Source organism: Hoplias malabaricus, chromosome Y (assembly GCF_029633855.1).
Source record: "Hoplias malabaricus isolate fHopMal1 chromosome Y, fHopMal1.hap1, whole genome shotgun sequence".
Taxonomy (NCBI): domain Eukaryota; kingdom Metazoa; phylum Chordata; class Actinopteri; order Characiformes; family Erythrinidae; genus Hoplias; species Hoplias malabaricus.
The window spans coordinates 9,627,369-9,699,457 of NC_089820.1; the positions used below are offsets into that span (position 1 = coordinate 9,627,369).

At 37.4% G+C, this 72,089-nt stretch overlaps 4 protein-coding genes across 6 annotated transcripts; 3 read left to right on the top strand and 1 right to left on the bottom strand.

Annotated features, from left to right (window-relative positions):
* Nucleotides 1-889: 889 nt before the first annotated feature.
* On the top strand, nt 890-7,528 carry LOC136678892 (osteoclast-stimulating factor 1). The gene is made up of 10 exons (XM_066657070.1): nt 890-1,066; nt 1,906-1,952; nt 2,066-2,116; nt 2,262-2,325; nt 3,227-3,280; nt 3,417-3,524; nt 4,621-4,670; nt 6,014-6,092; nt 6,474-6,572; nt 7,026-7,528. The coding sequence occupies exons 1-10, from the start codon at nt 1,033-1,035 to the stop codon at nt 7,082-7,084; spliced, it is 645 nt and encodes a 214-aa protein (XP_066513167.1). The 5' UTR covers nt 890-1,032; the 3' UTR covers nt 7,085-7,528.
* A 2,318-nt stretch (nt 7,529-9,846) lies between these two features.
* Nucleotides 9,847-15,843, top strand: LOC136677918 (L-serine dehydratase/L-threonine deaminase-like). The gene is made up of 7 exons (XM_066655625.1): nt 9,847-9,999; nt 11,517-11,556; nt 11,783-11,922; nt 12,108-12,199; nt 14,698-14,925; nt 15,074-15,198; nt 15,576-15,843. The coding sequence occupies exons 1-7, from the start codon at nt 9,847-9,849 to the stop codon at nt 15,770-15,772; spliced, it is 975 nt and encodes a 324-aa protein (XP_066511722.1). The 3' UTR covers nt 15,773-15,843.
* Nucleotides 15,844-17,286: 1,443 nt separating this feature from the next.
* Nucleotides 17,287-34,023, bottom strand: LOC136679468 (microprocessor complex subunit DGCR8-like). Of its 2 annotated transcripts, none has more exons than XM_066657998.1 (14): nt 33,973-34,023; nt 30,065-31,077; nt 29,033-29,195; nt 27,049-27,191; nt 24,843-25,182; nt 24,136-24,333; nt 23,608-23,709; nt 23,321-23,419; nt 22,738-22,820; nt 22,208-22,308; nt 21,806-21,912; nt 21,600-21,727; nt 20,968-21,081; nt 17,287-20,092 (listed from the first exon to the last, which is right to left on the bottom strand). In XM_066657998.1, exons 2-14 carry the CDS (start codon nt 30,746-30,748, stop codon nt 20,009-20,011), a joined length of 2,346 nt encoding a protein of 781 aa, XP_066514095.1. In that variant the 5' UTR covers nt 30,749-31,077; nt 33,973-34,023; the 3' UTR covers nt 17,287-20,008. The 2 variants fall into 2 exon arrangements, with proteins under 2 accessions (XP_066514095.1, XP_066514093.1); XM_066657996.1 differs by lacking the exon at nt 33,973-34,023 and adding an exon at nt 33,361-33,469.
* A 2,847-nt stretch (nt 34,024-36,870) lies between these two features.
* LOC136678078 (cytotoxic granule associated RNA binding protein TIA1-like) lies at nt 36,871-52,876 on the top strand. 2 transcript variants are annotated; one of them, XM_066655906.1, is made up of 11 exons: nt 36,871-37,024; nt 38,545-38,641; nt 38,723-38,821; nt 43,055-43,109; nt 44,776-44,863; nt 46,317-46,392; nt 47,538-47,646; nt 48,044-48,142; nt 49,041-49,125; nt 49,682-49,817; nt 50,849-52,876. In XM_066655906.1, the coding sequence occupies exons 1-11, from the start codon at nt 36,996-36,998 to the stop codon at nt 50,996-50,998; spliced, it is 1,023 nt and encodes a 340-aa protein (XP_066512003.1). In that variant the 5' UTR covers nt 36,871-36,995; the 3' UTR covers nt 50,999-52,876. The 2 variants fall into 2 exon arrangements, with proteins under 2 accessions (XP_066512003.1, XP_066512004.1); XM_066655907.1 differs by having other exon boundaries at nt 48,047-48,142.
* The last annotated feature ends 19,213 nt before the right edge of the window (nt 52,877-72,089 follow it).

Consider the following 72,089-nt stretch of genomic DNA (forward strand, 5'->3'; position numbering starts at 1 on the left):
GACTCGCTTCAGAGCCAGAGAGAGAAGTAAGTCAGACTCCTAAGCCCCTTTCACACATGAACTCTGGAGAATCTCTACAGAAACCCCAGAGTGTCAGGTCCGGAGCACACAGTGGGAGATCTGTATCAGACATGCTTTTTCAGCGGGAAATATGCTGCATAATTTAGGTTGGGGTAGCACCTGTGCAATATTAGCGAATGAGTTCACACATGACTCTGATTTTACCTGGGTTCTAGGGTGCTGGGGGATAAAGTCTGCATGAAACTGGAACAAATATTGTGTTGTTTACATTCATACAGCTCTGGTAAATTCCGGGACATTTCTGGGTTACTGTGCCTGTGTGAAAGGGGCTTTACTTAGAAAACATGATGCATTTAAAAAACTGTCTGGGCTTAAATCGAAAAAGTACCAGCCACTTTTGAAAAGGTGAAATACCTCACTATGTTGTCATGATTCAACTGTCCAGAATTTCTAGGGTCACAAACAAGCAAATCAATAAATAGCACTAGGCTTAACCCGTCTGGGAAACCACCCCAATAACTGTTAAATGAAATTAAACTATGTGAAAAAAAAGTATTATACAATCATTAGCAAGAATTTTTTGACCATTATTAATTATAGTAACACTAAAAATAATGACCAATAAGAGTTAATAAAGAATAATTATAATAATAGTCCAGGTCTAACCATCAAAATAAATATATTTTATTAAAAATACAAATAAAAATATTCAAAACCAACTCTGTGTTAATGAACATACGAAATTTATTTAAACAGTATTTACTTTTTCTTATGTAAAATTTTTTACATATTATTTTTAAATAAAGGGAACTTACTGTTGTGTTTATGGGCGGCGCGCATGCGCATTACTTCTCTTCCGTATATCCGCCAGCTTCCTCCTACGAGGGCGAACTTCTTTATTTTTTACGTTTAGCCTTTTTTTATTGAACTTGTCATTTTAGTCATATTTCACATTTTTTTGCGCCTGTAAGACCGGGTTTAGAGACGCGGCTGATCTGTAGAGTCTCTGAAATGTCTAAACCTCCTCCCAAACCAGCGAAACCAGGTAAGAACTGCGCTGAAAGTCTATCAAACTGTGTTTTTTAAAGTTTCGATTCATTATTGAACGTTACAAGATCGATTTTACTACTAGGTCACACACCCTGGGCTTTTAAGGCGCGGATCTGTTGTTGATACTTTGCGTGTTTTGAACGATAAAGCTGAAATTGGCTTCTTTTTGAATTTATTCGTTCCACCTTAAATGGTTTAGTAGTTATATTGTGAGGCTGTGCTGGATATTTTAAGGTGGTATGTACCCACCCAGTTCAGTTTGACAGTAATATTATCAGTATTACCGACTCTGTTTCTATTGTATAAGTGTGTGTGCGCATGTGCGATATATATATATATATATATATATATATACACACCAATTACATAAAACTGTAGAAGTATTATCTGTATTAACATTTAGTCTTGTATAATATTCTTTATATTAATTTAGTTACTATGTGTAGTATGTTATTTTACTGTAAGAATTTCATAGAAGTCCTGTAGATCTGTTAAAAACAAATAATAGCCATATACGTCATTTAAAAGTCTATATTTAGCATGAGTCCATATTTAGGTTTTACTCCACTTCCTCAGACACATGTCAGATTATTGGCTCTTAGTGGATTAATGCCATAAGCTGGTTTATTATATTATTGGGATTTTGTTTAGTTAGTGTTGGGGGTGGGAGACAGTGTATCTGAATTGCAGGTGGGGGACAACAGGGTGTGTGTGGAGCATGAAGCAGGCTTGGGCGTGTTTGAGAAGTTTAAATCAGCTTTAGGCAGGTTTCCTCAATTACAAGTAGTACTTTTAGTATTTATTTGTATGTGTGTGTGTGTTTGGCTTTAACAGGTCAGGTGAAGGTGTTCAGGGCATTGTACACCTTTGACCCACGGACGGTGTGTGATCCTCAGAGTTCAATATATTTCCTTTTAAAGTTAAAGTTTATTAAGTACTGTAATCATCATAACCAACTATAGGTGGCTGAACTGTTTAATCTTGTATGTTTTAGCCAGATGAATTGTACTTTGAGGAAGGAGATATTCTGTACATCTCAGACACAGTGAGTTTACCCTCCTATTTATCTATCTATCTATCTATCTATCTATCTAAAGCACGCCACTCTCTTACCCTCTCCCTCCCCAATGTATTATAGGTATGTGTTGTGTATTGAGTAGTTGGTGACATACTGTTTGATGTGTTTATAGAGTGACAGTAACTGGTGGAAAGGAACCTGCCGAGGAAGAACTGGTCTCATCCCCAGCAACTATGGTCAGTAAGTCCCATCCACACCCATAAACTACTGTTAAAGTACTGACTCTCCAATGTAACAAAAAACAAACAACTGTTACAGTGCAGACTCTCCACTGTAGCACAAATTAACTACTGTTAAACTTCCTAATCTCCACTTTAACACAAATATGACACTGTTATATTACTAATACTCCAGTTTAACACTGCTCAAACTCAACCTAAATGCAGAATCAGTGCCTCACAACAGTCTAAATTCCATATTTAGTAAACTAATAAATACATCTGCATGAATTAGGGCATGCCGCATGATAAATGAGGCACTGGTAGGTTGGAACTTGATTTAATGCACTAAACTGATTTATCAACTGCATGCATTTCTCACCTTGTTTCCATGTTGATCAAACCTCTGATCTTCTGATTCATGAATCAGAAGATAAATGGTTCACTCAGCACGATTGTTTTTACTTTGATGAATTAGGGTCATAGGCCAATTTGTAATTTTTTGGCCAATTTGTAATTTGGAGGACAGTAAACATGCACTGATTACAGTGGGTTGTGACACATGGTGCTGCCAGGTTGTGTGACTGCTAAAAACCACAAGTGCAATGTTCTTTTGGAGCAAAATGCTGTAGCACCTCTGACAGGTCTGAAAGACACAACCAGCTTCTGAACTTTAACCATTAAAATATATCTTACAATTTCTAACAAGATATAGGTGAGTTCCTTAAATTACAACATTTCTGCATCATTACACAAATTATAATTTCATTCATATCACAAAATATTATTTTATATATATATATGTATGTATGTATGTGTGTGTGTGTTTTCTGTATTTTGATGGATGTGTGTAAATGTGTTTATTCTATGTTTAATATGTGTGTTTGTGTAAAATTTCATTATTGTGTATTTTTGTCAGTTGCTGAACAGGCCGAATCCATTGATAACCCACTGCATGAAGCAGCCAAAAGAGGTGCTCCACATTTAGTGTTTTATTCAGAATTGTTACCTTACCTTAATATAGTCTCCTTCAGATGACTGGCACATAATTGTTTTTGTATCTTTACAACCTTTAGTAAAAATGTTTTTATATGTCTGTGTGTATGGAGGTAATCTGAGCTGGTTGAGAGAGTGTTTGGACAACAGGGTTGGTATTAATGGACTGGATAAAGCAGGGAATACAGCACTGTACTGGGGATGCCATGGAGGACACAAAGGTAATTTGTTTTTGAGACCCACCTTAAGCATAAAAGCTGAGGCACTAGGTAAAATTTAAATAAAAATAAAATGAAATGATGTGCAAATAATTTAAAAATAATAATCCTATATATAATGAAAAATAATACAAAGATGATATTTAAAATTTTATTATTAAGTTTACGGCCCATTGCACCGTAGCCAACCTGCCTGGACATGGCCACAGGAGGAAACTTGACCTTGGATTGAACAGAATAATCGTGTGAATGATACAACAAAGAAAAAAATCCTAAAATTCACAAGGTGAACCTGAGGCCAAGGTGCATCAGTATCTCATCTGAGAGAATATTCTTTGGAAACAGACTTGTAGCTTTTTGCCAAGTCACATTAGCTATATGTTCACAGATGAAATAATAGAGAAGATTTCAAAGGAAAGAACACAATTTCTGCTGTGAAACAGGGGAGAATTGGTTGTATTTTGGGCCTGCTTTACTGTGTCTAGAATGAAGTGTATTGAAACTGTGCAGGGCACAATGAAATCTCAAGACTATAAAGTCATTACGGAGAAAAACATGCTGCTAAGAGACAAAAAGCTCTGACTCTTTTGCAGATAATGTGTCCTCCAACAGGATAATTACCTCAAATGCACAGTTAAAAAGACTCAATGGATAAAAACAAAACACAGGACTACTACAAAATGGCTTTATAACTCTGATATAATACCTCTGATCTGAATCCTATCAAATATCCTGTAAAGAGCTTAGACATTCTGTCTGGAGAAGACACCCTTCAAGCATGAGACAGTTAGGTAGTCTTCTCAGGAAGAGTGGCAACCCAACCCTAACTGTTGAAAGGTACAGAAGTTCCGTTCAGGGCTACAGGAATCAATCATTTCCAGAGATTGCCTTTAAAAGTTGTGCAACAAAATATTAGGTTAATGGTCTCCTGGTTGTTGTGCATGACATATTCATTTGTTTTATTATTTAAAGATAAATCAAAATTAAAAGCAAAAGTGGATTTTTTTTGTTTGTTTACCATAGAAAAAACAATGATGGATAAATTCATGCTCATCACATACTCACTGTACCATGCTGATGTACTTTGCTTGTCTTGTAGATGTGGTGGAGCTGTTGCTTGCTCAGCCGAACTGTGAGGTGAATCAACAGGTGGGTTTAAAGCTGTAGTTCAGAAACAACAACAACATGTCCTTGCGTTTCAAATTATGTTATTGTGTATAATTATCATCATTTTGAACACTTACTAATAAACACACCACTCAGTCAAAATCTGGGATTTCTAAAATGAATTTTTAAAATGGCTAACAGAGGATGACAGCCTTTTACTCTTCTGACCCAGAGGCTGTGGGCTTCTGTGTTTTTAAATGTTCTCATGACCGAATTTCAAGTATATACACTTATGGTTTCAGATTATCTAATAAAGTATAAAGTGATTTGTTGATACTCTATATGGACACCAGTATTGGGAAACCACCACATTACACCTACAGGAGATTTTATGAAATCTAATTTGAAATCTATAGGCATAAATATGGAATCAGAACATATTTGCAGCTGTAAAAGATTTCATTCTTCTGGGAAGCCTTTCCCACAAGAGTTTGTCTGTGGGAATGTTTGCCTATTCATCCAGATGAGCATTTATGAGGACAGACAATGATTTTGGACAAGAGGACCTGATTAATTCTTGCTTGCCATGTTGAAACTAGTTAAATTTTAGTTGTTTTTTTTTTTGTTTTTGTTTTTTTTAATAAAATTATCGTTTTCATTTTTATTACTATGCATCAGTTACCATAAATCTGCAGGTACCACAAAAATAGCAGGAGAATGTTTGTTTGAATTACAATTGTCACAAATATAAAGTTACACAAATAACACTTATTTTACACCTACTATATTGGGTTCTGATAAATATTTGTATGTTATAAATATTGGTAATTTAATAAAAGCATTTTAATTCACTCTACAGTTTTTAGAAAGATTTTAATATTTGATATTTATATATAGTTTCCTTTTAAAACTGTGACAATGTTACATATATTTTCAATGCAGATATTATCCATATTGATCAATATAATCTTTTCTATCTTGATAACGTTTTTGCCCATATTGCCCAGGCCTACTCAAAGACTGTTTTTATTGTAAAAGCAGCATGTAAGGACATGCATTTGATTTGCCAAAAGAAAGGTGAGGGGTGTTCCAACAGTATATCCTGGCTGTAGATGATATGATGAAGAGTAGATGATGTTGTGATGTGATATAGATGTCATAATAATGTCCAATAATGTTATAATGTGGTGCAAAATTTATAATGAAATTATACATATTATAATGAAGTGTAGATGATTTAGTATTTTGGTGTGAATACTATGATGAGGTGTAGATGCTTTAAGGGTGTGGTGTAAATGAACTGATGTTGATTTGTCGGTGAAAACGTTATACTCTGGCTATTAATTGTAACTTATTGTAAGGCCTTTTTTTTCCCCATCCTGCAGAATAAACTGGGAGACACTGCTCTTCATGCTGCATCCTGGAAGGGATACTCCGACATCGTCCAGATGCTTCTCAACCGCAGTATGCAACACATATATGTACACTGTAAACATACACTGTACATACAAATATTTACTCTACACAAATATATACTGATCAGACACAACATTAAACCTACAGACATGTGAGATGAATTGATTATCTCATTACAGTGGCACGGGTGGGATATGTTAGGCAACAAATGTACAGTTAGTTATTGAAGTTGGTTTGCTTAAAGCAGGGAAATTTTGTCACCATGGAAGGGCCTACAAAATTGTGGGCAGGTGTTTTTAATGTTATAATAACACACATATACTTACACATTTACACTGTACATAGTAACACACAGAAAAAAAACCCACTGTTGGTTGTCTGGAAGTCTGTGGCCTACATATATAATGATGTGTTTATTTGTGTGAGTAGATGCCAGGACTGATGTTCTGAATAATGAGAAGAAGACAGCGCTGGAGATGGCAACTAATGCACAGTGTGCTTCTCTCCTCAAAAAGAAACAGGGCAACGGTGAGGATACAAACCATACAAAAAACACATTCATCTTCATTAACCCAAACAAAACGCTCTACACAAATGTATGTAACAGTGTGTAGCTGTTCAGATCTTATCAGATAGTTCAGTCAACCGATAGTAAATGAGAGTACTGTGAGAGAACTAAGCAAAAGTGTCTAGAAAGCCAGTGTTTCTCACCTTATGCCTCATGTTTGTAATAAATAGAGGCTTATGATCAACAGGGACTGAAACAGGTAATTCTGAATGTTTCAGACAGGTAAAGAATTGTGCCATGTTGTTTTATTTATTTATTGTAGCATGTCACAGACATTATTACACTCCTAGGAAACTCTGTTAACTTGTGGAAAAAGGAGTATAATATGTCCCCTTTTTAAGTAAAATGTTTTTCATATATACACTGAGATTGCTTAATAATATTGTGTATATGAATTCTGTTTTTATTTGCAGTAATAACCCGCACTCACAGTAATGCAGAGGAATATCTGGATGATGAAGACTCGGACTGAGTGGTGAAGAGGCAATTTCTGGAACATTCCATAACCGCACACAGACACACGTGTATGCAAATACATGCACTCTTTCTATCAGTGTGTAAATCAGTTGTGGTTTATTAATAACATTCTGTTTAATTTAAACATAAAGCCTTATAGCTGTTGCTGTAGCTTTCACTGACCAGCAGCCTTTATTTTATAAAAATACAGAGATTATAAACACTGCCCCCTGCAGGAGAAACACAACCATTTCATCTGACAGTTTTCTGGACATTATTAATTTAACAAATTTCCTTTAAAACGGATGGTGGAATGATTAAAGAGAGTAAATGTGTGGCTGAAGTGTCCCCTGACAGCTGTGTTTAGATCATTTTGTTAAAAGAACCTTTTGTGTTCTCTGTTAGTTTTGTTTTATTAAATTTTCACAAAGCAAACTATGCAAATAAAACTGTTTTTATTTCTGCATCACGTTGTCCTTGATGTAATTGAATATATTTAATTGAAAACATCAGTAACATTTCTAATGTTGAATTTTTGAAAAATATAGGCCCATTTTAAATTTGTTGCTAGAAACACATTACAAGTAAAGTTGGGGTGGGGTGAGAAAAGACAGGTTTTATGTCTTTTTGTTGTTTTGTTTTTGTGTGGAACACTACAGACACTAAGGTAATTGACCACAGGTCAATGACATGATTGTGTATAAAAAAATGTAAGTCAGAGAGGCTGAGACATTCAGATATAAAGATGGGGAAGTGTTCACCATTTTGACTGCTAGCAAAAATAGCTAAATTATACACAAATCACATATCATTAAAAGATTCAGAGAATCCAGGGAAACATCTGTATACAAGGGACAAAGCCCAAAACTAATATTGTATTGATGATTTTGTTCTGATTTTGGAAAAAGAACTCTTGAAAAGACTGAAAGAACTCAGCAGTGATAAAACCCAGCATAACAATCCAGTACTGTTTGATAAGCACAGGTGAAATTAATAGGGAACATCTCAATGGAGGAGTCTTTACTGTCACCAGCTACCAACCATTTTCTCATCATTCAAGGGTATGAACATTTAAGGAAATTAATGGTATACATCTTGGGGTAAGAGCTACCCACACGCTCAGTTTTGTGCAAAATTTTTCTGAAAGTTTCAGTTTAATTGCACTTTTAAAAATAGATTAATTCATGTCATTTGGGAAATATTTTTAAGTGAATGTAGTGTTTGGAGTCTAGCCCAAGGAATTCTCATTGGTGTAATGGTTTGTTCCTGCCCTAACCCTAACACACCATCTTATGATTTCCCCAAACATTTTTAGATTTTACTTTGATCAGCCATTAAATTATGACCACCACCTTATTTCTACACTCACTGTTTTTTCCCGCAGACACACTGACCACAAAGTACCACTTAGTTTTTCCCCAATTACAGATGGGAGACCTTAGGTTGCCCTGTATACTTTGTTAGCTTAATTTCACCCTGTTTTCAATGGTCAGGAAGCCCAAAGGACCACCACAGAGCAGGTATGCTTTGGGTGGTGGATCATTCTCAGCAGTGCGGTGACTGATGTGTGTGCTATGTTGGTATGAGTGGATCAGACAGAGCAGGGCTGCTGGAGTATTTAACCCTGCAGTGTTTCTGCTGGACCGAGAACAATCCAAAATGTCCAGCCAATAGGGTCCTGTATGCAAAAATGAGGGACTTGGGGATGACAAGATTGAACTACAGCAACAGATGAACTACCATCTCTGACTTTACATCTACAAGGTGGACCAACAAAGTAGGTGTGTCTTACAGAGTGGACAGAGAATGGATACTGTTTAAAACCTCCAGCAGCACTGCTGTGTCTGATCCGCTCGTAATAGCACAACACACATTAACACACCACAACTATTTCAGTGTCACTGTAGCGCTGAGAATGATCCACCACCCAGATCATAGAATCAAATTATAGCTGCTCTGTGGTGGCCCTGTGGGGTTCCTGAACGTTGAAGAAAAGTGTGAAAGGGGGCAAACATTATATGCAGAGCATCATTTTGTAATTGCAGAACAACAAAATCCTCCTGTAGAGTCAATGGAGCTGATTGAAAGGACAGTGAGTGTTGAAACTATATACCATAATATATATTAAGTATATTGTCATTCAAACACCTAAATGGATAAAAAGAATTCAGAATTTTTGCTTATAATATGAACATATTTTATCTACTTTTCAGAAGGGTAAAAATAGTGAAGTACTTGGGTATATAAACACAAATGATGACTACACACCTACACAGATGGTGACTACACACGTAATGCTCATGTGATTTCAGGTAAAAATACACAGAATGATGGCTCCAGGTCAGAGGTGTGAGAGGTGGAAAGAGAGATGATTGGCTCTTGCCACCCACGGTTGGAAAATTTACAGTAAGGAAAATGGATAAAATGGCACACTTGTAAGAAGGCTGAAGGTTTGCAATTAGCAAAAGTGACTTTTTCAGCATCTGCTGGGGTAAGACTGGTGTCATTAGGCAGCCTTTCACTGGGATAGGTGAGTTAGAAGAAAACATTATTACATTGACTCGCTATTGTGCTTAACTGATTTTTTTGTTTTGAACATCCTAAATCATTTATATTTTGCATAAAACTATTAAACATTTTATTTGAAAAATCAAACAGTAAAGTTAGACCATGCAATAATACATTTTTAAAGCAGTAAATTGTAATAGGTATTATTTTTCATCTGTCTGACAAACTAATGATTAAGGTTAATTCCAGAAGGTTCCAGAATTCCAGAATATGAAGCCTGCTCGTCAACTTCACACCGTCACTCCTTTAAGAGAGAGTTTGTCCCTCTCAAAAATAGCAGGTACTTCTGTGTATCTGAAGCTAGACTCCTGCCAGCCCACAGGTTCCTTTAAAATTCGGGGCATTGGCCACTTGTGTAAAATGGTGAGTCAGTCATTTCAATAGCACTTCAATAGCTCTGTGTCTTGTGATAATGTGTTCATATGTTTTCTAAAGCAGGGGCCTGTTTTTTCCCCCTATGTACTTTACTACAATATCATGATTATATTAGCCTAACATGAGTCTGTTTAAATGAACCAACCACATGTCCTTTCATTTGAACCTGAAAGGGAATCGGCTGCAAATTACAACTTTGTGTTCTCTTTATGTTCACACTGTAAGCAGATTTTAAAGTGAGATAAAGTCAATCAATTTCTTTCTTGTTCACACCACAGTTGTGAAACTATGAATAACGAGTTGTACACTTAAGATGTCCACTTTTCCATTAGGTTTTATTCATAGAGCATTATTTTACAACTGTCAAAGAGCAGCGGTACAGAATTCTGCATCCTAGCCTTCGAGTGAGCAGAGTGATACAACAGGAGCAAGGACAATAGTCTCTTCATGCTTCTTTTGTTTATTGCACTAATAAGTGTATGTATGTGGGTGTGTGTATGTGTGTGTGTTTGGTTGTAAATGGGAGAAAGAGCGTCACTTCTTGTTCTCACCTTTCATCTTTTTTTCATGTACTTTTGTCACATTGTTTCGCATTGTTTTATGCAGCACTCTGTCACATCCTCCTGCTACTACACAATCCCAGGTGCAGACATTGTTTGCATACATTGGAGTGGATCACTCATTAACTTGTTCTCTACTGAATACATAGCATTTGCTACATCATGATTTGACTAGGGAATAAGCATTAGAGTGAATGGTTTTTCAAACACTACAGAAAAAATATAATTTAATTAATGCACACTATGTTAGGAATTCAGCAACTGCACTAATGTGTGGTGTATATATTGTGCCATGCAGTGTACATCCTTTGTACACTACAATTTGTAGTGAATAATGGGCATTGTATAATACACTATATAGTGAGTTAAATTAATCCCTATATAGGGCACAATTTTCATAATATGGAGACGTTGCTAACACAGCTTTTGTTTGATTTTGTTGGCACCATATATGTCAGGCCCTAAATCAAAATGTAAAGCTGATGGGGCCTGCATTGCTTAAACAATGCACAAACCAAGCCGAAAAAAACAAACAAAAACAAACGGGCAATACTGAGAACTCTGCTGGAAAAGTAGTTTGTTTATAGGTCTGTTTAGTGGGGGTCGTGATCACATTTGCAAATGAAACCATGACTCAGCTGACTAAGATAACTTCAAACACTGAAATTGCAAAAGTGTGAAAACGCCCTAAGAATTACTTATATGAATGGGTGGGGACAATGCTGTGGGTGTTAACTGATGTGGGTGTGGGACTTCTTTTCATTGTCTGCTTAGTAATAGCTCAGGTTATAATGAAGTTGGACAAGTTTGAAACTGGTAATATGTTAATAATGTTGGGTTTGTAAGTTTATACTTGTGAGAACTCATCCCCATTCTTTATCTTGAGCTAGCTTTTTTTTTTAAATGTTTGTGACCCATGTATCTATTCTCTCTCTCTTTCCACAGTGGGCTGAAACTGGCTGCAGTCGATTTGTCTGCTGTTCTGGTGAGATTAACTTACAAACACAGAGCAAAACATGGATGTTAAACTAATGTGCATAATGTCAGACAGGATGTTTCCTAACAAAAACAACACTCTAAATTTACCTTGTTTGCTAAACACAAACTTTCCTCCTTACTGAATATTTATATTTTGTTGGAAAATGTTGGAAAGATGAGGTAGTCCTACAAATTTGTAGGATCATGTTATTTTTTTCTGTATGCGCTACTAGGAGGCAATGCTGGCATGGCAACTGCATACTCTGCACGGAAGTTGGGAGTGCCTGCCACTATAGTGGTGCCCAGTCTCACCCCTTCTTGCACTGTGCAAAGACTATGTGATGAAGAAGCAGATGTAATCATCCATGGCAAGGTGGTTATTGATGACGTATTTTAAAGTTTTTCACAGCAGCATTATGTGTTTAATTTCATGCTGCTTTATTTGTGTGGCATAATAAGCTTGCAAGGAAACATGAACATTTATGAATGTCATTTTACACATATTGTAACATCCAGAATAATTCAGTAATAAATAGGTAATTGTTCTCCTTTTCACAGTCACTGAATGAGAGCTTTGAATATGGTCAGAAGCTAGTGTCTGAAAACTCTGGCTGGGTATTCATCTCTCCCTTTGATGATCCACTTATTTGGTGAGTAGTTATGTATTCATTTAGCAGTCCGTCTTATCCAGACCACTTTGCAAAAGCTGCAAACATGAAAACAAAAACCCATGCAAATTATCCTGAAAGCAAGGAAGGATGTAGATTATGGCATTGACAGATTGTTGTGGTTGTGGTAGTGCATTTTTGGCCCATTCTTGCTTGATGTAAAATTTTAACTACTCAGCAATCTAGGGCCTCTGTTGTTGTATATTGGGCTTCATTATGCATTACAAACCTTCCAGTGGGAGTCTTGGATCTGTGCTGCAGGAATGCCAGGCTACAGCCTGCACTTACTTTAAAGCCACACTGCTGTAAGTAGCAAGTGCACAATGCGGCCTGGCAATATCTAGCATATATTGCTACAAAAATGCTTATGTACCGCTTAGAATGAATGATGCCTTTACAGATATGCAAGTAACTTACACTATATGGACAAAGATATTTAGACACACATTACACCTACAAGACCTTGTATGACATTTAGAATGGGCTGTCAAGCAAGCAGTGTGTCTGTGGGGATTTCAGCTTATTCATCTACAAGAGCTTATATGAGGTCAGAGATTGATGTTGGACAAAAGGGCCTGGCTTGAGGTGATGAGATCAGGGTTCTGTTCAGGTCAGTAAAGTCTTTCCACACCAATCTCATTGGTGAGTGAGTCCATTACTGAACTTGCTTTGTGCACTGGGGTACAGTCATGCTGAAACAGTAAAGAGCCTTTCCCACACTGTTCCCACCAAGCTGGAATTTTCCAAAATCTCTTGGTATACTGAAGCATTAAGATTAAGAACTAAGGGGCCTAGGCCAATCACTGAAAAACAACCCTATAGCATTATTCATCCTCCACCAAACTGTTTGGTTGTCACTATGCAGTCAGTAAGGTAATGCTCTCTTAGCATTCATCAAATCCAGGCTCATTCATCAGACTGCCAGGCACAGAAGTGGATTTGACACTCCACACGTTTACACTGCTCCATAGTCCAGTGATGGCATGCATTACACCACTCCATTTGACATTTGGCATTGTGCTCAGTGAAGTAAAGCAGTTCCTCAGCCATGGAATCCATGCCATGAAGATCCCAGGCTGATCTCAGCTCTTGGTGACCCTGCTCTGTAACTGCATGTGGTCTGTTGAGTTGTTATATGTGGCTGAATTGTTGTAGTTCCTAAAAACATTCACTTTTCAATAAAATGACTCATATGACCATGGACTATCTAGGAGAGAATACATTTCACAAACTCACTTGCAATGGTGTCATCCAATTATAGATCTATTCAAATACAGTGAGCTCCTTACAATCCTTTTTTTCACTAATGTTTGTAAAGGAAGACCGCATGGCTAGGTTCTTGATTTTATATGCCATATAGCAATGGGACTGAAGGAAATATTTTGTGATTAGGAGGTGTCTACGTATTTTATCTACATATAGTATGCTGTTAGCACTTACCCAACAACAAAACATGACAGTGGCTGTTTTTTTTCCCTTTTTTTAAATTTGCAATGTACAGGGTGGGCCATTTATATGGAAACACCTTAATAAAATGGGAATGGTTTATGATATTAACTTCCTGTTTGTGGCACATTAGTATATGGGAGGGGGGAAACTTTTCAAGATGGGTGGTGACCATGGCGGCCATTTTGAAGTTGGTCGTTTTGAATCTCAATAAGTTTGATGTGTCACATGACCCTCTTCCCATTGAAAAAACAAAAGTTGGATCCAAAAAGACTTCAAAATGGGCACCATGGTCACCACCCATCTTGAAAAGTTTCCCCCCTCCCATATCCTAATTTGCCACAAACAGGAAGTTAATATCACCAGCCCTTACTGAGAAATGTTACTAACATAACGTCTTATTTTGGTTGTTCAGTTTCAAGACTTGACGTGTCATTGCTTACAAAGAATTAAGACGTTCCCCAATGATCCTTTTACCGAAGCATAATTTGGAACTTTTAAAGATTTCCTAGATTTAAACAGCCCTTTGGAAGATTTGTAAATTGTTTCAGTCATTCTTCAGAATCAGTGTACATTAACACAAAATTATATATAAATATTCTATATAAAAAAACTATAGCAGCCCTGCTGTGTCTGATCCACGTGTACCAGCACAACACACATTAAGACACCATCATAATTTCAGTGTCACTGCAGCTCTGAGAATGATCCACCAGCTAAATAATTCCTGCTCTGTGGTGGTCCTATGGGGGTCCTGACCATAATTGAAGAGCAGGGTGAATGGCAAAGAGAAATGTATGCAGAGAAACAGATAAACTACAGTCTGTAATTGTAGAACTACAACATGCTTCTGTACGGTCAGTGGAGCTGATAAAATGGAAACTGAGTGTGAAGGTAGTTTTTCATAATCCAGTAATCGTTCAGTGTAGCCTTGAATTCATCAAATTCTTGTAATTGTAAAATAATGTAAAGGTTAGCTGACTAACCACAGGATCCTCTGCCAGCACAGTATAATTATAGGTTTAAATTTTCAGGGAAGGACACACCTCCCTGGTAAAAGAGCTGGAGTCACAGCTGGATGAGAAGCCTGGTGCAGTTGTGTTGTCAGTGGGTGGCGGTGGCCTCCTAAATGGAGTTGTTGAAGGTCTCCGACGTGTTGGATGGGAAGACGTCCCCATCATTGCTATGGAAACAGTGGGTGCTCACAGCCTCAATGAATCAATGAAAATGGGACACCTGGTAACCCTGCCAGCCATCACTAGGTAAGGGTTTCACATTGTAGTGTCAGATCAGCATATAAGGCCATTTAAACTGCAAATGTTTAAAAGGAAAAAAAAAGGGGAAAGGCAAGCAAAAGCTGGTGGGAAACAAACGTGAATAAATGCCTATTTTGTGTTTATGGTCTTTTAGCGTTGCTACTACACTGGGCCTTACGCAGGTGTCATCTCAAACTATGAAGCTAGTAACAGAACACACCGTCTACTCAGAGTTGGTCACAGACCAGGAAGCTGTATGGTCGACTGAGCGTTTCTTAGGTTAGTAGTGAAGCACAAAAACAGTAGTTAGTATTTTTTTTTTCATTTGCTACATCATTTGAATATAGCAGCTATCCTTCACCTTATGTGAAAATGTCATGACTGGATTAATAGAAATGCTTCAAAATTACTTGGAATAAAATCTTTTTATATTGACTTGACTTCTGTAAAGTTACTATATTACTGTTTTTCTCTGCACAGCAACGATATACCTCTTTAGACAATGAATAAAAGAAGAACAATAAATCTGATTTGATCATTATTTTATGTGTATATTTAAAGCCCACACTGTTAAAAACTACCATAACTATAAAACTGCTTAGAACAACTGATAATTTTCAGCTTAATCCACTGTACCTATGGCTTTTTGCCGGTAGATGATGAGAAGATTCTAGTTGAACCAGCTTGTGGTGCAACGCTTGGAGCTGTCTACTGCCACATCATCAGCCGGCTGCAGAAAGAGCATAAGCTGGCAAAGAAGTTGGGTCCCGTGGTTGTCGTGGTGTGTGGTGGCAACAATATCAGCATACATGAGCTTCAGAGGCTGAAGGAAAAGCTGGGCATGACCGTATGACCAACCTCCTAGAGTAGCACAGATTTCCAAAACACAAACCACATAGGAATTCTGGATTTATCTGGATAGTGAATAGTGCAATTATATCTCAGTTTCAAATACTTCAGCTCGTTAGCTCATGTGGAGAAACAGAAGAAAGCTGTTTTTAATGGAACTTACAGCCAGACAACCAAAGAACAGTTTGAATAGCTTTAGCTAAATATTTTCCACTGTTGCCATATTGTATCCTGTATTTAATACTGGATGTACTGAAAATGACTAATTCTTGCTCTTTGAAAAAGATTAACATTTATTACTGCTACTTCTTGTTTGAACCTATTTATTTGTATTATGCTTGTACTATTTTTAACATTGTTACACATCATTAGCATTTGCACTAACTGTACACTTATGTACTATTATAATTTATGCATTCTATTGAACCTTTAAGTGACAGAAATAAAAAGGTTTCCAATATGTTGACTTGCTTAATTGTATTTTATTTAAAAAACAAAACAAAAAACACCTATATATATATATATATTCAGGTGTTTTTTTTTGTTTTTTTTTTAAATGTCCGAAACTGAAAGAATCATATTCTTTGCAATATTCATTTGAGAAATGTTCTTTTAGAAATTTTTCACATTTGTCTTATGAATTTTGGCACCAAGTGATGAGCCATGGTGCATCTTTGCTTGCCAAGAGTCTTTGGCTGATGTCACTTTCTTACGTTTTCTTTTCACTTGCTAATAGTGGAATGTTAAACTGATGTTTAACATTGATATTCTGCTTTCTATAAACTTTTCAATCTTATTTTTCCCATCCCAACATTTGAGTATTGCGTTTTCAAATTCAAAATGTGTTTGTATTTATTTTTATATAGGTGGCTCTGATAGGTATCAGGTGGCTCAGGGAAAATATTTATTTTATATTGTCAGTTAAAAATAATTTAAAGAGAATTAACAATCGTTTTTGTCGGAGCATCATCTAAATGGCATATCTTTTGGGGTGTTTCTGGTTGGCAGTTTAGTACCTATCAAACATTGTCCAAGCAAAGGTCAGGCAGTGAACTGGTGAAAGGGTCATGGGCATCCAATGCCCGCTGATATGTGGTAACCATGTAATACAGCCATTACATTACACTGGCACTAAAGGCCAAGATTAAGCCAAGGAATAGTAATGAGCAGCATGGTTGTTTTGCCTATTCTACCTTGTAAGTGAGGACTGTGTAAATAATTTTTTAACCTGGCAGACAAAACTCATTTAGGGTTATTTTTCCCCAACTCATATCTGTTTCTGAAATAAAACATTACCATGATCAGTAATCATATTACTTAGGGCAATGGCTTTAGCTGTGATCCTATAAGTTAAACTCATCTTACACTGATGAAGCTGGTACCACATTTTCAAACATTTGTTTTTTTTTTATTAGGGGAGATACAATTGTCTCTATGTAGCTTACAAGTAGTTTGCAGTTTTGACCAGTCTCTGTGATCCCTTATGAAATCTCTTTAAATTTACTCTTGCTAAATGTAATGAAAGAAATAGAAAATATTGTCATTATAAGTTTATTTTAGTTGCATAAAGAAATCACTGTTGGTCAGTGATCTTAAGTCACAACAAATCACTTAATTTCCATGTGTTAGGCAGCAATACTCCTAGCAATAAAGAAAGTAAGGGATTGTGTGCACACACATTCAAACACATTATACATAGGAAGTTAAACTAATACACGCCTTGCAAGACAGGAAAGGACAGGCAGTAATCAGTGAATGTGAAGAAGCAACACATTCAAAGCAAACAGCAGCAGTCTTGTGGTCATCTACAGCTGGGAGGTGTCCAGACAAACGCAGTAAACATTCAGCTAAAAGCACTTCACAAGATCACAATGCACCGCAGTTATCATACTCTTGTTCCAGCAGTTATTGCATTTTTTGGCACCACTTTACAATGACTTTCCTCAGAAATGCTTTATGAATAATTTAAAATGAGTTCATTCAGTTTTCATTTATGCCAAAATAACCATAAAACACAAACCAAAACAGCAAGTGGCATGTAAAATCTGTAATGATGCTGACAGGTTTGGGTGAGAATCTGATCTCTAGGAAACTAGAGAAATAGCTATTTCTATAGTTGATCTGTGTGTCATCTATATATGCACAAGGTGAACAAACAGTACGTGTGTCTAATGGGGTGGACAGTGGAGGGCAAATTTAAAAACTCCAGCTGTGTCTGATCCACATATACCACCCCTTCTTCAGTATCACTGCAGTGCTGAGAATGATTAATCACTCAAAAACATCTGGGGTTGGTCTGTGGGTAAAGTATGCAGGGTGCGCAAAGCAAAAGATGGACCACAATTCGGAACTGTCAAAACAATGGGGCACAAATTTGGTAAATGAAGCCACTATAATGAACGTAGAAACAAGAATCTAGCTTTAAATGTTATGGATGACAAGTTCACTGTTACCTTTTATATTTGTGTGGTGTCTTAAATGCTCATTAATGTTTAGGGTTTTTTTGTAATTAATTAACTCATGATTAGGGTCAGCTCATTGTTAAGTAGCACCCATTTATTCTTCTCTCTTGTACCATGTTTGCATGTACATTTCTATAAATATTCTTCGCAGCAACCTACAGTAAATTCTATAAAAATGCATAAACAAAGCTTTGGTTCGGACTGTAAGTTATTGGATCTTATGTTGCTGCTGAATTTTTTTTCTGAGGTATAAAGTACCTTTTTTGTATTATGTTATATTCCTCTGTGGATTGCCTTTCGGAGCAAAGACTGCAGCTCCAAATTTATTCAACTACACAAAAGATAACTGAATACGCACAATCAACAGTCACAATGTACTGAATCAGCAAAAGACAACTTGGGGGGAGGGGGAGAAAAAAATTAAAATAAAAAATAAAAACCCCACTAACTAAATATATTTCATGCTATAGGTATTTTCTTCAAAATACCAATTTTCTAAACAAAGCATGTTTTCACTCCACAGCAAACACATCACCAGAAAATTCACACCCGCAGATTCGGCTATATTTTCTCTCCTATAATGCAACTAAGGCAACATTAAAAATCCATATATTCTCCTATAGAAGAGCATCATGGAAAACAATTAGATATAAACAAATGAATATTATAAGGATATCTGCAACTAAAAAGTTTATGCAAAAGAAAAATGCATTAAATGTGTGTTAACACTTTCTCCCAATTGAGACTACAGTACTCCAAGCCCTTGTGCTTGTGATGTTTCTGCAGTGCAAACAGAAAACAAGATACTAGCTTGGTTGAGCAGCAGATATTTGCATGCCCACTGATATGTATTATTAAAAAAAAAATAATAAATGGGAAGGGAAAAATAAAAGAATGTTCATTTCTTTTGTCCAACTAAAAGTTTGTTTATTCTCCATAAAGAAAGACAATATTTGAACACTATTGTGCTCGCTTCAGGATACTTAAATAGATAATAAGCAATTAAACAGATACTAAACGTGCAAATTAACACTACAGCTGGCCACATGTCCTTCAGTGCTGTTAGGTCCAGTCCAAAAGAGTAAGTACGATAATAGCCACAAACTATATCACATGGCAAAACAAGCTGGATTCCATAGGCGCACATAAAACAGGTAAAACAAATCATCATCAAAATGAGAGAAATGTCTTAAAAACCTCTCAAGTAGTGCACACTGGCTTTGGCAAACTTCATAAAAGCCATATTGTTTCATGTGCAGAAGATCTGAGATTATTTGCTGTATATTTTCTTTTGTTTCAGGAAATGAATAACTCCAATATGTAAACCTTTATTCCTCAAGATCATCTAAAAGCCATAAAGCCTAAAAACAGAAGTAAAAGCACAAATGCGAAATACTCATTTGGACACAATTATGTGGTTGTACTCTTCCTTCATCCAAATAATTATTATCGATGAAAGCTTAAAATCTGAAGAATGCATCTGGATTTTGGATGAAATTCATTTATCATTCACTAAGTGCATTTACATTATTCAGAACATGTCACTTTACTGACTGCACGGATTATAGAAAATTAACATCTTGTGAACAGCATAAGTGTGTTTAGGGAAGAGAGAAAGAGGGGAGAGAGAAAAAAAAAACAAACAAAAAAAATGTAGCTAGTATTGCAGTTTGCGCTAAAATGAAATGCATAATTCAGTAATGTAACCACCTTCATTCAGAACTGTGACCATTGGTCAGTCCTCCCCTCCCCCCAAGTCAGCAGCTGATGAAGGCAAGTTAGACGTCAACAGTGCACAAGGGTTCGCTGCCTGGCTGCGCAGACTCCATGATGGTCATTTTAGGTTTCTTCCGTGTTTCCTCCTGTTTAAAAATATTACATATTTATATATTCAAAAAAAGTCGATATCGTGATATTCTGACATGTTTACGTAATGACGTCATGCAGTTACACGTAACATGACACATTTATTACATGAGTCATTTAAGCACAGCAACAGGTATGGTGGAAGTTTGCCCTGCATTCTAAGAATTTGCTCAATAAGACGAGTGACTTCAGTCGTGTGGAGATATATATATATAATATAAAAATTATACAATGTCAGAACCTTGGTAAGTTATAGTTGTTTACAAAACCAGCAAATGCTTACACATTAATTTGTTGTTCCTTCTGAATATTTAAAATAGTTAGATTTGTAAAAAAATAAAATTATATATAATTATATTAATTGAATCTAATTAAAAATAATATATCATTTATCTAGTCGCAATAATGTGTTCTGGAAATTAACAAAATTATTTTTTAGTGTTTTATTTCCCCCCATATCGCCTCAATACCCTGTAATATTATGATATTATTTTAGGGCCATATCACCCACCCCTAGCACATACACATTTTCTGGTGTCTGTCTTGGTTAAAATTTTGTTGAAGCAACAAGTTAGCCCCAGCAACAGGAATCAAACGTTGGCACATTATCAGGAGCAACAGGAGTCAAGAGTGCTGTGGTTCTATACACTGTAAATCTAATCATGAAACCTAATTGTTAGGAGAATGCCAATACTCTCTAGAAAATCAAACATTAGAGCTAGACTGCAAAGAACCTAAAAATATGAAACGGACTAGATTTGTATTTGCCAAGTTTATAGTTACAGGACTCGTTCTGTTTTTAACAGCAAAAAAACAAACAAACAAACACCCCAATCAATGGAAGCTCATTTATGCCTATCCACAGACTCACCCTTTCTTTTGCCAGCTTCCTCATTTCCTCTTGAAGTTTGTTCAGAATATGGAGGTTTGGCTTGTTCTTTTTGGCATACTGCTGAAGTTCAATCACACTCTTATCAGAATTTTCCTAAGGCAGAAGAAATTAAACAGTCAAAACTGATTCGCTGATATTAACTTTGGGTCATGTGACCATTAGCAGACAGTGCCCTGTACAGGGCTCTAATGAATTCCAATGTTTGTTACTAAAATGAAGCTACTCTAATTTGTATTATGCTTTATTCAGCTACTTGAAAGGTTTTTTATTTTAAATAAACAAAATTTAGATGTAAAGGCATTTACTCTCACATCATTTAGTCATTTTACGTCACTGCAGTCACCTGATTATACATTCAGTCATGCTCAAATCATAATTTTAGAGTAGGCTTCTGGACATCCCACTGACCAGTTGTCAGATTTGTACACACACAAAAAAAGGCAGTGTGTATTGGGCAGGTTTTGTCTGTTCAGACTGAAATGCTCATATATATATATATATATATATATATATATATATATATATACCAAAATTTTTATTTAATCTGTTCACCTGCCTCTGGCACTGGTTCCTGAACACTGATATCTTTTACCTGCCCCCACCCCAATTACCTTTTTTACCATCTTATTGCTCTCCCTGCCATACATGCGAAGAAGAGAGCCCCAGTTCTTCACATGAGGATGCAGCATCTGGAGGATCTTCTGGGAGGCCAGCTGTTTGCCCACTCTCTTGTTCTTACCTTAAAAAGCACATGAATACATATTAACCATAACAACACCACCACCACAACCACCACAATAATGTGAAGAATACTTACACCATCCGCGTACACTATGTTTTCCACACGTCATTACATATTCACTCTTCTGGTTCTTCCCTGGGATCACCTCAAACTTGATGCTGGTGTCACCCATCCCATGATTTCTATTGAAAAACATATAGCTAAAACCTTCCCCAAAATTTTGATTTGGTATAATTAAAACAGAGCAAAAAAATAAAATAAAATAAATAAATAATGTCTAGAATGAAAGATTGAATTTGGGGGGGGAGAAAGAAGGAAAAAAAAAAAAAAAAAAAAAAAAAAAACCCTAACCGATATTTGATATGCTACTCCCCTAACAGAAATACTAATTCATGGAATGTAACAAAGCACAAAGATGTGAGAGATAATCATTTTTATTATTTCACAAGAGATCATCTCTATTTTGGTATAACTTACCTCTTAAGGCACTCATGAAGGATCTGGTAAGGTGAAAGTAGGCCTGCTTTGTTAGTCAGTTCATACACCCTTGAGTCTTCAATACTGATATGGTTAAAGTACTGTTGGGGAGGGGAAGGGGCAGAAGTGGTTCATTTAATCATTGTGCTGCAGAAAATGCCAAACTGGCAGAACAAAATTTTGCATGATCATCTTTTGATGGGCATGTGTATTTACTAGCAAATTACACACTTGTTGAAAGGAATGTCTGGCATTTCATTATCATGGTCAAGTAGTTTTTCATTAAAGGCCGCATGGTATTATGGTAACACATTTACATTTTTATATAAAAAAAAAACTTTTTTCTATTCACAGATTTTATATATATATATATATATATATATATATATATATATATATATATATAAAAAACACACACACACTTATTATTCCAAAATCCAAACCATCCAAAATAATGTTTTTGCAAGTTGTTATAGGCTCAGTAACCCCAGCTCTGCAGTAAAATAAAAATCAATGCAGTAGTGGTGTACCTCCAGTTCATCTCCCTCAACTGGCTTCTCCTCTGATGTCTGCTTGACAAAATCAGGGATGAGGATCTCCAGTGTTGCTCGAGCTGTACAGAAAAAACCACAAAAAAATAAATACATATGCAGAATGTACAATTTAAGTCTCCAGAACATCAACCCAACATGAACAGAGATGTAAGCTCCAGATGTGTTTTGCCATGATCACTAGTACATACTCCCCCCCACTACAACACATTGTAGTGCACCAAACACCGCTCAGTATAATACAAATGGCAATTTAAAAAAAAAATAAAAATAAAAATAAAAAAAATAAAAAGTAAAAAAAGGCTAAAGGCTAAAAGGCTAAAAATATACTGAACAGCAAAAAGAATCATTAATTCTATTAATGAGTGCAAACATTACAAAAATCTGAATGGATTGGCTGAATGGAAGATTCATTCCTGAATCTTCAGGAATGTTAAAGTATCAATTCCTGCAGAATTAAAGCACTAGTACAAAAACCACACATTGTAAATTTTCTGTGAGAAGATTCTAAGTGGACTAAACCCTGACCTGTAAGAAAATTGATTAATAAGAATCAAAATACCAGCTTTATTCTTGGCGAGTTTTTTACTACTCGCAGTTCCTGTGCCATATGTGACTCCATCTATAATCACTGAGGCTCCAAAGGGTTCACTTGGGTTTTCTGGTGGTAAAAGAAACAAAAAAAAATAAAACAATTAAAAATACAAAGCAATAAAAGCCAATAAATACATAAACAAAAAGAAAATGGCAAACAGAAAAAGCTTCACTTTTCCCTCAGTCTAGCCTCTAGAATATTAGCTTGGGTTACATGGGAATAAAATAGGGACTAATTAAAATTATGGTACTTACCACATTCAAAAAAGTTGTAAACTGGTCGGACCTTGAGTACTCGTTGCATATATTCATGGAGGATGCAAACCTCTGATTTTCCATTGGGGTTGATTACAAACTCTAAGACATAGTGGTAAATATTAGGTTCAAATTTTTCAAATGAAAATTGGATCTGCTTTTGAAGCTTTAGGGTTTTGATTTAACCAATTAAACTCAAAATAACTTTGCAAGCATTAAAGACATTTTGGCCACATAAAATCTGTTTTCAATCTGGAGACAATCAGTTTTTTAGCCAATTTTATACTGGTAATTTTACTTCACATTTTCAGATTTCAGAGTTTAACAGTTTTGTGTTTTCAGTTAAAATCTAATATTATAAAGTATAATGACCAGTAAGAGTGCTCAAGTGCCAAGTACAACAAAGCAAGTTGACTTTATATTCTTTGAAATGTTATGCATGTATTGTTTCTCAAATATTCACACAAATTTTATAATAGTGATTAATAATATAATTAACAGTGCTAGTTTCAGTGAGCTTCCTTTCACCTTTCTTTGTGGGGGCATCCTGCACAGACAGTGTGATCAGTTTCTGATTAGCTGGTAGGATTGGCCTCTCGGACTCTGCTTGCTTCCTTTTCATGTCTCTGTTGAATTGCCGCCGCTCTGCCCACGTCCTGAACTTCTTTACAGTCACTTGCTCAAAGTCAAAGCATTTTTCTAGGTAGCTACGAAACTCTTCAATATCTGTGCAAAAGAACATGTGGCATATGATGCCCCAAATAAGTAAATATATAATGCTAAAGAGTGCAAAAATCTAACAGGCAATATGTTTTCCATTTCACGGTTACAATTTCAGGTAAAATAAATGTAATACTTTAAAAACGTCTGAAATCTGCCTTCAATGCTAAATTAAGACAGCCAAACAAAGATGGAATTGCATTTTAACAGTTTCTCTCATTAAAACCAATTACTCATCCGTCCAAAAAACGTTGCTGCTGACATTGATGTTTTTGTACTAACGCTATGAATACACCATATTTTAAGTGAAAGACTTCCTTGGTAGCTATTAGACTTGTAGCTCCAGTACAAAGAAACCAAACATGTCTTAAATTATCAGTTACATTTGGAGTAAAGGGTTAGTTGGATTTGGGATTAAAAAATAATAATAATAATTAAATATATATATATATATATATATCACACACAGTACTGGTCTGTTCCATTCCACATTATACTCCCAATGTTGTTCTTACCAACTGACTCATCTTTGCACACCTCCACCTTGGCTTTGACCTGGCCAAGAGCACCCTGTGCACTTTCATTGCTTTGGCTCTCCTTCCCCTCTCCTTGGACATCTACAGGCTCTGTTGTGTCCACCAGGCCAAAGTCCTCAAGAGAGCCACTAGCTAACGCCTCCTCCGGAGCAGTGGAGTCTGGCTCTTTAATGCTTTCCACACCATTTGACTCCATTTCTCCAGGCTTGACTGGTGACACTGTGACAGGGGTAACTTCTCCATTTTGTTCCCTTTCTTCCTGTTCCTTCATTTTCTTATAGTGCAAACAGGGAATGCTACTGGTAGGAGGGTCGTGTTTCTAAAATATGACAAATGAGTGCTATAAGTCAAAAGTAATGTCAGGAAATAAAAACACACATGCCCTTCCAACTGTGTAATATTATGTATACACCACTACTGAATTCACATCGCTCTATCTAATTTTAATTTGCATTTACATCACTTTTCCAAAAATACTGAAACACTGCTAGTGATTAAGAGCATCTGTTTTCCATATAAAAGTTAATAAAAGTCATTCTAATTATAGCTTTTATTACTCTTATTCTGTCCTTTTTTTTTGACCTAATCAGATTTAGATGACTTCAAGGGAACAAATCTGAGGTGGATAACAAGGTTTGTGTATATAAATATATAACTATATCTGTGGGGCTCATGATCCATGTGTATATGTCTGTTTTAGTGTTGCACAGATACTGATACCGTATCGGTATCGATATAGGCACTTAAACACAGTATCGGTATTGGCTATAGAGAGCACCGATACCATGTGTGTGTTGGAAATGGCCCACTATTCACTATTCCCTACATGTAGTACACAGGGCACTTTTCAGGACTCATCTCATGAAGCAGATACTGACGTGCATGCGCACCACTAGATGCAGCTCTTTTGCAATTAAAAGTTTGGGCAGATTATAAACAGACTGGGTTTTTCACACTATACAACTGTTTTTCTCAATTTTTACAGAGACTGGAAATATATCACACACACACTACATGACTGGGGATAACACACTACATGACCCCAAACTCCCCAACCAAACATGCAACTTGCATTTCCTTAGAGACACAAATAAATACGGATGTACAACTTACTGCTGTTATTGTTTGTGCAGATCGACAAAGAAAAAGACATGTATAAAAGTTTTTGGGTCGTGCATGGGTAAACAGTCAGTGCTACTCACTGCAGTGGAAGCTGGAGATTAGTAGAATAGCACATAGTTGTAGCTACGTTCTACCTTAAATTGTTCGGAAACAGCGCCGCAGCATGTGCCAGTGTTTCGTTATTTAAGGTGGAATGGAAAATAACACAGTTGGAATAAAAGCTGTAACAGCGTTGTGTGGTACACTACGATCTCCTACAGGTAATATTCATTATTTGGGGACATGTGCATCCAGTACTATGTAATATATTGTAGTTTTTCATAGTTTTATCATTTAATCCATCCTCCACAGTACGTGCCTGTGTTTATTTTCTGTTCTCATTGGCTGTTGAAGGGACTTGTTCAGCCTAGAGTTGGAGAGTTTACACTATGTGACTACGTCCAAATTCGGGACGAAATAAAAATCTTTTTTGACGTTTGATATGATGCGACTGGTCTGAAACGCGATTTTGAGGTAAAACAATTTAAAATCGGGCTAAACGTTGTGTAGTGTGTCCTCAGCTTAAGGCATGCCAAAGAACACTGACTTAATTCAAGCATACACAACGAAGCACAAGTCTGCAACGGGCCTTAGAAAGTGCATTGTACAGTCATGACAAATATTCTCATAAAGGTGTAAAAAGCAGTTCAGTCAGGCTAGACTATGTCTTCCTACTTGTTACTGCATTGATATATAAAATATTGATCATTTTCATGGCTCTGAAACTTTACATTTTTTAATGTGCAGTTAATAAAGAAGTATATTATGTTCATTCATGCTTATGATACCTTATATAGAACACTGCTTTAACAAAATAAAATCTGAAAGTATAGCAATATAAATATCTGGATTTATAGGCATCTGTCTAGTAGTTAAGATAAATCGAGTTGGTATCGGTACTTGGTATCAGCTACTTGAACATGAAAAATTGAAAATGGATAAGAAGAATTAATTTTACTACAAAGAAAATCAAGTTATCAACCATTAAATCAAGTTCTAGGAGAATATGCCAGATTATCTTTACCCTAATGCTTCCGGTTCCAAGGAAATACGGTCTGGACCAGGTCACAACCCTGCTCTCCCGGTGGAGGTAGACAGGAATGCCAGAGTTATGGAATGTCATGATCCATCCATCAGGAAGTGGCTCTGTAGGCGGACGCCCACGACCTGCACAGACACACCCAAAAACCTGCATCAACATCTGCTGTGCTTGTACAGTCATAAAAAAATGAATACCCTGAGACTTTATATTAGTTTAACATGTTAGAGTTAGTTATATTTGTGATTATGATTAAGGTTAATTCTGAGAATCCATTGACAATATTTGAGAAGAAAACTTACAAAACAGTGAGACCAACTCTAAAACATTTATAGGTAATGCTTAAGACTTCAGTAAGTACAGATTACAGGTTTGTTTGATAGGTGGTGGGAGAGAAAATATATTCTTTGCTATATGTGTAGGTTAAACACACATTCACTTCAATAAAAAGAGGAATAAATATTGATTACTCTTATTATTAATCATATTGAAACATTAATTACATAAATAAGTAGTAAATATACAAGGTCTGTCCCAAAACCTAGTGAGCTGCCCAAGTAGGCCCCTGACTACACTGTCAGCATTCTAACAGACATCCGTCCTCATGTGGAAGATTATTAACACAACAGGTGGATAGAACCATTCCACAGTGGATAGAATCGCCTCAACACTTCAGTACGATGAATTATAGCCTTCCAGTTTTTATTGCAATTTTAAATACTTTTGCTCTAGGAGAAGAGCGAAATAAAGGGAGTTGTGCCTGCGCTGCATCATGAGATTGCCTTCGAGGCTGAGGAACAGTTTAATGCTGCCTTAAAAATCAGCCAAATGAAGTTATCTATACCTGAGGTATCTAAGAATTGGGATAGCCTATGTGTCAGAAGCACGCAAACTATGTCGTAAAATGCTCTCCATTTAGACAGCTCACTAGGATTTGGGACAGAATTATTATGTATGCATATATCCAAATGGTGAATCATTCTGCAGTTACAGACATACCCATAATAGGAAATCGGGATCTATGTGTATCTATGTTTTTTGTTTTTGTTGTTTGATTAGTGTTTTTTGTAGGAAAGCGCATATCAGAGTGACTTAAAGCAACAAATATTAAATCTTTAAAGAACTGCTTTTGCTCAGTCAGCCTGAGATAGAAAGTCTGTTACTTATCCTCAAAACCTGTTTTATTGCAGAACCTAATGTTTCTGCTTTTTATACACAAAGCCCACTTTCCTTCCATTTTAGCCAAAACGTAAACCACTGTCTATTTACCTTGAAAGACAATGTTTGCCAACTTTCCTTTGCTTACACATCTTTAAATCTTATAGACACCAGAGATACAGCTATTGAATAAAGTAGCAATCACAATTCTTACAGACAAACGAATGGATTGAACAGAACTCATTTTATGTGCACCGATTTCTACTCAAGAAAGCCAGAATGTGGCCAATAAAAATGTTGGAAACCTAGCTGGCCACATACACTGGAACAGAGGGCTGTATATGGCCTGTGGACTGGAGGTTTTTCTTCCTTGGTTTATACAGATGTAAAAGTACCCTTATAAACACTACCCTTCTGTAAAGTGTTACCAAATATTTTATGAAACATAAACAGGTTTGTGTATCAAATAAAAATGTGTAAATCACGTTTTCATCCACATAAGGTACATTTAGTTACCATAAATGTGTCCATATATATTAATCACAGCTCCATATTTCTCGTTTCTGTCATGTGAGAAATATGACAATATATACTCCTAACAAATTCTTGTTCATTTAATCATTTATATCAGGATGTTTTATACAGAAATATAAGTCTTAAATGTAGTCGTGTCATATAAAAAATATTAATTAAATACCCCTACAAGTAAACTTATGTTTAAGTTGTAGGTTAAAAATGTTACACAATGAATCCCTTATCCAAACCGTTATTACAACTACCTCATTATAAGCACCAAAAAACCATAACTCACTCTTAAGAACAGTCTTAATTTTGGTCATCATTGGCTGAACACCTGACTCCCCATCAGATTGGTGGTCACTGTCTCCTGTATATTTATCTTCTGCCAGACGCATCTTCTTGGGAACAGGCATGCCTTCTTCCAACAGCGCATCTACATCATTGTCAAAGTCCTCCTGGAAGAGAGCACTGTTTAGTGATGGGTACAGCTCAATGCTTAAGCTGATCAAAGTATGACGAGAGCTGAAAATCTGAATGAAGACCTATTACATAATTTTAATTAAATAAATAAAATGTAGTGTTAAATACCTCTGTTTCCAGAAAAACAAATCCCACTCTGAACTACTTTACTGCTGTGGCAAGATGCACCAATATTGATAATTAATATAACCATGAACATATAAATTACTGAAATGATAATTGAAACAAATTGTTTAAACACCCTGTCACTGGTGGTGTTGTGACCACTAAGAAGATGGATTGTGTCCCAGCAACCTTATAAAAACATCCAAAACATTTTATAATCTTCTGCCTCAACACATACTGCTTGCATTTCCAAAAGTAATAAATAGATCTACAAACCTCCAAACCTAAATGCAGAGCATAGCATATAGTGCAAGAATACCGATCAAAAATGTATAACGTATGAAGTATAAAGCACTTATACTTCACAAACTGGGACACAATACATGGAAGTAAAAATATGATGGACCATGATATTAAAATATGTTTTATGAGAGGAAAAAAGACTAGCATCATATGTTTAGATTTGACCTATAATTGGCTATATAAATGCATTAGTGAATTTCACATATTAACAAACGTTATATTTACGAATGTCTTTTTTTAATGCCAGACCTCTGAGGAGTGTGTGCCAAATTAGACTTGATTTAAACTAAAACATTACTGGATAATGTCACTGGCCCAAATGCTGTCATAATGTATTCCTAAAAAAATGATTTAAGATTATGGCAAAATCAGTTCTCAACTTGAGAATTTAAAAGCTAATAACAATAAGCAAAAATGATAAAGCAACAAAAATTACCTCATAGGAGTAACTGAGATCCTCTTCATTGGACTGCTCTTGCTGTACTATCATCTCCGATGTGAAATCACTCTGCTCTCCTTCTTCCACTTCCAGAAAGTTCTCGTTGAAATCCTCCAGTTCATCCAGTACGGCGAACTCAACCTTGTTCTCCTGGTCAGTCTCAGGCTCTTCATTCTTTCCATCTAGGCCAAAGGCACCTGCACTGGCCTGTCCTGCTCCCTGTTCTAAGCCATCATGCATCTGCCCGTTTTCTAGGTCCTGCTCCCTGTCAGCTATTTGCCCTAAGCCCGTGTACAGCACCTTCCTGTCTTTGCTTTTGCTGCTGTCATTGCCAAAGCTGATGCTGATCTTTACATCTCTGAGGAGCTTAAGGTCAGGGAGGAATTTTGTGACAGGAGGTGCATGGCGTGCAGTTCTAGGACATGAAGCACCAGGCCCACAGTGGTCGTCGTTTGTATGGTGACTGCTAAAGGACACAGAGCCCTTGGTAAGAAGCGGCGAGTCCCTTTCCTCTGCCGCGGTGAGCGCGGGTCCATCACCACCAGAGCTAACGTCCATTTCCTCTGCGTCACTGGACGTTTGCAGGGGAGGTGGTGGAGGTGCTTTAAATTTACCATTCCCTGATCCTTCTGATTCGGGAGGCTCAAGCGGAAGAGGAGGCAAAAACTCACTGATATCCATTGTCCAATTTTAATAAAAAAACAATCTTTTGACAAAATGCCTACAGAGATTTGAGTACTGTACTCTGGGAGAGGTCTGCCCTATGCATTAACAACTTAATATTTAAAGGTAAAAATCCAACTACTCACAAGAACATCACACTGCTTTAAAAATGCTCATGTGTAGATCAGTGTTGAATATGCTAAGCTGACTACATTGTTCTTTTCATTAATGTAGACAGCTTTTTAGAAATCACTGTCTCAATTATTGGAAATCACAATGCATTCAGCTTAAACCTTGACAACGTCTAAAGCACTGTTCATCTTCAGAGGTCGAGTCTTCTGCCAGAGCTGGAAAAGGTCAAATGAGAAAAAAGAAAACATTGTTACTGGACACTACTTTCAGTCATAAATCCATCTCCTTATCAAGAGAAATAGAATTAACTGTTAATTTGTTCACACAAAGACTAATACCTCTCACATGCTGCTCAAATTTGGAGAAAACTCAGACATATGACCAATTTACACTTCTGCATCAAATCTATGCTGCAAGTATGGTGTAGGTACCACATAGTCACATGCCATATGCCGTAGTCTGCTGCACACCTCTCCAGAAAAGTAACACAGGCCACAACTGTGCAACACAGCTGGATAAACATGGATCACTTAGAGGAAAGGTTAACTGAGGAAGTCTGAGAATATGAACTCCTTGATTGAGCTCAGAAGCATAAATCTTCCTTTAAGAGGACAAAGTCCTCCTAAAAGTTATCTCAATTTAAGAATGATCCATTTGATACAAATTTTGAAGAAAATAAAGATTGGCTATATTTTAACCAGTATTAAGGCTATTACATATAGCATATTTACAAAATGAGTGTTCAAATATGTGTTCTTTAAAACACCCTTCAAAATAGCACTTTCATTTAATAATTAAGCTTACTTTGTGTGATTCAACCAAACTGTTTCTATTTTGGATTTTAAAAAAATGTTTATACAAAATCCAGAGAGATGTATTCTAATATTAAGTCAGACAAAGGAACAAAGGACTTTTACTGAATTACCTGCTTTCTGAGATGGCCATATTTCTTACTAATTCAAGGAATAAGGTTTAAAAGACCGATGGTATACAGAGCCTCTGTATACATGGAGGTAAACAGGGTAAGTAGACTTATTTCCCCCATTTTAGTTGGTGTTAGTTAACGTTATCTTAACTTGCTAAATATGGTGGCTCAGATTATACTAGGCTACATATCACTAGGTGCATTACGGAGGTTTATAGTTCGACTTCGATCACATTTACTCTAAATTTGAGTTTAGCTTATTGCTAGGCTATTGTCATGAATAATGTTGGTTATTTAGCTAGCTAGATACTGTCACAACAGTCAGTCATAACGGTGTTTTACCGCGGCGTTGTTCAGCTGTTGTCCACCAGTGACGTCACGGTTGCGTTCAAGAATTTCCGTAGCGAGCTCGGGTTTTTCCGTCAATTTAATAAAATTGTCAGTTTTAATGCAAATTAAGCTGCTATTTTCATTTTAATTCATACTTATATATGTCAGTAACTAAAATAATGTGAAATATTCATGGAGGTTCAACAAGTGGTGCTTAGCCTTTAAAATTAAACGTAAAGGATGTTAATATGAATTTAGTCCATTCACTGAACATTTTAGGAAACCCTTAATTACTTTAGACACTATTAATTTGTACCAATTGTGTATTACTGAGTGGAAACGTAACCATTTTGATCACACATTAACCAGACTGTCAGCTGTAAAATTAGTGAATAAATATAAAAAACAAACATGTTTGTTCGTTTTATATATATATATATATATATATATATATATATATATATATATACATATATATATATACATATATATATATACATACATATATATACATACATACATACATATATATATATATATATATATATATATATATATACACACACACACACACAAGGCTGGATTTTCATCGGCCCTGTCCAAGACAGTAAAACTCCCAATGAACCTATGTTTCAAACTGCGCTTAATATTAAAACTAACAACACGGAGCTAATTTACAAAGTTGCGGTGAACCGTAGGGATTACGTCTTACCGTTTGATTTAATTCGACATTACACGAAAAGCAGCGCCATAACGCAATGGCTCGATATCACCTACAAATACTTTAACACTATCACTTTTAAAATCACTGCTACATTTTACGGTAATCAGTCAATAGTTTAAAAAGCAAGTAATTAATTTAATATAATTAATTTTAGGTAAAACTGAAGTTACATTTTCACTCGAATTTTCCCTTCCACCTTAAAATGTGCAGAAGTTTAATTCTACCGCCTCAGATCTAACAGTTCCCCAATCCACCTTTAGGAATTCCACTGGGGCGCCTTAAGTAAAATACATTTTTCAGTATTTCTTCTTAAAAAAAACACAACATTACTTGAATTACAAATTTACAGAACTGAACTGTTGCGCCAGTTAAGGTGGACCGAATAACTCGAATTGGGATTGGGCGAAAAGGCTAACTTCAGCTTCAACTGAAATCGACACAACGCTGAAATGACAAGACAGTTCTGGTTAAACTTATCCCAAATAACCTATTAAATAGTGTCTGTGGATCTTTACCCACCTATGTAAACAACAGGTGCCTGCTAATCTTCAAACGCTCAGGCTATTTTTGCGTTTTTCTGCAGCATCCAGGCGGCCACCTCTTCCTCACCGCCATCTTTAATCGCATCGGCGCTCGGGTCGCTGGTTGTGAACGACTCGACTCTTTAGAACCAAATCTTTTTTTTATAATAAATCAGTCTCGAACCTAGTGTTTATGAAGGGATTTATTATTTTGTGCTATTGGACTTCCTTTTTTGTTACAATAAGTAAAAAATACAAAAAAGAGACTCTGTCTTATATAAAATGGCAATGAATGCTCATGTTGTGATAATTATCAGAAGTTTGCAAACTCAGCCGCAAATTTCACTTATTGACATATTACACTCTGATTGCCCAAATATTTCGTCTTTGTAAAAGGAAAAAGATTAAAAAACATAAAAATATAAAGTTATAGTCATATAGCAGAAAGTTTTCCAATTGAGTTTTGAATTTTAAATATTGGATGTCATTGTGAAAATATAATAATAATGGATTATGTGCAATTATTTGTCATTGTACAATGTCTCTGGCATTTCACCCATCTTTGGGAGTGAAAACACACACACTAGTGCATGAGGAGTTGTGCACATACCCAGAGCAGAGCGCAGCTACACCTGGCACACGGGTAGCAGCTGGGGGTTCGATGCTTTGCTCAAGGGCACAATTTTCCTGCTGGTTTGGGGAATCAAACCAACGACTTTCCGTCCCAAGCCCCGTGTATTGAGTGATACACACTAGGAAGTGCATGTGCAAAAGAAAAGAGAAAGAGACCAGTGGGTTTTTCCCTACTTTTCAACAGTGCCTGCTATACAACACACAACTCAGAGTCATGGCATGTCATTGATGATGGATCTGCCAGAGAGAGACCATGGTAACTCTTTGGATGACACATGAAGATGGTGCACAAGTGTGTTACATGGGCCAGAAAGAAGCCTGTCAACAGGTTGTGGCTGATAGGGTCTGATTCACCATGTACAACCTGTGGGTGTCAGGGTGACAAGGTGGCCAGTCAAAACAGTATGTGTTGTTGGTTATATATTTTAGACTAGATAGATAGATAGATAGATAGATAGATAGATAGATAGATGTACTGGTAATAAATTTGGGAAGATGCACAATTACAATTAAAAGAGGTTCAAATACAGTAATAGTGGGATAAGTGTGTTGTAGTGCAGTGTACATACATACAGGCTAATGTAACCACAGGAACTGAGCCTATATTATTAAATAACCATAATAAATCTAAAAAATGTGCAAAGAGGCCCTAATAATATCACAAATGGGACGTAAGGGACTTGGTGTACAGCTAACATCCAGTCAGTGTAGCTAATGTAGCTAAAGAGTGCATACATAATACATACATGACATAGTTATGTAAAATAGTAACATGGAATAGTATATATATATGGTTTTAGGTGTAATGTGATTACGCAGTTACGCCTTTTGTGTAATACCTATATTTCACTGAATAAGCGGCAGTATATCACTTAGAGGAATAAGACAATTAAAGCGACATTTATTTTATATTTGATCAGTTATCAGTTTAAAAATGCATTATTATACACTCACTGTACATTTGATCAGATCCTCTTGTAATATCAAAGCACTAGAATTAGACAGTCAATCTACCGCTCTGCATACTTTGCCATATTTCACACTGTCCTTCAGTGGTCAGGACCACCTCAAGTCAAATATGATTTAGGGGATGGATAATTCTTAGTGCAGCATTGACACTAACATTGTGGCAGTATGTTATGGGTGTTTTGGAGGTCCTGGGGGGTCCTGACCAATAGGGTTGAATACGGCAAAAAAAGAAATGCTACATAGACTACACTCTGTAATTGCAGAACCAAAAGATGCCCCTGTATCATCAGTGGAGCGAAACATTTGCAAAATATGTGTAGAGACAACGTTGTGGTTTAAATTATATCGTGGATCAGTGTACCTTGTACATGGCTCCGTTTGACTCGGTTGTTCCACTCTGAACCGAACCGTAAAGAGGACTCGCTGTTCTGAACCGATTCGAGCTCTTTTCGGGATTTTTCGGCGCACTCCACTCCTCCACTTTGCCGGTGCCGTGCGGTGCGTCATTCTGAACACCCCCGCCATATTCTGCACCGCCAAAGACCCTTAGTACCTTCTTCTGGTCTGCCTGATTTTAAACCATGCCAACTCAACCTTCGTCAATGGCGCCTGTACTAAAAAACAGCTGCATGCTAAACTGCATGTCGCCATATTAAACAGAACATTAAAACTATTACGACACTGTTATAGGAAATCTAATTAGTGTAGTTTATTCATGAAATGTGAATGTGGCGTTCTGTCCACCAATAAAATATGATGTACCAATTTCTTAACTCTAATCACATACAACATGTTAAAAATTGATGTGAAATGTAAAAATGTGAAGTGGGGAATTACATATTCATTATTACAAGCCATATGATCTCAGACAACACAAAACATGATGGCTTGTCTTTTTTCAGTTTGTGAGTTGGCAGGAGATCCAGATCCTCAAATTAATGCATACACACACTGAAAATTAGATTTCATCATGTCGCATTTAAACATTAAACTCTGTATGGAATAATTTGCTGTTTTGCAGCTAGGAAACATGCAGAACATAGAGACACCAAATGGGATTTACTTTTACTTATTTTGGAACTGTCCTCATTGTTCTAGCTTTTGGATCTTTCTAATTTTGTTCCCTTTTTATACAGAATGTGACAGTAACTTTTCTCTTTGTTTTGAACGTGTATTTTTTGGCTTCATAAATATTTCTCTTGTCAAGGCACCTATTATAATATAATTAGTCGTATTACTAGCCAAATTCCATATTTATAAATGTAAATACACAAATCAAAACCCCCCATTTTTTTTTATTGAATCCAAGCAATACTTGAAAACACTTTGTGGTTGTAACAATACAAAATCGGTCACTTGTATAAAGTGTTTATATTTTTGGTTTTGTTTGTTTTTTGAATTAATCCCCTGGCTGTAGGTTGTGTGTTTCACTTTCTGAAGGAAAAAGAAAACAGTTAAACAAAGTTGAGGACTATCCAATAACAGTTTTCCCCAGCTTTTCCTACTTGAAATTGAAATTCAAAATTTTATTTTATACACTTTTTAAAATTGATTTTCTTATTTATTTATTTACTTATAAATGGCAGAATGAACAAATATATATTTTGTGTTAATATGTATATACAAAAATATGAAATTAGTTTTGTTCCTTGCATTATTTTGCCACAATATATAATTTTTATTCTGCAGTAGCATATAATTCTGTTTTTATTTTTTGTCTTTATATTTGTATCCAGTTTTTTAAATAAACTTTTAATCATTAATTAGAACGATACAGAGGAAAATGGGCTCTTCCAATGGCAGGAATCTGAGGGGTGCAGGATTTGACCGGTGTATGCTTAATGACGCGCCGCTGCCTAGCCGCTGATTGGCTGAGCGAGCTCTATTGCGACGTCATACCGTTGCGTATCAAGAGTAACGTTAGAGGAAGTTACTCTAGCGCACAAAAGACTGAGATTGGACTCTTTAAATCGCGCGTAACGTCGAAAATATTCACTTTTAACGAAACATTTGAAGCCTTCAGACGACATTATGATGGACGACGACCAACCCAAAACGCTGTGAGTAGGAATGAGGTCGTTACTGCGAAGAAAAGCCAGCGGCTAGCGTTAGCTTAGCATCATGCGGCACACAGCGACAAAACTCGTTTAAAACAAGGAGCAAGTGCAGAGCGTGACCGAGAGCGAATGACACCGGGGTTTAATTTTAAAGTCTATGCTAACTAATGTACTCAACCCGACTCAGTTCGGAAGTCTTTGAAGACTAGTCTGAAATTGGCTTCTGTTTGGAATTTTCCGGTCCACCTTAAAGCGTGCGGTCGGTGGCGCCTGAATTGCCGTTCACCGTTGCACCATTTAAGGTGGAACGGGGAATTCCAGGAGGAGATGAACGCAGCCCCTTCGATGTTAAAATGAATCAGAATGGAAAGTAGCAGGGTCAGTACATAAATGTAGAGCTCTAAGAGGCCTAACACAGTTGTACCACGATCTTAAACATCGTTTGTACCTTATGACCTGTAAAGTGAGAGAGTGTTGATTTAGCGAGTCTTTTTTTTCTTAGCTACATTTCTTTAATTTGGTCAACACATTTGAATACATGATTGTTCACGTATTTTAGATGATAGCTTTATTTTGGGAGTCGAGCGCTCATGCCCCGCATGGTGTGATAGTCTTTATCTTTAGTAACTTCATTGTTTAGTCAGTTTGCAGAATGTCTCTCACTGAGCGCCTCCGGTTAAACTCGACTGTGAAAGCGCTTTGTTACTGTGGTTGCTTGTGCCCCTTCAGCTGATTTTGCGCTTAAAAACACAATTTCATGACTATAATTAGTGGAAATTGAACACCACGACGCCCCAGGTTTAATCCTCGTTTTCCTGGAGATTTATTGCATCGTAATTGAAGTGAATTGAGTAATTCGCTAGCTGAGATGAAAACGTGGCAGCAGCGAAGCCTGCTGCTACAGGCATGGCCGGCTCTCATGCGAGGGCTGGACGATATTGATGATATCAGTATCGCGATAATTTTGCACGTTCCTTGTCTGCAAATTTTCGTTAAAACAATACCTTACTAAGTTACCAAAGGCAGATATAACACGAACGATTCTTTTGTCATTGCACAGCAATACAAAAATAATTAGTAATCATTATTATACACTCATGCTCATAGCTTCTGGTAGCCATAACAGGAGCCTAGGGAGCAGGAAAAAAAACCCAAAAGAATTGGGTAGATTTCTGACTCATTTATACATGACTTGACATGTGTAGTGTAGATATACTGTGACATATCATATAGATCTGCTTTTACGCTCACTTTTCACTTGCAGTTAGGATACACTTAGCATAAGTCCTACAGAATTCTAAAGAGTTGTGATTAATATGGGTACTGTGGTTCTTATTCGACGTTTAACTTGCTGCCCGAAAACCAATTGAGTAGAACTATTTATTGCAATTTATAAGAGGAAAAACGTCCTAAAACTAGTCATGTTTAAATACATTTTTGAAATAAGTGAATATTACATTTGTTAACACTTGAATATTAGCTCAATCTCATTTATGGTGAATCCATTTATTCCTTTTCTTTAGGTATGTGGGGAACCTCTCAAGGGATGTGACAGAGGCCCTCATCTTACAGGTCTTCACCCAGATTGGCCCGTGCAAGAGTTGTAAAATGATAATTGATGTGAGTAGCAGACTATGGAAAGGTACTTTAACATATTGTCGGGTAAAGTTATTTCAAACATTGTGGGTTTTATCTTTTTAGACAGCAGGAAATGATCCTTACTGCTTTGTGGAGTTCTATGAGCACATTCATGCTGCTGCTGCACTGGCTGCCATGAACGGGAGGAAAATTTTAGGAAAGGTAAGTACAGCATTAGCTGTATGTGTGGAAGGCTATAACTTAGGTTTGTATTAAATGTGGTATAATCAGAGTGGTCTCATCAGGTAAGTGATAGAGCTTAAATCAGAAGTGTCTGTATATGTGCCCTCACTTCAGCTTCTTTATTGTTTAAATCTATATTTAAAAAAAAAAGCATGAAGTCTAAGGTTTAATAAGAAGATTTTTTTTTTTTTTTTTTAAACTTTGAAACTTCTTGAAATGGCAGATTTTGGCTCTTACCTTATCTCAACCAGTCGATTATTTAAAATAGATACCCTTTTTATAAATGGTATGCAACATACTCCAAGTACCCTTTTTAAAAGGAAAGTAGATTGTTCTGGAGAACTGCTGTTCTCACCAAAATAAAGCCCCCCCCCCTTTGGTTTGTTCTTCATTCAGAAGCTCCATATCTCCTAAGGTGGAATGGTGTGTTTGAGTAAGAAACAAACTATACATGGTTGAAATTGAACTTGTCTATGGATGTTTTTTTTTTTTTTTTTTAACTGTTTGAATTACCACAGAAACTTATTTGTAAGTTTAGCTGTTTAGTTTGTAACACTTATGTCTTTTACTTTAATGTAAATGTAGCAGTCAGATTCCACTTTCCCGCTTATATAATACACCTGAAACAGCAAAAATAAGTCAGTATTGCCCACGTGGAAAAAGAATAGAGCAATTTCCTGATATGTTTTTATGCTTTCTAACATTTGGAGGTCTTTCAACCATCCAAATGCCCCCAGATGCTGTTTTTCTTCTGTGGCTCAGCTAGCAATGTTCTGAGAAAGCCTGAGCAAATTAAGAACAAGCCACTTAGTTTATTTCTCATTTACTGAACTAGGGCTGTGTAATTTTTTTCCTGCATGCAAACAGGCCGGAGAGCTAGCAATTGGTGAAGAAACATCCTCTAAACATCACCTTTTTAAAGTTTAAACTCATCCAGTGCGCTATATTGATTATTTTATGAACTATATATGACTTTGGAACTAATAAAGGCACAAGAACACAACTAAGCTGCAGCACTAATTCAAAATATGACCAACAGTGAATATGCAGATTTAGACTCTTGGCCTTAGATGACTGAAACATCATAGGGGATTTAACCCAGTCTTCTAATGACATGACCAGAGTTTAGGAAGTGTGCCAATTTGGCTTCTTAATGCAAGCTACCGTTTAATTTTTAAGATTTATGTTGTGTCGTAAATGGTGACAAACGCATTATCGTTTAATATGGAATAGAACGTGCAAGTAAGAAAGGGCAACTACATTAGTACAAATATGAACAACAATATTGCACAGGCTTTTAACTCAATATTTCAATTGCTTTGCCTAGATGTTATCTTGGAGCTAACTGGTATGTAGTACCAAGCAATCACTTGTTTCCTGCACACACACATGTATGTGTACACACACCAAAGAACCATAACCAATGGACCATCTCCTTTTTTCTACACACTGTCCATTCCTTCAGCTCAACTGTCTTTTGTAGTTTTATAATTACACCCTGATGTACCTCAGTCCTACTGGAGTTTTTAAAGCCCTCAGTGTCACTATTGATCAGATCCACTTATACCAGCACAACACACATTAATACCACCACAACCACGTGAGTCTCACAGCATTGATGAGAAATGTCGACTACCCAAATCATACCTGCTCTGTGGGGGTTCTAACCATTTGAAGGGTGAATGAGGGCAAATGGGAACCAGTCTGTAATTTTAAAACTACAAAGTGCTACAGTGGAGCTGAGAGGAATGGACAGTGAGTATAGAAAGCAGGAGGTGGTCATAATGTTAGGGTTGATCGTTGTATAATCACAAGAAGCCATACAAAAGATGTTGTGTATATTTTAACAACATTGAGTGCATAGGGTTTATATATATATATATATTAATTATTATTATTATTATTAATTTTATATTATATATATATATATATATATTATTAATTTACTTTGTAACTATAAAGCTGCTTTGGATTTTATTGTGAACCATTTTGTGGAAAATCTGTACAAAAGCAGGTATGATTGTGGACCATGAACCTTCCCCTCATTATTGTATTATTTTTTATATATTTTTCTTTTCTTAGAGTCCTATGCCCAAGCCTATAACTACTAGTGTAGTATTTGTATGCGTACGTGAACACTGATTATTCAGAAATTTGAATGAAGAGATGATCATGCTGATCATTTATTCTCCATAGCATCAACTTCTTTAATGGGTCCTGATTTTTGTACTGAACTAAAATAAGGAAAGAGGATGCATTTTAGTAATTGTTCATTAGATTTTTGCTGCCTTTATAATAGAGCACAAATTGGTCATAGTAAGACGTTAAACAATATTATTTGCGGCCAATTCCTGACCATCTCTTAAGAATTGGGCCATGGGAGATGGTGGAGATTGAGGGGTTTTGGAGTTTAACGTTCATTGATGTGCCTTGTTTCTATCTGAAATTATAAATTTAAGAACTATTTTGGCATGACTTGTCGAAGGAGGCAATGTTAAAAAAAATGAGTCAGACTACATTGAAGCAGTACAAAATAATACACGGAAGTGCATGTACATGGATGTACAGATAGACACTCAGGATGCAACAGGCAGAATCCTCAGTGAAGATAGCTTAACACACTGAAGGAATTAGACTCTGTCTACTTGTGGGTGGGGCATCTGTGGTTGAGACTGTGTAGGGATAGTCTTGCATTGCCAGACTCTCTAGGAAATATGGGATGCCTTTTGCCACTTAACATGGCCAGGAACCGCCTACTATTGAAGGAAAATTAATTTGACACAAGGACCAATCAGAAGTGTGCTATTTTGGCATGACGTGTGGGAGGCAGTCTTAATGATTCATGGGTAGAGCCAGTACAAAAAGGCACATGGAAGTGCATATGCGCAGATGAACTGGGAGCCATTTGGAACGCAACTGGCAGAATCCTCACAGTGAGGCCAGATTAGTGCACTGTAAGTTTCAGAATCTCCATCGGCTTTTGAACAGAGCGTCTGAGTCTAATGTAGGAGTAACTGAAGAGTCCTCCCCCTTCTCTTCCCTCCCCTTTATTGTGGTACTGAGTTTGAGACACAACTCAAAGGATTGGTTATATTTCCTGATAAAATTTCAGCAAGAATGATGCATGTCACCAGTATAATAAAGAACACTGAACTGTTTCATTACATAGCGAGAGTTTTTTATAAAGTTTAGTAGTATAGTATTTTTCTCCCCTGTTTAAAAGAACATTTTGATTTATGGAGTATCAAGAACTAAAGAGTGATGCATAGTGAGTTACAGGCGCATATATACGATTTTTTTCTTTGTCGTCCACACATCTACAAGTTTAGAGACATTTCACTGTGAACTTGTTGAAAATTGTAAGTAAAAATTCAGGCTAAAGGTCCGTAGGTGGCTGTGTTGTGGGGTAATGGTTGTGTGGCAAAATGTTTTGCCATCTTTTAAATGAGAGAATTGGACCAGTAGAGCAGAAACCCTGGCATAGTTGAGTTTGAACTTAAATTAATTATTTGCTCTGAATCTGTATTGTACATTTTCTACAATCCGTTTAGTCATTGGACAGTCATAGGTAGGCATGTTCCTGATGGAAAGAAAGCAAGCAATCCACTTTCAGTTGTAGAGCCATATATCGGAAGGAAACTATATTCTATATACGTCATATATATATATATATATATATATATATATATATATATATATATATATATATATATATATATATATATATATATATATATATTTTTTTTTTTTTTTTTTTTTTTTCCCCCACCTGTGCTTGTTCTTATTCTACTCCATCCACACCAGGCCTCCTCCACCAGAACCCCCTTGGTAAAAATATATTCAGTGAAAATATTTTATCCTCAACAGGTAATGAAGGACCATTTGAGGAGTAATACAAGTTGATAGTGTCACTCTTTTGTAAGTCTCTATTTACAGATATTTACAGATTTTTTTTTTTTTGATTTTTTTTTTCCTTCCCTTAATATTTTTAATAGCTATTTTTTGATGCCTTGAGTGATGGACCGGAATCTTTTTTCTGATTTAAGTTTAGTTTTTTTTACAAAATCATTATCGTTTTGTTCATCAGTCTGTTACTACGTTTGGAGACTCATTTGTCACTCTAAGTAAGTTGCAAGCTTTCTTTTCGTCTGTTTGTTTAATTTTTCATCTATCTTAATGTTTTGCTATTTTTGCATTGTATTATTCTTTCAGGACATGAAAGTCAACTGGGCCTCGATGCCAAGCAGCCAGAAGAAAGATACAAGCAGTAAGTGTTGACAATCTTAGTTTGTTGTTGTAAAATGGTGATTTTTCACTGAGTGGGACCTGCATGGATGTACTCGGGTGTGCTAACTTGGTCCCTCGTGACTTTTTCATTGTAAAGCCCCATGCTTCGCAATGTAGCTGGCGGCATTGCAAAAAACCATCTAACGGGTACCGCTGGCTTTGGAAACAATGGAATCTATAAAATTTAAGTAATTGTCTGTTAGTTTTTCTTGTAGTAGGTGTCTGTGCCTCAGGTCAGAGAGTTTCTTTTTGCACCTGGCTGTAAGCTTGAATTTGTTTGTAGTATTTTGAACCATCAAAAATAAAAAACACGGCATAATTTTGCGAGCTGCTGAATCAGCTAAAACAAAATGTAATCAATACTGTAGCTTGGAGATTTTACAAGCAGGTAGTTTGTTCTGGAGGTCTGTATTACGCAATGTAAACAAGTCTCTCTGCCCAGTCAACGCTCTGCAATGTTTATACATGTTTAGTCCCTACTCATGTTTGGAACTGCATGCAAGCAAGAACTAAGGTACCTGCTTCCAGGGGACAGGTACCAGATTTGCCTCTGTCTGGGTGTATTTCCATAAAATAGCCAAGATTATGGAGGAGCTCTCTTTTTATTTAAATTTTTTGCCATATTGGTTTCAAAACATTAGTCTGTTTACAGAGAAGTGTACATTTGTTGTTTTTGTGATGTCACAAAACATTGCTATACGTCGATCAACCATAAAATTTATGACCATCTCCTTGATTCTACAGGGTTCATTGCGTTTCACTGACCTTACACTTACAGACTACAGTCCATTTGTTGTCCTAAAGACTATTTTTTATTTTTTTTCCCCTTTTGCCTTGGTTTTCAAATAGTCAGGACCCCCAGAGCACTCTCAGAGCATGTTGGTGGATCATTCTGACCTATGCAGTGACATAGACGTGGTGGTGATGTGTTGGTGGGTGTTGCATTGGTATGACTGGATCAGACACAGTAGTCCAATCTGTTAGATACTCCTACCTTGTTGGTCCACCTTGTAGATGTAAAGAGAGTCACCTGTTCCTGCCCAGTTTTTGTTGGAAGTCCTCTATCAGTGGACACAGGCTGCAGTGAGCTGTTTGAGACTGTTTTCAATCCAGCAGTGACACTGAAGGCTTAAAAGAAATCCAGCAGCACTGCTGTCTGATCCACTTGTACCACCACATCACAAACACCAGCATGTCATTGTCACTGCAGTGCTGTGAATGATCCACCACCCAAATACATACATGCTCTGTGGTGGTCCTGACCGTTAAAAGAATAGGGTGAAACAATTTACCCAGAACAACAAATTGGCTCCAGTTTGTAGTTGGTGAACTACAAAGTGCTCCTGTGGACAGTGGAGTTGAGAGAACGGATAGTGAGTTTAGAAATAAGTAGTTGGTTGTAATATTGTGGCTGATCGCTGTATAGTTGCTTTACCCATTTTTGATAATTTTGAAGCGTTTCTGACTTTCTGACAGCTTCTTCGATAATACCTGATAGAGTAGCCAATCAGAAAATGGCTTGTTCTCAAATTTGTTTTGAAAGCACCATTACAGAACAACGTGCTTGAAAAAATAAGAAGCATATCAGTTCGAGGCCCATTTTTAATAGATAATTTTATATTAAAATTTCCTTTTTCTAATTTCAGACCACTTCCATGTCTTTGTTGGTGATCTGAGTCCTGAAATCTCCACAGATGATGTCAGAGCTGCATTTGCTCCCTTTGGGAAAATATCGTGAGTATACTGTTTATGAATAGTGTTTTTAGTTAATTAATTTATTTATTTAAATGTTGCATCCAACATGACAAAGATGTTTGCCACACATCTTTAACATACATGTTTAATCCTCTTTAAATTGTACAGTAGTTTCTATGTTTCTAGAGCCTAGGCTTACCAATAAAACAGCTGAATTTTTTAAAGTGGAAAAAAGGCAAAATAATAGAATGCCGATGCTTTATTCTGTTTTGTCCTGTGCACTTTTATTAAATTTGTAAAATATTTTTGTCATTGCTATGTATAGATGTGCTAATCAAGGCTTTCCGTACATTTTTACAAACTTCACAAAGTTTCATTTTGATGATAAGTTAAAATATTTTGCTAGCTGTAATGTCCATATATCCCTAATGTGCAGCAGTTGGCTCATGTTTCCTTCATTTGACTGATAATCCATGGGGAAAATTCGGTGTTACTCAAATCACTCTCTTCTCCCTAAATAAATGCAGACAAACATGCATCTTGTTTTCTAAAGCATTGTATCTGGTTCAATTTGTTAAAGGTTTTACCTTCTAGGTTAGTTTTATAAACTTTGATTTGTCGAGGATCAAGTCAAATGAGATTTATGATTTGTTGCTTGCAAAAAAGCTCTAATTTCGTTGTTTTTCTTATTGTCAAGTGTTGCCCCCCCCCCAACCCAACAAAAAATAAAGTAGAATGAGTTGGAATTGTATGGAAAATGTAGTTAAAAAGGAAGCTGGTTTGTTTTTTAAAGTTAGGATAGGGTTGAAACAGTGTTAATAATGAATAACACTAATCTCTGGTCCCTTAAATGGCACTTCTTAAAGAACTGTCATTCATTCCTTATCAGTGTATCCACATAGGCTCAGGAAAACTTTGGCCATTTTTTTCCCCCACAAATACTAAAGAACAAGACGACCATCCAAACTTTTTTACTAGCTAAAAGTTCTTCGCCAAGGTCTGTCATGATACAGGGATGTCTATGCATATTTTAAAAAGACAACACACAACCATATTCTGCATGCATTATACAGGCATGGCTGCAGACGTGAAAAGTGGTGCGACATTAGCCTCCTGTAGGCTGTACATACCTCAGAGTTAGAGGCACCTTTTTAAAATGCAAAATGCGACAATGAAGGTCTTGTACTGATGCTCATCTTAAGACTTGTTTTTAGAAGAATGGGATAAAATTGCCACTGAAAAATTCATCAGTTGGTGTATTTAGTCTCTAGGTATCTCTTCTTTTGCCAAGAGATGGCCATAATAGTGCTGATCTCTGAGGTGGAGATAGATAGCCCTTTTAAAACAATACATTTTGCGTCTTTAGATTATAACCAAAGTATCAGATTTTCCATGATGATGATTAAGTAACATATTTCTCATATCCCCTTTGATTTATATGCAAATTTGTTTAAATTCAGTCTGTTTCACATGCTTGCCTTTTTTGTTTTAGTGATGCTCGTGTGGTGAAAGACTTGGCTACTGGGAAGTCCAAAGGATATGGCTTCATCTCCTTCATTAACAAATGGGTAAATAAGTATAGACATATACAGCAAGCTTGGGGAGACTCTTGTCCAGAAGGGCTGATTTAGTTGCAGATGAGGATTGGGCTGTATCAGATTTTATAAAGCATTTTGCTAGGCATCATGGTGATAAACACTATTACTCATTTCACACATTCACTGTAATCCAGGAATGTTATGGAGTTTACTTGGAGGAGTTGTGTGAATGTGACCACCCGCAACATTCATCCTGGACATTACTCAGACTTTACCTGGAGTCTTTACTAGGCCGCTAGGAGGATAATGTTCTGGAGTTTCTCCTACAGGCACTGCTCCATGCCTAAAGCAGGCGTTTGTTCCCTGCTGCGAGAGTACACCTGATTCATAAAATCTCCCACTGTGCACTTCATGTGTGAAAGGACATGATACTCCAGAGTTTCTCTAGAGATTCATAATGGTGTTTTTGGGGGATATTGGGGGTTGATGTACAGGTTTGTGCCCCAGGTTAGCTTTAATTGCAGTGGGGATGCTTGCAGAATTGGGGTGTAATGACCTACTGTAGCTAGTGGAGTGCAGTAGTCTGCAGAGCAGGTATAGTTCAGTGGATAGAGCCATGTAAATGGCTTTCAAATATGGACCATTTGTTACAGTTTAGAGCAGGGGTCCTCAAACATTTTAATCAAATGACCAGTTCAGTTTTTCAGTCTTTTGGGAGTCCAACTCCAGCCAGAGAACACAACAGCTTGAAAAACTGTATGCCATGTCATAAAGCCATACATATATTGAAGTTAGTCATCTTTTTATGAGAATAAAGCCGTAATATTTAGAGAATGTAAAGTCACTGGAGTACAGGATGGCAGTTCGTTCCGCATCTACATTGAATTTTACAGTACGTGAGAGTGTACTTGGAAAACTTCTCAAATTGGGACCATATATGTGCTTTTCAGCGAGAAGTGATGTGAACGGGCTCTGCTGCTGTTGTTAAAGGGGCCTGTCAAATTAAAACAGCGGGCCATAATTTGAAGACCCCTGGTTTAGAGTGTACTGCCAAACATGACTGCAGACTGTAACATTTTCCACATTGATTCAACGGTTGTTCCTTTTTTCACAGTTGAAATGAACTTGACACATTTGTTGAGGTTGTTTAATGTAATTGTGATTTTTACTAATAGGATGCTGAGAATGCCATTCAGCAGATGAACGGCCAGTGGCTTGGAGGCAGGCAGATCAGAACCAATTGGGCTACTAGGAAACCACCTGCACCCAAGTCCAATTATGAGAGTAAGTCTGCTTTAGAAAAGTGATACACTTGTATGCAAATCCTTAAATGTATAATTGTTTTTCCAGGAAGCAGTTTGCAAGTAACATAAACAAATAAAATCTCAATTGCTGTAACCATTTTGTTTGTTTATTACTCCTATATAGGATAGGACATCTTAAATACTGAGGGTTTAAATCAAATTGTGAATTAAAATGTACAGAAATGCCATTTAATTTGTGTGGAGGATTTGTATTTTATTAAAAAAAAATCTACTTCTCACAACTTTACCTGTATGTCCACACTTGAATACAACTGTATGCATTTTCTATAAGCATTTGGAAGGGAAAATCTTGCAGAAGTGCTTTCTGGATCTAAATGTTCTAGCCACTAACCTATGTTTTTTTTTTTTTTTGCAAGCAGGTAATACCAAGCACCTGTCCTATGAGGAGGTCTTGAGCCAATCCAGCCCCAGTAACTGCACTGTGTACTGTGGAGGAGTCACCTCTGGCCTCACAGGTTTGTTGATATCATGAAAGACTGAAAGATTAGGCCAATAAAAAGAAATTGGTGGGAGTGAAGGAACAGCACTGTCCTCTTCCTCCAATCCATGATGGAGGTTGGCCATCTAGATTAACTCTATTAAATTAAATAAGTGCTACATAGTTAAGTGCATGGGTTTCAAACATGCAACCTGTGAGCAAGGACAGGTCCAATGAATGTTCTCATTCATTCCAATCCAAGACATTGGGGAAACTGTCCAAAATTAAAACACCCCCTGGCCTGTAAATAAATGTAAAAAAATCATTTACTACAAAGTGGAGAGCCAGGTTGTAAGCCTACGCTGAACTTTGACCAGGAATATATTGGTGTTTTGTTTTTTGTTCCCCCCCCCCCCCCCTTTCTGTGGTTTTTCAATTCTCAAATTACTGTGTTCAGATCACTGGAGCTCTGTATTTTGAATCTGGTGTCAAGTATCAAATTTTGTTTTTAATGCAAGTATTGCATTACTCTGTATGAACAATTGTAAGATACCTTGAAATTCTGAAACCTGCACCACAGTCCAGTGCTGTGGGGGTTCCATACCTGTTTAGCCCATGATTGGCTTTGGATTTACTGAACTTGGGCTCGTTTGTGGCTTAGTGTCTGGATATATTGGTCATGAAATATTGTAAGTAGTTTCTTGAATATAATGTATTGTCTACCTCTATCAGCTGTCAGACAAATTTTTAACAGAATAACTAAATTCACTACCACCAATGTCTGGATCATATTTGGACATATTTTCTGCATTAATCAATACCCAGAAATTCATTGATAGCAGAAGCACAAGATGTTCTAATGGTGCAGATGCACACAGAATCTTCACAGTGCAGTGGGCACCAGACTCTGACAATTGTTTATTTCTTTGCTGCAGATCAGCTGATGAGACAGACCTTTTCTCCATTTGGCCAGATCATGGAGATCAGGGTTTTCCCAGATAAAGGCTACTCGTTTGTCAGGTGAGTTTTACTGAATACGATACCTCCCTAACATCGATACTGATAATGAAGCAATCCCATGGCAAAACTTTAAAAGTTTCCATTAGGGCTGTGCCATATATCATGTCATGTCATTTGCAATAACATTTGCTTTTATGCACAAGGATGTAGTTTGGGAAGTGTCTCTGAATGTATAAAATAAAACTTAATAAATAACTTCTACATTTTATTAAAATATTTAATATTATATTAATATCCTTTTTTGTTGCAGTAGTGTTCAATTAAAAGTATTTTTCATTGTTTCATCATATCACCAAGGATATTATTGTGAAAATACCCTAAAATATCGTGATATTATTTTAGGGTCATATTGCCCACCCCTAGTTCCCATTTTGGTCCATCATTTCGCCTTATTGCCTCTTTTGTAGATGTCATTAAGAGGGGAAATATTGAGCTGTTACTGGTTTTTACATTTTAACATATTTAAAAATGGGCCGTAACTGTTTATACAGTGAGTAAATTAATAAATTGAGAAAGGACAAGAATATATATTTTTTTCTCTCTCCCCTGCTTGCAGGTTTGACTCCCACGAGGGTGCAGCACATGCCATAGTATCTGTGAATGGTACATGTATCGAGGGCCACACAGTGAAGTGCTACTGGGGGAAAGAAACTGCAGACATGAGGGCCATGCAGCAGATGCCCATGCCTCAGGTACGTGCTCCTTTTCTATGTCCTTGTGTTTTTCATTGTGCATCTAGCTCTCAACATAAGCAATGAGTACCCTGTTTATGGAGCTAATTTAGTGTCTAAATCAACAAGTGTCACAAATAAACAATGCGTTCTGTAAATATAGTAATGTTTGCAAACAAATACAACATGCTTTACAATACAAAGTGTTGCAAATGCATGTGACTTTCAAATAATAGCTGTTTTCTAATTGATACTTACCATACAAATCATTTACAAATACAAAAGTTACAATGAAATTTACAATGATATCTCGATTGGTACATCCTGATATGCAAATTTGTGAATCATGTGGCAGTTCTAACCAAGCACAAACTTGAGTGGACATTGGCAAACCAATGTCAACTGATTTGTACAAATGAATGGCCCCACAAGACTATAAACAGAAACGCAGGAATGACATTTTGTTGTCCCCATACTGCTGTGACCCTGGGGAGTCATGGGAATTTGGCACTGGTAATGTGTACCCACAGCATTACCTACTGATGAAGGGTGATATATATGTTTGAGTCAGTTTGCATTTAGTTGCGCATCTCATGACTTTTGGCACACTTACCAGGCAAAAAACTTGTGATTCACAAATTTGCAAATCAGGATGCACATGTTTGCTAATCATAACATGGGTATATTTGAAAACCATGCTATTTATTTATTTTTGTATTTGTAAAACATTATTTGCTTGTTAAGTTTGGTATATTAGAAAACAGTTATGCATTTGCAACAACTACGTTTTTGTCAGTTGTTTATTTGTTTGTGCAAGTAGTATCTGAATATAACAGACTTGCAGGATACATTTTGTTTGAAATTCTGGCACTAAATCTTGTAACTATCAGTGCACAAAAATTTCAGTATAGGTAAATCCGTCCTTACAGTCATGTAAGAGGGTAATGTTAAAGCAAGCAATTATGACTTTAAATGAGAACACCAAACCCATATGAATAGAAATGTTTTAAATTCTTCAAGTAATTCTTTTTTTTTTCCCATGTCCACCACAGAGTAACCCTGGCTATGCTGCCCAGCCGTATGGCCAGTGGGGCCAGTCTTATGGCAACGGGCAGCAGATGGGCCAGTATGTGCCCAATGGCTGGCAGATGCCTACTTATGGAGTCTATGGCCAGGCTTGGAACCAGCAGGGTTATAAATAAGTATGCTGTGGGCACCCTCCACCACCTCCTTTGGCTCAAGTGTTACTCCTGCTCCAGTGTGGCAAATTTTCAGCAGGCTGTACAATTTATGCCAATAGAAGGAAAAGGTGTGAAAGGACTCCATTTAACCAGTGTACAAATATATTTGGATCATTAACCTGCCCTCGCTATTGCCCCCCCCCCCTCCTTATTTTTTTATTTTTTATTTTTTGTCCTTTGTCTCCTCTCCCCATCATTTGGACAGTTTGTTTTTGTTTTTTTAATTTTAAATTAAATAAATTCTCCTTCTCACCATGGACTTGGTATTAGAAACACTTCAGTCATTTGGCCCATCAGAACAGGAGGACTGTCTTCATGTTTAAAAAGAAAAAAAAGAAAAAAAAAAAAGAAAAACAAAATAAAAAACCTTCAGGTTGTGTGCGTTTTTTTTTTTTTTTTCTTTTTTCTTCCCTCCCCTTCTTTCTTTTCCCCTTCCTCTCTCTCTCTCTCTCGGACCCCTTATGTTTGTATGGACTTAAATATTATTGGATGGACATTTCTTTTATTTGCACCAGAGTAAAGTTACCCTCTCAGCTCAGTAGTCAGGAGCATTTTATCTCCAAACTGAAAGTTATGAGAATTCTTCTTCTAATTTGGAGGAGGCTTCCTCAGTGGCCTTGACATGTACTTGAAATCTCGAAGTTATCAGAACTTCTTGCGAAGTAATAGATTGTTCTTAATTTCCTCTCCAGCTTTTAATAAATTTCATAACGTTACACAACACTTTTCCTTTTGTCTAAAATTTTCAAACTTTTCACAATATACACAGCTTATTTTAAGCTCTGATGTTTAAACTTCATCCTTTTTTTATTGTTGTTATTAAGAATCATGTTTTCTGAGATTAAATTAGGCTATGACAACACAGAGTGTTCTAAGTTCTATGTAAAGATATTTTTGTAATTCTGTGTAAAATGGGGTTGTGAATTACTTTGTCAAAGCTTGTAAATTGGGATTTGTTTACCATCTTGTACATTGCATGGGCAATCTTAGGCTATGTCGACTTATATCACTCTCTTCTTGACATGTTAAACAACCTATGGAGTTCAGTAGATTTATTTAGATATTCAATTTTTTTCTTTTCTTTTCTTTTTTTTTTGTAGCCTGTTTCATTTACTTTTTACCCGTACATGAACAAGCTTGTCACTGTTTGTTTTTATAAGCCAAAGACAATGGTAGGCATGATGGTGAATATCTTGATTGCTCTTGACTTGCTAGAATTAAGAAAACAGCAGGTGCCCTCTTTCAAATGCGAGCCACACAGTTTAATTTGATTCAGAAAGACAGTGACACAGCCATGTGTTGAGCTGTTTATGGTCATATCAAACCTGAGTTTTGTTCAGCGTGTGGTGTTTTTGTTTTTCATTTCTCCCCTCTTTTTCTTCTAGATGTCTATGCATAATCTCACTCTCCCCTGCTATTAGTCATCACTCTGCCCTTACAGCTTAGTGCTTAAATCCCTGAGCGAGAAATTTGTTATTTTTTTTCCTCCCTTTTTCTTTTTTCGTCTCTCCCCTCTTGTATTGGAAACCCCCCCCCCCTCTGAACTTGCCACTCAACACCACTTAGTAGATTTGGACTAATGAATCAGACAGTCTGCTTTCTATAACGTTTTGAATTTGTATTTTGTAAAAAAGCTGAAGAAATGTACTGTCGTTCATCTTGATTTGAGTTTTTGGATTTTTTTTGATTTTTTTGTCCCTTTGGCCCTCTCATTCCATTTTCCTCCTATACCTCTTTGGAGGGACTTTTTTTTTTTTTTCTCTCTCCTTTTTTTCTGATTACATGTGTAAATAACTTGATAACCATTTAATGATAACCATTAAAATACTGTTCCAGTATTCCAAGACTCTGATAAGTAAGAAATGCCTGTTTTGTCTTTATTTTGCCCTTTAATTTTGTGATCTGAGAACAAATAGAAAAGATCATTGACCAGTATGACACATTTTTGATTTCTGCCTACTGAGGGTAGGTATTGCAAAAATAGCCTTTGATATTCATTCATAATTTGATTTGACCCAACTCCATCTGTCACTAGAACATACACTGATCCGATAAACGCCAAAACCCGTTTTTATCAGCTCCACTGACCAGCTATGCTCTCTGTGCTTTGCATACTTTATCCACTTTGCCCTGCCATTCAATGGTCAGAAATAAAACAGATATCCAGAGCAGATCGTACTTGGTTGGTGGATCTCAAGTGTTACTGGACTTTTTATACTGGTAACTATTATAAACACCTTCTTCATGTAAAGCTCATCAGTTTGTTTATCCAGTTTTGATTGCTTGTCCTTTAGTCTTCATTAGTGGTCACGAAGACTGGCCTGAATATTTTTAATGCTTGGGAGTGTTCTCAGACTGCTGACACTGAGGTGTTTAACATCTTCAGCAGAACTGCTGCGTCTGATCGTTGCTTACCAGTATGACACACACTGTTGCTGCTGTCATATTATCAGTGTCCCTGCAGTGCTGTGAATGATCCTCTGTCCTAATACTACCTGCTTTGGTGGTGCTGTGGGGTCCTGAAGTATATAAAACAGGATGAAAGTGGCCTAATATAAGAAGCCAGAAATGGACTAAAGTCTAATTGTAGTTCACTTGTATGGTCAATAGAGCTGGTGAAATAAGACTAAGTGCAGAAATGAGGTGGAATTGTCATGGCTGATCCACATATATTGCATTTTCTTAATATTTGAACATTTAAAACTAACCTTCAGGGTCCTGAAGTTGTAGGTTTGAGCCCTGCCTGCAGGTTTCATCTAGTGGCTCCAGTTTCCTGCCTGACACCCAAGGTCCGAGTATGCTCCTTACCCAATGCGACCATGAACTGGATAAGCAGTTACAGGCATGAATTAAAGAATGAATGGTTATATTTTGTAGTGTTCTGACAAAACCAATCCGCATCGGTTTTCTCTGGGTGCACAGGTGCATTGGTGACTCAAAAGTGTTCAAAGGTGTGAGTGGTGCCCTGTGATTGACTGGTGTCCTCTCCAGTGTGTGTTCCTGCCCAGTGATTCTGGCTAAGCTCTGGACCCACCATGACCCTGAACTTAAGTGGTCTTCACTGCAGTGCTGGTTAACCACACTCTGTCCTGTCTTAAGTGGCCTCTACTTGTATAGAAAGTCTTTTTACACCAGTTGTGGAAAAATTACTGTGATTTAATTGCATTGAGCCACGCAAACCTTGGTGAGGTCAGATGCTAGTGTTGAACTTTTAGTTCTGAAACCCAAATACCAATTCTCTACCAATGGTGGTTGATTGAGTTCCAAGTTCTTCTATGGATATTATTTGTCTTTTTTTTTATTGATTGAATGTATGTCAACAATGGATGCATAATTACCTTTAAATTACAGTTTCAAAATTGATATATTATTGCACATATTGGTAATAGAGAGACTAGTGTTGCTGTTGTTAATACGCTGCGTTCAGCATGGTAGAAACTGCATTATGTAACTTTTGGATTTGGACATGAAACCTCTTGTGAGATCTATTTACATCTTTGTGGTACTTGCCTCACATGGAAATTATGAGGGAAGCGAGAAAGAGATTTGCTGTTGCTGGCATCAAATTTGAAACGCATATATATCCATCCATCCATTATCTGTAACCGCTTATCCAATTTAGGGTCGCGGGGGGTCCAGAGCCTACCTGGAATCATTGGGCGCAAGGCGGGAATACACCCTGGAGGGGGCGCCAGTCCTTCACAGGGCAACACAGACACACACACATTCACTCACACCTACGGACACTTTCAAGTCGCCAATCCACCTGCAACGTGTGTTTTTGGACTGTGGGAGGAAACCGGAGCACCCGGAGGAAACCCACGCGGACACGGGGAGAACACACCAACTCCTCACAGACAGTCACCCGGAGCTGGAATCGAACCCACAACCTCCAGGCCCCTGGAGCTGTGTGACTGCGTCATACCAACCAGTTAAAAGAAAATATTTAATATAAAAATGAATTAAATATGGATGTTTTTAATGCTGTTGTCTGAATTTTGTTGTCTGTAGGTAAGTCAATTAAGTTTAAGTTTAAATACATTATAAGGAACCTGCGCATGTTTTCTGAAACACTGATGTGGATCCGACACGTAAACATTTTTATATAGATAAATATTTTGCCTTATAACACTAAGTGTGTGTGTGTGTGTCTGCGTCTTTATGCTGCTTGGCCTTATCCGGATATAATCCTTATCCTCAAGACCGATAAAGTGACTGATGAGTTATAAGCGAGGTCATAGATCTGAAACAATTGTGTTTCCAAGATGTTTAGCTGCTGATCCGGGTGCTACAGAGAAATCTGCTGTATTTAACATTAGGTCTGACAGTTTACTTTTTTGCAGCTTTAGCAGTGTGCTTTAGTAAGTTCCCTTTTAGACTGAATAATGCTGTCCTTTCAGGCACACACTTCCAGTATGGTCAGCATCCATTTCTTCCCTAATTGTATATTGTTTGTTTTAAGGTATGCATTTAGTGATTGTACCATGGTACAAATTTAACCCTGTTACTGGAACAGCTAACCACAACTCTCTAGGTGATCAAATAAGCTGAAAGTGAACCCATGAAAATCTCAGAATCAAGCTCACACATAAAAGGAATTTGGTTTATGTTACAGTAGCTCACATTGCATTGAAGGCAGAGCTGAAGTCCAAGAACAGGATCCTTGCATATACCCCTTGGTGTTCAAGGTGTTGGAGAGTATCATGGAGTCCCCTGCTCACAGCAGCATCCACTGATCTTGGGTCGGTATGCAAGCTGTAGTGTGTCCAATGGGGTTTGTGATGTCCTTCAGGTGAGTGAAGACCAGGTTCTCAAAGGATGTCATGACCACAGAGGTTGCAAGAGGTCTGTTATCATTCAGTCCTTTGATGGTTGACTTCTTGGAGATGGGTATGATAGTGAAGCAAGAGGGTACAACACACAGCTCCAGTGATGTGTTGAAGATCTTAGTGAAGACGTGTGCAAGCTGTTCTGCCTAGGCCCTCAGACATGAGGGTGAAACTCCATCAGGGCCTTGTGCCTTACTCAATTTTGGTGCTTTACCACTGCATGGGTCCGACTCTACATGACTCAACTACACATAGCTCAGCTCGGCGTGCTTAAAGCTTGTCACTTTTTCACTAGCAGGGCTCTCCCGTGAAATGGAGCCGGTGATGCCCCCCTCGTTCCCTTACTGGAAAGTTAGTAAAGAAAGTTGGTAAAGTTAGGCGCTGTTTACTCATCGTATATTCGCGTGTCGTTTTAGATTTTTGGACTGAACACGGCTCCGTGCCCCAGTTCTTACAGATGAGTTTTACTTGCACGTTCAACTTTCACTGGAAATTTTTGTCCGCCATCGGCCCAAGGAGCTTATAAACCTCTTCAAAACACCTTGAGGTAAAGTTACAAGCTGCCGTTGTGAGTCTGATAAAAATTAACATGAAATCTGTGGTAACTTAAGAGCTTTTACAAGCGGTGGTTTGTGCTGGATTTGAAATGGCTCAGCATTTTGTGGGGATTGACATGGCTCTGGCCAATCAGTGCTCTGCACGGTTTACACATCACCATTTAGTACCTACTCTGCATGGCTGGAACCCCAAGCGGGCTGGGACTGAAAACTTAACCGGTTCCAGGGACCAGGTACCCGATTTGGTCAGTGAAAAAGCAAAAGAGCTGTGCTGAGTCGTGTAGGTTCCATGCAGTGGAAAAGCGGAATTTTTGTCTCTTGAAGAATTTTTGCAAGTCTTCCAGACAGATCTTCAGGGCAGGTGGTTGAATGAGTGTCTGGAAGGATGTCAGAGTGTCAGGAGAGTGTGAATTATTGTGTGGTGCTGGGCTTTTCAAACCTACTGTAGCACGTGTTAAGTTCATCACCCAGCTGACAATCTCCCATTAACCGTGGAGGTGGTCTTTTATAGCTGGTGATGTTCTGCAGGCTCTTCCAGACGGTTGATGGCTCGTAGGTGATGGCACCTGTCCGGGCTTGTGCACAATGATTCTGGGTGGGCTCCGGACTCCCCCAGACAACTTATAGGATAAATCAATTACAGAATTTTTTTGCTGAAGAAAGAAAGGCATTCCCTTATTATACTTTAAATTCTCACTCTGGAATATTATTGATCTGTGATACAATGAATATGCTCTACTCTCTCTCTCTTTCTATCTTTGTACTCTGTATCTTTTAAAGATGTTTTGGCAGTTGACGATGCAGTCAGTTTGTTACCCTACACAGTCACACTTGCAAGATTTTGATAACTGTTTGGTACTTTTGTGCTCTGTGTGTTTGTGCGGAACAATCGGAAATGAGTGTATCCCCTAGTGATGGGAATTTCGGCTCTTTTTGGGGAGCCGGCTCTTTTGGCTAGGCTCTTCATAAACAGCCGGCTCTTTCAGCTCCTAAATGGCTCTTTGTTTTACCACTTATTTCCACTGGTACAGAACAATAATACCTACATTTTACATGACTGTATGGACAAAATATTATTGTTCAATATTAAAAATAATAAATAGTGTTGCAATGGCCATTTGTTTTTATGGCTGTCTTGTAAAAACACACTGATTGCACTCACACATTAAATTGTATAAATAACTGGATTTTTATTTAAACACCTTAATAAAAATCACATGTAAACTCTGAAATATAGCCAATGGAACCCAAAAGGTAGGTATTACAAAATAGCTTATTAAATTATCATCCATTTATGGGTAATTAAATAAACATTACTCTGCAAAGTGCAAAACAGCAGCATTCAACGGCAGTGATTAAAACAACCACAACTGTCAACAGATATTTAACTAATTTAACATTTTCTTCAACTATTTTTTGGAAGGCAGATTGGCATTCAGGACAACCAAGTGTCTCAGCTTTGCTTGTTGTTCTCTGATTGGTTGAATGACAAGCCTTAGAAAAAATGGCTCGGTCTTAGACGGGAACCGGCTCTCATAGTTCACTTACAAGAGCCGGCTCTTTGAACCGGTTCGTTCGCGACATACACATCACTATCCCCAAACATGAACTCGCATGCAGGGAATATTAGCTCTGGCTGACTGGTTCATCCAGGCCCAGCAGTGGTTCTTTCCAGTGAACCGCAGCGTTTCTACACGTTTAGAGGGGGACCAGGAATGCATCATGAGCGGGGGACGCTGTGGCCGAGTTCAGAGGCGTCCTGCTGACCTTGTGAACAGCGGAGAAACGTAACCAAGAGCTCAGAGCTTCAAATACAGTGTTATCGCCCAGTGGAGCTTGACGGGGTCATTTACAACGTTTCATACAAATGAATAATATGAAAAAAACAGGAACACGCCCCGTTTTTATGTGTCTTTGGTGCAGTTAGGCGCGATGCCATGCGTGTTGGTCAGAGCCGCAGCTCTTGGTTACGTTTCTCCGCTGTCCGTAGAAACGCCGCGGTTCACTGGAAAGAACCAAGGTTCCAAGAATGAGATACAAAACCGGGTCAAGAACCGGAATTCTTTTGGTGGAAAAAAAGCGCTATGGATGACAGCAACAAATCAGTGTTCTGATTGGTTAAACAAACCTCGCGATGTGATTGGTCCAGCTAAAGCTTTCCTATTGGTCCATCAATTGGTCATCAAAACGGTTTTAAATCCGCAACTGCAAAAAGAGATTCGCGCACGCAGCAGAGAAGGCGAATGTGTGGATTTTTCCTACCTCATTCAAAAACTCCCAATGTCACATTTGGAACCTTAAAAAGGTTTGCTCTTGCACATTTTAAGCCGTTTGAGAAGGTACTGATTCACCCCAGTAAACAAGGAACGTCCCTGGACGTTCAAAATAGGTCTAAAAGTAGTCTGTCCGTCAAGGACATATTTTAAACGTCAATGGACGTCCAAAAGTCCATCTTAATAGGTTAGTTAAGTGGTGACCAATCGATAACGTCAGTGGACGTCCAAAATGCGTTTTATACAAGTAATTTATTTCGGGACCAATTAATAACGTCAATGGACGTCCAAAATACGTCTAATAGTCGTATTTTCACTGTCTGTGTTTGGACGTCTTTTCAACTTTCATTTTCAACCTTAAAAGAACGTTGATTAGACGGCAGTCATTATGTTATTTCAACTTTGAATCAACGGCTAAATGTTTACTGGGACACATTCACGACATATAATGTACATATGCAATTTTTTTTTACACATTTATGATTTTAAGTTATTATTGTTGTTGTTGTTGTTTTAAATTTGTGCATTCCAATACATTTGTGGATTTTAGTTTTACGTGTATGTACCCGGTAAACAAGGAACGTCCCTGGACGTTCAAAATAGGTCTAAAAGTAGTCTGTCCGTCAAGGACATATTTTAAACGTCAATGGACGTCAAAGGTCCTTCTTAATAAGTTAGTTAAGTGGTGACCAATCGATAACGTCAGTGGACGTCCAAAATGCGTTTTATACAAGTAATTTATTTCGGAACCAATTAATAACGTCAATGGACGTCCAAAATACGTCTAATAGTCGTCTTTTCAATGTCTGTGTTTGGACGTCTTTTCAACTTTCATTTTCAACCTTAAGAGAACGTTGATTAGACGACAGTCATTACGTTATTTTAACGTTGAATCAACGGCTAAATGTTTACTGGGTTATATTTGTGAGTATAGTTTTACAAACTCAAAATCTTTTTGACTCCATAGTTTGTGTTCAATTCTGACACGAATTCAGCATTTTATTCTTTAAATGGAAACCGACACGTTTTTATCTGGTAAGAGGCAGCGACATTAAATCAATGTAATAAATATTTGTTATTCTTTATGGCACGTTCTCCGCACGTCAGTGTTTAAAGGTAATCTGACTGCATGTCAACTAGGCGTTTATTTTTTAAATATCTCACGATGTAAAGCAATAGTTGTGTAATATTACATTTCGAGGTGATGTAATTACATTTCTGCTATTTTTACATTTTTACTATTTCATTTCAGAATTTAATTTTAAAATGCAAATCCTCGTGCATTGTTTTTCTGTAAAGAGGTCAAGCAATGTGAAAACGGTGTGATAGCGGTTTTGCTTTAGTTCTTCATTTTAGTTTGGAAAAGCAGTGCTATAGAGCTTTGGGAACTGCAAAACGGTGATCTACAGTGTCTGTCAACCCGTGACGCTGCTTGTGTTACACCATACACTTGAGGTTATCTCATTGGCTGAGATCATCGCTTCGGAAAGGTCAGTGGAAAAGTAGGTCGAAGTTCAATTTGGTTGAACTTTGAGCGCAGCGGCAAAGCATCAAAACCGCGCGGTGCGCACCACTCACGGTAGCGCTGCGGCAGAGTGAAGCGGCGCCGCTCTCTCCATAGAACAACAATGCCGCGTATAATGTGGAAGCGCCCTAATATTAAAGGCCAAAGAGGAAGCTCATAAAAGATCACAGAAGTGGAAACACAGGTGTGCACTGTCACGTTACACTCTCCTCACGGGTTTGGGGGCGTGGCTAGGGGACAGGACGAAGAAAAGCACACGTGAAAACATGATAGACAAAACCAATTACAGGCGTCAAACCGCTGCACTGATTTTAGTTTAAAAATCAGGATTTCATAGACAAATAACTTCTTCTAACACTAGGTGGAGACACTAGACTATTGTATAGTAACACCAAAACAAGTGAGTCTGTACGTTTGCCCTCCAAAAAAGGTCTTGCTCTAACCTAATGTAATAGAGCCACCCCAGTAGAAGTAAAATAGCCAGCAGTAGGCAGGATGCTACTTTGAATAATGTGAATCGGGGATGATTCATTTTTATTAGCATCATCACCAGCGTTAGTTTAACCACTCTTCAGAGTCTCTGCTCTCAGTCTGAGCTGCCAGACTGAGGTGTCTAGGTGTTGTCCATCAGGTGAAACACGCAGGTACGCTAACAGTGTTTTCTAATCACAGGTCTTTTCGAAAACCCTAGAATGTTCCTTTAATGTGGAACAATGATGGATCTTTAATCACTTTTCTTTACATTAAAACCCTATATAGAACGTTAATATAAGGAACACAGAGTATGTCTCCTATTCATTACTGTTTAATTTAGATCACTGTAGAATACAATTATATGGAGCAGAAATATTATTGTAATCACCACTGGTTACACTACACCTTTGTGTATAATATTGCAAAAGTTTGCATCTCAAAAATGGAAACACACCCAAGGTCTATTGTAATTTATCATAATTTATCCTGCATTTTCTAAAAAGGTGCATTTTGGATGCAAAACCAAACTGAATAAAATACCCAGACTGTACCGACTGTGTATACTATAAAAATGTAAGAACTGTTAGTACAAATTGAACAGTGGCATCACTCATGGCCCTGCTATGATTAAACTCTCCTAGCAGCTTCTTTAATGTAGCTCATGTCTGTTAATGGTCCTCAGTATTATATTCTCCTAGCACTGCTGTGGACTTTGTATAAATAACTTCTCATTGTAGCAGGATTTGTCTCATTTCTCATAGAAATTCCACACTCTGTGTCTAATTACTTACTTCTAGAAAGAAGAACATATTGTTTTGCCGCTAGTTTGAAAAAGACCATGGACCAGGTTATCTGTGACCCGGATATCTGTGTGCAGGTACAGGCCACGGGACATTTTCAATTTAGGACGTGGACACAGTGCACATTTAGTGGGATGGATTAGAACCTTAAATGGTCTTGTCCTGGCTTGTGGGCTGTTTGTATGATGGCTGTGGTCTTATAATTATTTTCAAATTATATTATATGCAAATACTACATTTTGTATCACTCTGACTTATGTGTGCCTCCATACTTGTCGTACTGTTACTTCATTGGCTCTGAAATATGGTACAAGTAGCAAAAACAATATACATTGCTGATGAAGGGATTTGGGGATTTGTAACAATAACTCTTTGTGGTGCTATAGAAGCATTTTTAGAACCGTTTATTAAAAAAAAACAGATTTTCTTCACAAAGAAGAACTATATACGAGATAAAGAACTATATGTGCATTAATGTGTCAGTGTTTTAACTAAAATACCCCAAGAGCCAATTTTAAGGGAGTAGACGCCTGTCTGTCTTAATATTTCTGCTTGTAGAATTTGATATCAGTCCATAACAGCTCTATGGTCTACTGCTAATTGTGCTTATTTTAAATAATTCCTTGTTGTTATAGCGCAGTTATCAATGAGTTTACATATGATCCCCTACTCTGCGTCACGCAGTTTGGCTTTGCCCTGTTCTGTGATATTTAAAAGACGTCAGCCAGTCAGAACAGAGAACATTTACTCTCTCTCTCCCTCTTTCTCTCTCTCCGTTTGGGGTTCTCCTCTTTGTGGAACTAATAAAAGGCTGAATGTGTGTGTTTTTAGCTGTGTGAGTCCATGCAGGACAATGATAGCATCCCGTTCTTTGTCAGTCTCTCCAATCTCTGCTTTAACCATAACAACATTGCTTTTGAACACTCACAGCTAGTGAGTGTTTTTTTTTTTTGTGAGTGATGGCCTGCTGTGGAGACCCTCAGAATAAACCTGTTACAGTGATTAACCTTGACAGCTTCAGTGTGGTCACAAGCAGCAGCTCACCACTAATGATCCAATTAATCCATAATTAAGACATGGTGTCTAATGAGAGAAAGAGAGGGAGAGACAGAGAAAAATGTGTGTGTGTGTTTGTGTGCGTGCGTGCATTGGGGGGTTCCCTATCACACTAATTTCATTTTATGGTTGATCACACAGTGAACTCTGCACACTGCATTCATACACATTACCTGAGTGCTATGTCACCTGCTGGTGTTAGTCCACTGTGTTTCATCATGTTCAAAGTTAACACAGCAATCTACAAGGAGATTTTAGAATACTTGCTTCTATCTCCTTACATGCCCACAGTGTCAAAACCACTACCAAATTGTTTGCTATATGCCTATCACCATACTGTGTGTGTGTGTTGGGGGCTTCACTTTCACTCTAATTTCTTTATATGGTCGCTCATACAGTGCATGCTGCCCACTTCTTTCAACCACGTTATTGTCTCCACACGCTTTACACTGTTATAATACACATGTAAAAGAGCTAAGAGGGCTTAATTCATTCATTCATTATCTGTAACCGCTTATCCAGTTCAGGGTTGCGGTGGGTCTAGAGCCTACACAGAATCACTGGGCACAAGGCGGGAACACACCCTGGAGGGGAAACCAGTTCTTCACAGGGTGTAAGAGAGCTTCAGGAGACCTTTATTTGACTTTCAGAGTGCACTGACTCTTAAGTTACATAAATTCTATTTTAACCCCTCAAACTCTAGGTGTAGTTTCCATAAATTATTTTTCTGCTTTACAATATGTACCTTTGAAGTTATGATGGTGAGAAATTAATGGATTAATATTAATGATTAATTTTCAAACTTTTAAACAAGTTGCCAGAATAAAATGTTGTTAAGTTACTGTGTTCAAGTTCAAGATGCATATTAAGACAGCTGGGTTAACTGTAGTTTCTCACTGAATAGGAAAAATGACTTGTCCTCCCATCTAATATGCAGTACATCAGTAAGGTGGATGGTGCTGTGGGGTTTCCTGTCTAGTTCTGACTCCTTCACAGTTGGATCAGTGTTTTCTTTGGACCTATCGACTGCAGTGAGTACTCCAAACACCCTACAGGATGATAATATGCTGTTCTCTCTCGCTATATAAAAGAAGCTCTATACTGCTTTGTTAGATGCACTGTGCACTTCTGAATAAGCATATGTTCCCACTTTCAGAATGTAACTCACGGTTTTATCACAAAAAAAAAAATAATTAAAGGTTTTTGAAGTGAAAAATATACTACACATTCTAGCATGTTCAACACAGGATTTGTATGTATTTATACATATTTCAACGCTATGTCCCAGCTCTGATTGGGGTGCTACCAATGATGGGGGAGATACCCCCTGCCTAGGGGCCCAGCTGGCTGAGAGTAACCATCTGGAAGAAAGCAAAATGAGCTCCAAACTCACTCTCCTTGCCCTGAATAAAGATCCAATCAAATGCTTCAAGATAAGACAACTAGAGATTCAAAAGTAAAAAATAATAAAACAAAAAATAAAATAAAAGTAAAAACAACGGTACTTTAAAATTGTCCACCTGTAGACTGTACAGTCAGCAAACTAGCTACAGACTGTCAACAATCTGTCATTCTAGAGTCAAGAACTGACTTGTAATCAGTTGATTGAATTTATGACCTGTTTATGAAACACAGATAAAGATCTATTCACATGTTGAGAATCAGTTGACAAAAATGTAATCCTGAGCACCAGTTCCAGATAAGATGTTCCAGAGATGTTTGGAGATGTGTTATAGATGATTAAAAAAACCTGAACAGTCTTTTAACCCAAAGGCCTGGGTTGATGAAGTTAAAGTGGTTATCTTTGTGATGGCTGTGAGTGATTGGGGGCAGCCATGGCCTAATGGTTAGAGCAGCTGACTTAGGATTGAAAGGTTGTGGATTTGATTCCCATGACAGACAGGAAAATTACACTATTACAAATAAAAGTGCTACAGAGGGTTTTTTTTGATTGATGCAATAGAATAACCACTTTGGGGTCCATGAAGAACCATTGCTAATACATTTAAATGGGTAGATTGTGTAATGGGTTTTCAAACCATTAAAGGGTTCTTTAAACTCTTGGTGTACATGGTGTTGATGTTGGTTAGAGAAATTCAGATTATCTCTGCTGTTCTCAAAATCCCACTGGACTGCTTGGAACACTCCTTTCATCTTTATTATTCTAATTCCATCATGCAAACCTCTGCTCAAGCATGCCTAACAGATTCTGGATCACTGCATATGTGTGTATGCTTCTGAAAAACTGTAATGCTGCCTTTCAGTCAGACAGACTAAAAAAAAAGATAGTTGGGCCTCCCTCCCAGAGTTCTCTGCACAGTTTAAAGCACCAAAACACCAGCTAGTGACATGAGCACCCTACTCCGACTGACCAATCTCTCAGCCTGTCCACAGCAGATGTCAAGATAACATTTTCCAGGGCTTACCTGTGGAAAGCTGCTGAGCCTGACAACATACCAGGCTGAGTGTGCAGGGAATGTGCTGACCAGCTTGCAGATGTCCTTACAGACATAATCAATATTTCCTTGAGCCAGGCAGCTGTCCCAGATTGTTTCAAGACAAATACCACCATACTTGTGCCAAGGAAATCATCTGTCTTGCCTTAAAGATAACTATTATTACTAACACCGCGACCCTGAAATGGATTAAGCGGCAAAGAAGATGATGACGATGATGATCATCATTACTAACTCATAGCAGTCATCAAGAAATGCATTGAATGGCTGGGTATTTAACATAAAAAATAAACATTCTTTCACATAGGACCCAGCTCAGTTTATATTACTTCAACCTTTGTAAAAGGACTGTAAAAAGAAGGTAGATTGGTGCACAAACAGAGTCTGGAACCGTTATTTATAAATGTTGATAAAACAAAAGTGATGGTTGTTGGCTTCAGGAGGACACATATGGTGCTTTCTCACTGAATGTAGCTGGTGATGTGGCAAAATACTTTGGAACTTTGGAGCTTTGGAAACAACAACAACAACGGCATCAGTAACGTTAAGTATTGTTTACCCATAATGTATTTGCAGATTGTTGTTTTCTGGGACTGAACACAATTCTGCCTTCCAGTTCAGACAGAGCAAAAGAGTGTTTATATTCCTTATTGCCCCGCCTGGCTCACACTGGAGTATTTTATCAGCCACCAATCCAAGGTGCATTTGAACCTCTTCAAAAGACCATGGCGTAATTTTACAAGCTTTACTGCCATTGTGATCGCTACTGTAGCTTGCCGGTTTTTACAAATGAGTTTGTGCTCAGTGCCTGCATTTTGTTGTGATTGACAAGTCTCTGGCCAGTCAGTACTTTGCATATGAAGTTTCACATCATATTAAGGGACTAAAAATCTACTCGGTTTAACATACCAGGTTCCAGATTTGCCTACTGGAAAAGCAAAAGAGCCAAGTCAAGTTGGGACCATGCAGTGGAAAAGTGCCAATAGTGATCACTCTCCACTGCACAACAAAGGCTCAGCCGTGGAAAGAGTCGAAAAGTCCAAGTTCCTTTGGGGTGCATGTTGCTGATGACCTCACATGGATCTTCAGTACTATGTGACTAGCCAAGAAAACCCTGCAGCAGCTGGAATATATTTGTCAGGTGTTGAGCAAAGAAGGCACAGGGGTGGAACCATGTACAAGGTTGACAATTAACATGACACAAAACAGACATACATGAACTTAAAGCAAGTCAGAAAGAACAAATAGTAAACAACAGCATAATAAACACCTAGTAAACTATGGCAGGAGGTACATTCAATGAATGACAACAGAGAAACCACAAAGAGGGGTTGTTTCTCAATATACATTCTTGTGTCTTCTTACGTTCTCGTGTTCGTGCTTGATACCATTTTCTACTGCCGAAAATACGTTCCAATACTCAAGATCACAAACACCAAGAATGTTTCAAATACACAGGTGTGGTTCTTACTCCACCCAAAATAATGCAGATGCATCAGTTCATGGCTTGCCAAAGAAAACAACCTGAAAATTCTATCATTCACTATGGCATCATGAATTTGCTCCTGCAAGGTGACTCCTTAAGAATGTTCTCCAGAAGAAAACAAGTCCATTCTTTGTGTTCTTGGTCCTGAGGAATAGCCAGGATTTAAATAGTGGACACAAAAGGCAACTCCTGTGATCAATATCACAAGACACACTAAGAAATCATAGGTGTGGGAAGTGACTAGGGAAACAGGTTGGGAAAAAGACACAAAGCTGGGAAAACAGAACTGAATACGTGCCATTTCCCAATACGTGTTCTTGTCTGTACTTGTGTTGTTGGGAAATGTCATTGGTCTCAGCCCAAGTACTGTTCCATTTAAAAGTCCACATCTAGCCAAGTACAGTTCAAATACCCGGCTGTGTTCTTGCTCCACCTGTATTATAGAGGATGCACTGGGACTTGACGTCTATAGACCTGAGAGTCGGATATCCCAGAATGCATTTCACACCAACCTCAGAGCTATTAATTTTTCACACCACAGAGATGGTGACTCATCTAGTAATCCGGTGTTCCAATTACATAACGTCCACAGCGTCCTCAGGAGTTTGCACTCGCAAGTCGAATTCGCCAAGTTTGTACTACGAAGTAAAGCAGTTCGAACTTGACATACTTTGTATTGAGAAACAGCCATGATAACAGACCAAGACGTGAATCATTACAACATTAGAACATCTTCACTCACCATTGCCAAAAAATTGGACAAAGGGGTGTCTGGTCACATTTAATTTATACAAGGAGATTGAGAAAAAAGTTTTTGATGGCTACATGGTAATAGTTTTGCATAATAGTGCAGACTAGCCTTAGCATGTATGACATCCTGACAACCTGAATCCTTAATGTATTTACACTGCATAGTCTTACATGCCACAGTAATTGACTTGAGTATGTATGAGCTGTTACGTCCTTGCCATCCTATATGATGTTATCTCTTTCAGATAAAGAATATTAAGCTTGCCAGAGCAGGTTGTAAAGCAGAAAGTGTGAAGGGGGGTTTATATTTGTAAGATAGATAAAGCTGCTGATAAATAGAAAAAGGAAAGTGGCAGTGGAGTCTGAAGAATTGTGATTTTGAAAAGCTTGGTTGCGAAGACTGAACCCTCAGTGTGCTCATTCTGCAGTGTGATGACTTTGAGGATTTATTCTGCCAGGCATTGGACTATCTGGAGATTATGTGCTTTGGCCTGTACCGCCTGCTGGACTCCCCAAATGGCTCTTTAAAACTGTGAGTCTTCTTAAATTTTTCTTTTTTTCTTTTTTGGTGGATTATGGCCCCACCTCAGCACTTTCTGAGCTGATTAACTGGCCCCCGCTGCTGCATGGACAACCTGGCCACAATAAAAAAATGCCAGGATATGTGCATTTTAAGAACTGAATTCAACAGCTTATGCTGCTTGTGTCATTGCTTCATTTGCATATTCTCACAATGCCATCCCACATATTGGAAAACTGCACTCTGTTTCTTCATTACACTACACTACACTAGTAGAGATATTTGTGTGGAAGAATATTGTGTTTATCAATGTTCTTATAAATGTATTTGCAATAATACAGTGTACAGTTCAAACATTTCCAGTGGGTTAGAGTTTTTCTCAGTCACTTTGGAGCATTTCTCAAATCATTATTTATATTTGCACAACATTAAGTGCATTTCTCAAAATATTTTTTACAAAGAGGGCCAGACACTAGATTATCGGCAAATGCCCGTAACTTGCTCAGAATGCTTAATCCATGTCCCAGAATGAAGTATTTACCTCAGTGAGCATGTCTGTGTCTTCAGAATATCAAGACCATGTGTCACTGATTACGAACACAGTCAAAACGTTAAGCCACATTGTCAGTATATCAGCAACAGAGTTTTGAGAATGTTTTGAAAATGCACTAAGCTGCACTTGTAATTTGAGGAGCATTCCTGTATGTGGGAGATTGACTGAAAGAGACTGGACAAGATTCATATTCATAGTCCATATTGTAGGTCAATGACAGACCATGTCATTATGATACAGGAAAGTAAGACAAGACTGTTTCGCATAAAATAATAGAAAATAATCAGACGAATCAGAAGTATAAACATGGGAAACATACTTTAGACAGAGATGTACATACAGGGCTGCGAGGGGAAATTACATTGGAGTCTTTCTAGACCTCCTGATGCTCCTGTCTGTCAGGCCACAGATTTTTACTAACATCTCATTGCATAGCTTCTCTTGCAAGGCAGTGTGGAACAAATATTTTTGAATGTCTTATCCAGCTTCTACAGGCATCACCTATGATGTCCTCACACTTTTGAGTGTACTGACAATCTTCAATCGACTAGTGCCTGGATGTTTTGGGAAGCTGAACTGTTCAACTGAGAACGAGTCTAATAAATTCTGATCAACATGATAAAAGCAAGTGATAAAGAATGAAAGAGCAGACAGTTGTACAAAACCATCTGCATGATTAACCAAAGAATGTGCTGTTTGTCCACAATGAATGAGAAATGGCTTTTATGAGGTGAACAAAGAATGGATGATGAGGAGTTTGAACAAGTAATTTTGAGAAATGCACTTCTAATCAGAGAACTGCTCCAAAGTGACTGAGAAAATCTATAAATTATTAACATGCAAACAAATTCATTGAGAGTTTTGCGATAAAACGTTTTAGAAAGCTTAAGTCAGAACTCTTCAATGAATTAGTGATGAAAGCAAGATACAATTTTAATGCCTTGAAAAGCATTTAGATTACATTAAGAGAATATCTACAACTGGTCTGTTTTCTGCTACATTTGTTTTCACCAACCCACTAGCTGACCTCCCCCTGCTGCCAACAGACAAGGATTTCTGCTCTGTTCCTTCCCACTAGAGTTAACCATTGACCAGGGGTTGGCTTCACTGCTCTCTCCAAGCCGTGACCCTGCTCAGCTTGGCATAACAATAACTGATATCTTACAGACATTCCACATCCAGCAATCTCCTGTGTTTCCTACTTTGAGAAGAATAAAACAGTCTTTAAGTCTGGACTTCAGTCTTGCACTCTCATGTCTTACACCTCAGTTTATTCATTAATTAATTGTCTGTAACCGCTTATCCAGTTCAGGGTTATGGTGGGTCCGGAGCCTACCCGGAATCACTGGATGCAAGGTGGGAACGCACCGTGGAGGGGGCTTCAGTCCTTGACAGGGCAAAACACACTCACACGTTCACTCCCATACTCACACCTATGGACACTTACCAAACTTAACAAATCCAACTACCAACGTGTGTTTGTGGACCGTGGGAGGAAACCGGGGCACCTGGAGGAGACTAACACCAAAACAGGGAGAACACACTAAACTCCTCACTCCTCACAGAGTTTGTGAATATCTGATCCACATGTACCAGCGCCACACACACTACCACTATGGGCAAACGGGCAAGTATTATTAGCAATATATGGACCACAACCTGTAATTGTAGCTCTACAGAGTGCTCCTGTATGGTCAGAGGAGCTGAGAGAATAGACAGGGAGTGAAGAAACAAGGTAGTGTTAATGTTATGGCAGACTGGTGTATAAAGTGCTACTAAAAATGGGAAGGAAAAAATTTACTGTGTTATTTCATAAAAAGGTTGTTGCTATAGCATTAACCCTGTGCAGTATTTAGTATTGTATATTCAGACCTCTTGGTCAGATTAGTTTTAGAACACAATGGAAGTAATTTTTAAATAAAGACAATACATGGAATAATAATGAAAATATGTAATAATATAATTTTAAAAATACAGTAAAAACAGTTTCCTGATTCTCAGTTCCTGGCATGGAAAAGATTCCCAACACTACAGTGTTAATCACCCTCACCTCATTGAATTGTGATCACTGACAGCTCTGTTTAAAGCAGAGTGAATTTATTGAGATTGTCCTTGAAATATAAAAGAAAGAAAGAAAAACAAAAATAAAATCCCCAACTTTACCCCACCAGAGATGACCTGCTGACAGTTTTATGGCTAGAGAGAGAGAGAGCTATCTAAAAGAATGAGACATGAGAAAATGTGAGATGGAAAGAAACTCCAAAGAGGATGTCTATTTCTAGTTAGTTGCTGAGTGAAACTTACTGGAATAAACGTATAAAACATGCCATAAACTTTACAAAGGCCACATGTTATGTTTAGTTTATTTGCATTACAATGTGCACGTTCTCTGTAGAGACAGACAATCTGATGCAACATTTTCTATCTACATTTATAGAAAACGAAAGTAAGAGTAAAGAACAAAATTAGACCACATTTCCCCAAACACTCATTGTCTACGTAAGACAAATGCATGAGAGACCAGGATAATATGAAGACTTTTGCTGGCATAGCTCAGCTGAAATCACTTGCCAGTTCAGCACAGAATGGGGAAGATTCTGTCTTGGCACGATGTCTCACCATTGGGGAGAATCTGGAAGATGGGCTTCTACACCTACACGTCAAGATCAGTGCTAATTTTTATCTGAACCTCTTTTGGCAACACATAGCCTTCCCTGTGAACAATTCTTCATTAGCCAGAGGTTTCTACGCAAGACAAGGCCACTTGGCACACTGCAAAATAAATGAGCACTTACTTATAGCCGGTAACACTGAAACAATGAAAATGCTAGGCCATAGTCCAGATCATAGCCTAAGAGAGAATCTCTGGAAGATCACTGGAGACAAAGTTATGGCAAAGAAACACACTACAGTTACAGAACTGTGGAAAGGCCTGGTAGTATTATGGAATAAAATCATTCCAGAACAGTGTGAGAAATTAGTGAGGTCCTGCTGTAGTAGAAGTGCTAAAGTCTTTCAAAGTAAAGATTATATTCCTCTTACAATTTAAAAACATTTTTTTCCATTGTAAAATTTTTCTGCTACAATGACAGTTCTGTAATTGTCATCAACACTCTTTTTCTAAATTTGTTTTCACATTTGTTTTTCCTACATTGTGATATAGAATACTCTTAAATAATCAAACACATTGCCCTTCACCCTTCTATTCATGTGTGGATAACTTCAAATTGGGATGAGCGGTGACTATGAAACGTAGGACGTTGTTCTGTATTTTTTCTCTCTACAGTTGTTCTGCACATTTTCAGCAAATTAACTGTAACAAAATGTGGCCTGTGCAAAGTTTCATTTTTGATGTTATATAGAATGTGTATGTGCACGGCCACCCACAGACACACGTACACAGTCCACCCAGCTTTTTCACCACCCACATGCACCTCAGGGTTTAACCTGCTTGTACGTGAAAACATGTCACATCTCCCTCGTCATCGAACACACACACCCACACCCACACACTGGGCCTATGCTGGAGTGAGTGTGTGTTGGAGTGTATAGGGGAAAAATCACAGATGCTACTTGTTGATAAGAGATTGACTGAGCTGCCCTCAGTATACATTACACACAACTTGCAGTAACATGTTGTCTTTGTTCCAGTAACTAACACACACACACACACACACACACACACACCCACATACACTTTTCATGTACTTCTTTTACTCTCCTTCTGCTGTAACACATTTCACTGAAATTAAGTGGGTTTAAGTTTGATTTTA

What these genes read in the sequence shown, in the direction of transcription:
- LOC136678892 (XM_066657070.1), top strand. Translation starts at nt 1,033, where the DNA reads ATGTCTAAACCTCCTCCCAAACCAGCGAAACCAG. An exon ending in ACACCTTTGACCCACGGACG is followed by an intron (nt 1,953 to 2,065) that starts GTGTGTGATCCT and finishes TGTATGTTTTAG; the next exon opens with CCAGATGAATTGTACTTTGA. An exon ending in ACTGTGAGGTGAATCAACAG is followed by an intron (nt 4,671 to 6,013) that starts GTGGGTTTAAAG and finishes CCCATCCTGCAG; the next exon opens with AATAAACTGGGAGACACTGC.
- LOC136677918 (XM_066655625.1), top strand. Translation starts at nt 9,847, where the DNA reads ATGAAGCCTGCTCGTCAACTTCACACCGTCACTCCTTTAAGAGAGAGT. An exon ending in TCGATTTGTCTGCTGTTCTG is followed by an intron (nt 11,557 to 11,782) that starts GTGAGATTAACT and finishes ATGCGCTACTAG; the next exon opens with GAGGCAATGCTGGCATGGCA. An exon ending in ACCCTGCCAGCCATCACTAG is followed by an intron (nt 14,926 to 15,073) that starts GTAAGGGTTTCA and finishes ATGGTCTTTTAG; the next exon opens with CGTTGCTACTACACTGGGCC.
- LOC136679468 (XM_066657998.1), bottom strand. Translation starts at nt 30,748, where the DNA reads ATGGATATCAGTGAGTTTTTGCCTCCTCTTCCGCTTGAGCCTCCCGAA. An exon ending in TTACAACTTTTTTGAATGTG is followed by an intron (nt 23,420 to 23,607) that starts GTAAGTACCATA and finishes TTTTACCACCAG; the next exon opens with AAAACCCAAGTGAACCCTTT. An exon ending in ACATAGTGTACGCGGATGGT is followed by an intron (nt 21,728 to 21,805) that starts GTAAGTATTCTT and finishes GTGCTTTTTAAG; the next exon opens with GTAAGAACAAGAGAGTGGGC.
- LOC136678078 (XM_066655906.1), top strand. Translation starts at nt 36,996, where the DNA reads ATGATGGACGACGACCAACCCAAAACGCT. An exon ending in GACGACCAACCCAAAACGCT is followed by an intron (nt 37,025 to 38,544) that starts GTGAGTAGGAAT and finishes CCTTTTCTTTAG; the next exon opens with GTATGTGGGGAACCTCTCAA. An exon ending in ACCCAAGTCCAATTATGAGA is followed by an intron (nt 47,647 to 48,043) that starts GTAAGTCTGCTT and finishes TTTTTTTGCAAG; the next exon opens with CAGGTAATACCAAGCACCTG.